Raw genomic sequence first — 68,817 nt, forward strand, 5'->3', positions numbered from 1 at the left:
TTGAGAATTTTCCATCTTTCTGCTCACTAACAAGAATTGTCATGAATTAGTACAAGGAATTCGAGTCCTAACGCATGATCAGAAGTGATTATTGGGGGGGGGGGCTGGGGGTGGAGAACATTCTACCATTATTATTTATGAAGTAACTTTACCACTGAATATTTTCTTTGGCTACTTTCTACTCCTATCAGATAATCTCTCTCTCTCTCTCTCTCTCTCTCTCTCTCCATATATATATATGAGGTATAATTCACATATGAAACAATTCACCCATTTAAAATGTGCAATTCAATGGGTTTTGGTATATTCACTGAGTCATGCAATCACCACCACCATCCAATATCAGAACATTTCATCACCCCACAAAGAAACCCCACGGAAAGGAAATTATACTGTATTTAGTCTTTTGTGACAAGCTGCTCTCACTTAGCATAATGTTTTTAAGTTTCTTTTATATTTTATGTATCCATTTCTAGTTGATAGACATTTGGGTTGTTTCCATTTTTGTCCATTATGAATAAAGTTGCTATGAACATTCACATACAAATATGTGTGCCTTTATTTCTCTTAAATAGATATACCTTGGAGTAGAATTGCTGAGCCACATGGTAACTCTATATTTCAGAGAAATGGAAAGGGCCACCGGAAGACTTTTAGACTTTGTGTGTGATGGAAATGATTAGTGAGGGTGACAATGATGATGAAGAACAAGACTATTTTCCAAATCATCATACCGTCTGAAATTCCCACTAGAGGTGTTTGAGGGTTCCACTTTCTCTATGCCTCACCCACACTTGTGATTGTCCATCTTTTTCATTATAGCCATCTCAGTGACTACTAAGTGGCATCTGGGTCCTGATTTTTATTTCCCTCATGGCTAACGATGTCCATGGCTTTTTGAAGCTTCAAGTTCTCGAATGTGATTCAGACTTTTTTCTTCCTTCCTACATCAAAATGAAAACTGTCTTTCGAGAACATAAACAACACTGCAAAGCCAAGGAACCTCTAAGGTCCCTATACTATCAATAGAACCTGAAAGTACCATCAGTGATTCCAGGGGACACGTTGGAAAATGTGGTCAAGGTGAATTGTGGATGGAAAATTATGTTCTTGGGCTTCCAGAGGGAAGAGAATCAAGAGTCCCGTTCAAGTTCCAGCCAGCAGGGGGACTGCCACTGAGGCCTGGCTAAGCGGGCACCACCAGCCCTCCCCCCGCCCCCGCCCCGGCTCTGATCGTGCCCTGGTATGGATGCTCTCATGAGGAAAATGCCATACCCTGATAAAATAAATGAGAATTTGAGGCAGAGCAGCATGTTTTCTTGCTGACTTGCCTCGCGGTAAGATCTGGTTGGAGTTTGAGAGGGGCTTACACAGAGCCTCTTGAAGACCTTGCTTTGATCCTAAGGGGGCTTTCGAGCAATGATTGGATCATAAGAAGAGGGTCCAAGGTTGTAAAGCCCAAAGCACGAAGGCTGTCCTGAGCCTTTCAGTCAGAAACTTCTTGGACTGTAAACCAGTTGTCACCACAGCTGTGGTCTCAGGCACTCTTAAATATACTAAATGTTAGTGAGCTCCCCCCGCACCTTCCATCACTGGCGGCCTCACTCCAGGGAAGAAGGTGCGGCAAAGGGGAAGGCAGAAGGCCAAGCAAGGCTCCTCATCCTGAGGTTTGCGGGAGGCATCTTGTAGCACAGGAACTCGAGGATCCACTGGGTCGGGTGACGGAAGGCTTAGAAGACGTGCAAAGAGCTGGTCAACACAATCACCATCCTATTCACGTGGACCCCTTTTAACACGGGGGCTACTATCTGGACACACCTGTTTGTGCCTTGACCACACTCTCCTTATGTACGGTAAGGCAAATCAAATCACTTTCAGGTTCCACTAAACATGCCAACTGTCTCCCCCACTGACTTGCCCTTAATGAGGGATGCCTCTTTCCTCTCTCCTGTAACAATTTGTAACCCGTCCCACGATAGCACAGGACCCACTCGACTCAGCATCCTGCTCCTTTAACACAGTCTACTCAATATCTTCACCACCAGACAATAGCTTGACCCACTGATCAGAGTTTGGCGGCATCTCATAAGGCATTCCCAGCTCACGGGGCTCTCTGCAGGTACACTCGCCTCCGGGTCTATTTCTCCTTGCTTTTCTGTATTTCCAATCCACATCTAAATTAAAGGGTTTTTAACTACGCTAGCAATGTGCTCGTTAGCAGAAGCAAAACCAATCTAAATGATGCCTTTGCTTTGCCCCTACTTGCTAATCTTTAGGGAGTAAAGCCAGGCATAGTGGAAATCCTCCCAGCACCTTCCAACCCAAAGCTCCTATTATCCCATGGGGCTTGCTGATGGCGTTTGTAAAAATTCACAAAGAACTCTGCCTGAAACCTCCCGGGGTGGGGTGGTGGGGGGTCTGTGAGCCCCACTCTGCATCCTCTGGCCCTCAGCTTCACCCCCACCTCACCCACCGCTCCTCTGCACTCCCGGGCACTCCAAAACTTTTCAAACAGGCAGGAACATGGACAAAGGAAGCTCCTGGCCACACACCCCGGGTGGGACTTCATGCCTTTGCTGCTCCCCAGGGAGCAAAACACCACCAGGCTGAGGTATCCTGGTCGTCCAGCTGGGAGGCTTAGCTCAAAAAGTATCTCTTAACACTTATTAAAATTCGCTCAAAAAGCATCCCCTAATGCTTAATGCTTATTATAATTTGTTTTCACCTAAAATTGTATTGCCCTGGCATTTGGGCAGGACTGGTATTTTTCAGAAAATGGGGAGATACATGCATACATATGGAGCACGGCGGTTTACAATGCCATCTCAAGAGTCAGACTGCCCATGTTCAAATCCCAGGTCAACCATTTGGACACATGATTTAACGCACACTTTTCTCGTTTGTTTAATAGGGATAATAACAGAAGCCATGTCGTAAGGTTGCCGGGAAGGTCAAAAATGATCATCTATGCAAAGCACTCAGCACAGGGCTCCACGTAAAGCCAGCGTTCTATAAACATTCGATATTGGGTTGCTGACTTTCCAACATGACAGAGCAGCCTGGATCCTCCTGCTCATGATGCCCAGGTGGCCTCTCAGGAGCTGCGGGGAAGTCGGCGGACCTCTCTGCCCCACGAGGGTGTGAGTTGGGTGCTGCTATGGCAGGCCCGCCACCCACCCTCAAGGAGGGCCCCAGAGGAGACATGCCTCTCTCTCAGGCTATTGCCAGGATCAAAAGACACCCCACCACGTGGGGGGCAGGCTTCATGTAGAGGCATCCTTGCCTCAGTGGTGATGTGACCCCTGTCTCCTAACAACTGTTTGTGTTTATCAGAGTATGTGACCACAGGTGCCTACCGGAAGCAGTGTTTTCAGCAGCCATTGTCAGCCAAGGGCCATTTTCCTCCAGGAGACCTGGATCGTGTCTGGAGACGCTTTTGATTGTGCGAAGTGGGAGTTGGGGGTAGAGGCCTGGAATGCTACTTACCATCCCACAGTGCACAGAACAGCCCCCTACAAAGACTCACCCACACATGAATGCACACATACACAAACATACATACACACACATGCACACAAGAATACTCACATATACCCAATAGACACACACAGAGACGTGCACACAGAGAAACACATACATACACGTGCACATACGTACATCTGTGCACACAGGGACACACACAGACACACTCGCACACATATACACAACATGCACACTGACTCAAATACACCCCCACACGCCCACTCATGCAGACTTGGCAATGACAGCACCAGACAGGGCCGGACACCTACTTTTTTCCTCCTCCAGCCTATTTGCTCAAGGAGCTTTCAGAAATGGCATCTCTAAAGCCACCCATAGCTTGCCGGAAATAGAGATCACAGTCCCCACCCTCGAGGGATTTTTAAATCTCAGAAGAGGGACGAGGAGCCTCCACAGGGAGGGCATACGCCTACCCACATCCCTCTGGACGAAGCCATGTGGATCAAAGTAAGATACAATGTTCTCGGGTCAGGCGTGTGTGTGAGGGGGACGGAGGACCACGCTCTGTTTCTGCTCATCCCTCCCTGCCTCGAGCAGCCTTCCTGACCCCATCTGGACTTCAGGCGAGTCTTGGAGCTTCGAGCCCCGAGCGCAGGCTGGAGACACTGACGTGCTTTAAATCCCAGGGCCTCAAGAATGCCCACATCCTCTGCCCTCCCCTCCTTCCTTCCTTGCATGCCATGCCTAGAGCTAGGATTACCCTGCAGTCATCCCCAGGGAAGGGAACCTTTGGACTGAAATTTGTTCTCCCTGACAAGAAGAAAGCATATTTCGCTACATGCGAGCACTCTGCAAAAATGGGATAGAGCAGTAGGAAGAACTTTCCTTCCACTCGAGGGACCATGGCTCCCCCAGGTTGACTATGCGCCCAGGAAGTCATATAGTGGTTCACACAATGCTAGAGCACCTAGGAGAACCATGGGCCTTTGTGCAAATTCTGTGGCTGCCACTCAATAGCTATAAAAACTCATGCACATTATTGAAGTTCATTGAAGTAGATGCCTCCTTTCTTGGTTTCTTGGTTTGCCTGTACAGCTCTGCTTTCTTCTTCTCCAGGTAATAGAACCATGATTTTCCTTCAGGCTGATGGTAGTGAACTACTCCATCCCTGGCTCCAGAGGCGGGCACGTAGCCCAGGAGGTCAGGAGCATAGACCACCCCTTCAGCCACAGCAACCGAATCAGCATGGCCCATGACCCTGATTATACCCAAGACACTCAATCCTGGGATTCCGAGTTGGAACCTCTGAGAAGGAAAAGCTCCCTTTTTTTTTTTTTTAACTAATTTGAAACTGAGAAGGCACATACCTAAAGCTGCTGGGGCCACCGCACCAAGAAAGCCCACCAACATGGCAGAAAGCACAACCAAGAGAATAAGTGAGTCCTGATGACATCATGAAGACCCTAGATCCAGCTGTGTCTGAAGCCTTAGAGTTTCTACTGACATAAATAAACTCCTCTCTATCTGCCTACCCCAACTGGACCTGGATTCTTAACATTCACCACCACAAGTCCCCAGTAATACACTCTCCAAGCCTCTGTTTCTTCCTGTGGTAGTGGAAATGATACCAGTTTTTAGTCTCATTGGTCATGGTGAGGTTTAACCAAGATCCAGCCGCAAGTATAACGAGTTCACCTTTAACGCCAGTTTCTCACAAGGGAAGAAACTCAACTGGATTTGATGAGAGCTTGTGGCAGGACTGAGCACGCTCCCCCACACTCCCTGTGCTCCCAGCCCTCTCACCTCTAAGTGAGGCTATATGACCAGTCCTGGCCGGTGGGCTGCTCTGACAGACAAGAGCTGGTGTTTGACCCTCCCCCTCTTATCTCCTGCCACCATGACCAAGCAGCTTTATGAAGAGCTCATGGTGCCACGAGATCAAAGCAGCCAGAATCGCTGAGTTACTGCCTGAAAAGCAGCTTTCCTGGAGAGTTGCTAGACCCACCTCTGCCGTGTCAAGTCCCTGAGATTCAGGGAGTATTGGTCAGCAGAGCAGAGCCTATCCTATAGTGACAAATAGGGATGTCTTCTGAAGAAAGACTTCCACAGCCGGGCAGATGAATGGAGTGAGCATTTGAGCCTGCACGAGGGGAACCCATCCAAGAAGGTGGACGCTCCACCCCCAAGACAAACCACACATGTCCTATTTTTGCCCAGGGGCTGTCTTTTCTGAATTTCTATGGCATGTCTTTGGAGGGGCCTTCCCGACAGCGCTACTGAAAGCAAGTCCCCTCCGTATTGTCCCTCACTGCTTGTTTTCTCCTCCTCCTCCCCCTCCCCCTCCCCCATACCCTCTTCTTCCTCTTCTTCTCCCTCAACAAAACACTCACTGGTTGTTTCCTCTGTGTTGGGTAGAACCCTAAGTTCTCTGCATGGATTGTCTCATTTAATCCAGCAACCACCCTCTGTATCAATCAAGAATCTGAGTTCACACAATAGAAAGCAAGGTGATTTCAGCAGAAAATACATTTACTCAAAGGGTATGGAGTAGCTCACAAGAGCACTGGGAGACCTGGAACCAAGCAACACTGGATGGCCAGTATCCCAGCCCAGGGCGAACTCCGGGCAGGGCCTGGCTAGCAACCACGGCCACCACGGCAGAACATGGGTCACTGCTGCACCACACCCCAGACCTGGGTACACTCACTCTAGTTAGTCAGCTCCAGCCGTTCTTGCGTCTTTGAGGCACAACCTCGTTCAAGTCAAAGTCTTAGCCTGAAGCACCCAATTTTCCAGGCTAAGGCCCAGGTCGACCGCAGGCTGCCACATCAGTTTCCATGAACAGCTACTGCTTCCACTGCAGCAGAGACTGGTCAGCGGAGAGTGGACATGGGCCGCCCCAGTGAGATGCACCACAGATCGTTCCCAGAACACAAAAAGGAGCGTTACATGCTGTCTGGCTCTAAAAGTAACCAATTGCCCACACTCCTTAGAGCAGACAGAATATTCGAGTCACAATTTTTAAAAACACCAATACCAATGCCACCCCCACTAAAAAAAAAAAAAATGTTGAACAAATACTTAAAGACTATCCATTTGAAGAGGGGCAAATTATTCGGCTGATGAGGGCACCCAGGCTTTCCAGTCTCATTCTGCTGATGGGGATGGGGAGAGAAGTTTCCCAGATGACTGCCTGCAACCTTAGCTTCTCACGAACTCGTAGTTTTGGGTTTTTTTTTTTTTTTTAAGATTTTATTTATTTATTTGAGAGAGAGAGAGCATGGGGGGGGGGGGGAGGGCCAGAGGGAGAAGCAGACTCCCCGCTGAGCAGGGAGCCCAATGCGGGACTCAATCCCGGGACTCCAGGATCATGACCTGAGCCAAAGGCAGTCACTTAACCAACTGAGCCACCCAGGCGCCCATGAATTTGTAGCTTCTGATAGCAGAGTCAGGCCTCCAAGCCTTCCAAATCTTTGCCATGCAGAGTGTGGTCCTGAAACCAACAGCACTTCTCAGCTGGGAGCTTGTTAGACTCCAGGTTCCACCACAGCCCTACTGAATGTGAATCTGCATTTTAGCAAAATCACCTATGATTCAGGTCCGCATGAAAGTTTAAGATGTCCTAGTCTTGCTTCCTGATTCTCAACCTCACCCACACAATGAAATCACATGGGCAATTTCTACAAAGGACTGAGGTCTCATCCCACTCCCAGAGACTCTGTTGTAAATGTTCTGAGGTGTGGTCTGAGCACCGAAATTTTGAGATAACTCTAATGAAAAGCCAAGGTCAAGAACTACTTAGAAAGACATGAGTCGTCCCACCCAGAGCATCCTAGGAATGAAAAATTATTCTCATGAAAACTGTGTCCACCCAGGGTCATTTCCCAACATTTCCCTCCTAAAGGGTCCCAGAGCATTATCACTCACCAAAGTTGATTCCCGGAGAAGCAATTTTAAAAACCAAAGGGCACTGACTGGTCACTGCCGATCTGAGCTGCTTACTCTAGATCTTGGTGGTGTTTTTCCTACAAGTGTTGAAGCTCAAGAAAGGAGTTTTCCCCCGGGGGTCATCCAGTCTAAGCCTCTCATGTTACAGATGAGGAAGCCGAGCCACAGAGAGAGGAACTGAGCTTTGATGCACAACCGAGGACTTGAACTCCAACTTTCGGATTTCAAGGGCCGCCCCCGCCCTCCCCGCCCCCCCCCCCCCCGCCGGCCAATCACACACCCCCCCTCCAGTGAAGGGTGCTCGTGAGGAATGGATGTTCGAGGAGTGCCTGGTCGAAAGTTCATCCCCAAAATGTTGATTATTCACAATGAGGCTGACAGCTCTGAAACCAGTCCAGTGCCCGTGGCATCCCCGAAAGCCAGTTTCTCCGCGTGTTCTCATCTAATTACAGATGGGTACAGTAATTGGAAACAGGCGCTCTCCGATGGGCAGAGTTGCAGGAAATGGAGCTCTCTAATACAATTCTGCCTGGGAAGAGTCTGCTCCCACCGTCACGTGCAGCGGGGACTCTCTCGCAAGGCCTGTCCTGGGAGGGGGAAAGTGGGCACATTCCAGGAGGAGTGGGGAAAACAGACAGAATCACCGAGGTCTGGGAGAGTGATGGTCCCACAAGGAAAGTGAGCCCCTGGCCTCCGTGCTGTGGGAACTCTGCGGTGCCCACGTCCCAGGGGCCGATCCTGAGTCACGGGTGGTGTAAGCCCTGCACGGGTGTGGTTGGTTGTGGCTGGTTGTGGCCTGGTAGGTACTAGGTACTCAGTGCCAGGTACTGACCTAAGTACTCTGTTCACATGACTCCATTTTATCCCTGTATCTATTCCATGAGGTAGGTACCCTCCTTTGACAGGGGAAGAAAATGAGATTTAAAGGGCTTTGAGTCACTTGCCCGGAGTCCCACCGATCGGGGTGGAGCCGGGATCAAGGTCCAAGTTCATCTGCGCCCAGAGCTCTGGCATCCACTCTGCTCTGCTCTCCATCCCGTCTTCTCGATCCTCATCAGGACCAGCCCGAGGCTTCCAGAGGGAAGTGAGCAGAAGCACCAGGCTCCACCGAAGCCGAGGCTGGTCAGCGGAGAGTGGACATGGGCGGGAAGGAAATGGCATTCACACGGCGAACAGATGCGCCCTCAAATGATCCGGGAGTGCCAGCACCGTGCATTCGGCTGACCCAGGAGCTGCCAACCCGGGCATCTGCTGCAGTGTGTGCTCGCTGCCACCGGACCGTGCGACCACCAGCACCGTGGGCGCCATCTGGCCTTCCAGGGCCAGAGATTCCACCACCGTGTGCAGCTGAGTGTAAGATGATCAGGCCTCCAGTGGATACCACTTAACAAGTTCATGGCTCAGTGGCTCCCGAGATGGATTACTCAAAGCCCCTTGCCCGGGAGCCAGATTTTCCACAAAGCCGGCTACAGGTGGCTTCTCGTGGCTGCTATCAGCCTTGTTAACGCCACCTGATCTGCACGTCATCGTTTTCCCATCTGCTGCCTCCCAGCTGGGCTGCTGGTGGCTGGGGGATTGATTTTTCAATCTCTCTCCCCTTCTCCCTCTCTGCATTTTTATTCCAAGCCAAACTTCTCATGGGTTTACAACCCCATTCGTCATTTCATCCCCATTTTCAAGCCCAACCTCAAATTTGTATCAGCCAGGGGTGAAACTGCTCTTTTATGTCTGATTAGGGCGGTGGGATGACACCAGCTAATGCAGGCCCACCCTCCTTTTGTCGTGAAGTTGCACGGAAGTTTCAGGAAGGCCCATGGAATGCTGCGGTGGGGGGAGGGGAGAAGGGTGTTGATATCATCGGCCCTTGAAGGTCATCACTACTCTCATGCCCATTCCTGCCCCTGAGGCCCCTGTTGGTCTCATGACCCTTCTGGAATAATCTGCTACTTTTTCATTTTAGGTTGGGGATAAACTGAGGCAATCAGGGAGCTCTTTATCAAGACTCATTAGGATGCCATTTTCCCCTGAGGTCCTGCTCCGTCTGTGGAAGACAGACATCCGGCAAGGATGCTCAGCCTGGGGAGCAGGAAGCCAAGCCCTCATGGGGTCTCTCCATGTCCACCCCTTCCCTGCATCCCCTCCAGGTTCCCTCCCTGCCTGCCACCCTGAGAGTCTTTTTCTGGTCAGAGACAGGGATGGGAAGAAGGTCTTAATCTCAGGTGTCTGGTTTCCTCTGATATGAGGCCTTTCTGGGCTTTCGAAATTCAAAAACCAGGAAGAGAGAGTTTTCCCTTCTCCTTTCTCACAGAGAGGCCTATGGAGAAAGACAGGACTCCCACTCTTGGATGGAAGGAAGAGACAAGAAGGAAAAAGAAATAACAATCAGGTAATATTTTTTAAACATGATCCTATCCATCCTGGGATTGAGTCCCAGTTGGGCTCCCTGCTCAGCGGGGAGTCTGCTTCTCCGTCCGTCTCCCTCTGCCTCTCCTCCCTGCTAGTGCTCTCTCCCTCTCAAATAAATAAAATCTTAAAAAAAAAAAAAAAATGAGATATGGGAGAAAATCCACACTCCCTTTAATCCAGTGGGTCTGGCTATGAGTCAAAATAACCTGGTCACACACGGGGATACTGATGCTAACAGAGCCCCAGGAAATTAAATAGTAATCCATACTCTTGAGAAACCATTTTCCAGACGAAGACACTATGGCCCAGAGAAAGCAGGGTCTCATAGTTAGTTAGCTATAATTTATAATCTACCAACTTCCAAAGAAACTGAGGCCATTCATAACAAGTTCATGGCATCAAGACCAGAACATGATCCTGGGCTCAGCATCCTTCTTCCAGAAACCAGCCCATTGTCTATCCTCCGTCCTGTTTGCTCCTGGCAAGGGAAATGTTTTATCCATTTTTTTACCCTTTGTAAACAATTCATTCCCGAAGTTTATCCGGGAGGTCAATCGGGTTGGGAGAGAAATAGGAGAGTCTGTGCTCAGGTGTGACTGTTGTGAGTAAGAGTGACTATTAATACACACTCAACACTCATCTGTCCCACCCAGGGGGCAAGTACGTGTGTTTAGAGCAAATAGGCTCAACATAATTCAAAAATACTAATCTGACCAGTCATTACCTGATTAATCCTAAAAAATATTGCATAACGTCTTAATTCTTTTTTGTTTTGGTCAAATAATAATTGAATGCCTCGTGTATGCCCATCCCCATGCTCAGACTGGGCACACAGGTGTCACCTCTCTCATAGAATGTCCTTACGCTCAGGGAAGTCCCACTTTTATGGGAAGATAGGCCAAAACGAAAGGGGACGTGACATTATGTAAATTGATTCTTGAATGTGAAAAATGACAATAAAAAAGCAAACAAAAGACTGAGCTGGAACAGGAGTCAACAAGTTGGTTTTGGGGGGTTTCTTTGTTTTGTTTTTTTCTAAAAAGGGCCAGATGGTAAGTATTTTCTGCCTTGTGGACCACACAGCCTGTGTCTCAACCTCTTGGCTCTGCCCCTATGACCCCAAGGTGACGGAACAGGTGTGGCTGTGTTCCAATAAAGCCTCACTTATGAAAGCCCACGCAGCTTGGTGACCCCTGCGCATGATGCCGTGGGGGGTGGGGAGGTAGAGGGCGCATCCCTAAGAGGATAACACGTAAGCTAAGGCTGGAAGGGTAAGGAGCAAGAGGAGAGAGCCCCCCAGCAGAGGGAACCCAGGGCCGGGGCAGGCTGTGAGCCGAGCGGGCGGCGCTGGTGGGGTGTTAAGGGGGCGGTCAGCACCAGGGGCGGGGGGCGGGGGTTCGCTGCATGGGCAGACCCTCCCTGTGGGCCGTCCGGAGTCAGAATCTTACTCCAAGTGCCGCAGAAAGCCATGGACAGCTTTAAGCGGAGAGTTCCCATGATTTGAGTGTGTTGCATCTTACGAGCATCACCTCTGGTACAGTCGCTGGGGGAATCGGGAGCTATAGGCGAGACCAGGGTGGCAGCAGGGCCCCGGGGAAAGGGGAAAGGAGTCTCTCGGGATCTGGGTGGCAGGGGTGGGCTGTGCTGAGGCGGTGACCATGGCAATGGAGAGCAGAGCGGCGTTGGAGACACACTGTAGACGTCAAGCCCACGGCTCTTGCAGCTGGATGGCTTGTGCCGGGGAGCGAAGGAAAAAGTCAAGAATGATGAAGAGGGTTCTGACCTGAGCAGCGGGGTGCATTTGGGCTCCCAGGCCGTCCTAGTCCTGAGAGGCCACGTGTCATCAGTGAGGAAGTCGACGATGATGCAGGGGATGGGGCGAATCACAGGAAGGGTCATCTGAGCCGCAGGTTCTCAAGCCATCCCTGGTTGTTCCTTGCATCCATCCGCCTTCATGAGGCACCACTGCGTGCCCAGCACAAAGCCCGGTTGGCAGTCTCATGAGAAATCAGGACAAGTGAGGGCGGTCGCAGGCCGCCTCGGTGCCGGCCACACTCGGCCCCCCTCCACCTTCCATCTGGCTCAGGTTCCCTGACATCAAGGAATCAAAGGCCAGCGAAGGCGGAGGCAGGGGCGCCTGAAGGACAGCTCTGACCTCTCAGCACTGGCTCCATCCTGAAAACTAGGAAGTTTTCAGAAGCTTGACTTTTAAATAAAACAGAACTGTCACCTTTATTATCCTTCAGTAAAAGCTGGGCCAGATCAAGTGATTTAAATGCCAGCCTCCCAGTGAGCCCGGGGGGTGGGGGGGGGATGTTATCTGCTTGGTTTTGACTGTTTTCCTGAGGTAAGGCCTCAGGGGAGTCGGAAGAGTCCAAGGACACCTGGATTCCAGCCCTGCCTGCCCCGAGGGAGGATGCCCATGTCTGACCCGGAGCAAGTCACGGCCTCGGCAGGCCCATCTGTAAACTTGGACTTGGCACAGCTGTTCCCAGAGGCTCTGGCGTCTTGCCAGTGCCATAAATCTCCTCTGTCGGGTGATGTCATTCACCACAGCCGCTGCCCCAAAGGGTCTGTGGCTCGTGTAAATCAGGATCACTTGCCCTCTGTCTGGGACCCATACATCACAGCACAGAGAGCCCAAAAGGCCCTTCTTGCTCAGACGCAGGGCACGTCTCCCGGGCGAGCAGAGCCGAGGAACCCAGCTCCTAGTGGCAAGCACGTGGCACCCCGAGGTCACAGGGATACAGAGCTGACTGGCCCTGACCCGCCTGCATCAACATGTCCTACCCGGGGACCGTGGATTCGGTCATTTCTGACCTCCCCTCCTCCCCATGCCTCCCTGATTGACCCTCTGCCCAGCCTCACCCCAGGAAACATTTTCACATGTGTATGTGGGGTTTATTTACTCGGCAAATATTGACAAAGCACCTACAGGGCACCAGTCTGAAGAGCTAGGGATACAGGACAAAAAGTCACGCCTGCCTGTTGAGCTGGTAAGGGGACGACGTCACAGCCTGTTTAAAATGACAACTTGGAATAAGTGCCACGAAGGAAGTTACAACGGAACATGAGAGAGACTGACAGGTCCCTAATGCTGATTCGCCCCGGCTCAGGGGGGCCACTCTGGGAACTGGCATTTGAAGGGAAGCCTGTGGGACGATCGGGAGGACAGGTGGAACAGGGGGCGTGGCCAGAGCACGGGCGGGGCGGCAGGACATGATGGGCCGCCTTATTCTCTGTACAATTTCGAATGTCATTTATTAAGGGTTTGTATCATTTTCTGGGGCCGCCATCACAAAGTACTACCAACTGAGTGGCTTAAAACAACTCACATTTATTCTCTCACAGTTCTGGAGGGTACGATCCAACCTCGAGGTGTTGGCAGGGCCATGCTCCCTCTGAAGGCTCTAGGGAAGAATCTTTCCATGCTTTCTCCTAGCTTCTAGGGGTTGCCAGCCATCCTGGGCCTTCCTCAACTTGTATGCACCACTCCAATCTGCCTGTCTTCATGTGGCCTTCTCTGTGTCCTCTCTTCTTATAAGGACACCAGTCACTGGGCTTAAGGCCCACCTTCATCCAGTAGGACCTCATTGTAATCACACATGCAAAGAATCTACTTCTGAATAAGGTCACATTCTGAGGTCCCGGGTAGACAGGAGTTTTGGGGAAACTAGTCCACCCACCACAGGATTTCTAGGCAGGGGATGGGTAGGACAGGCTTTATGTTTCAAAACTATGACTGGCTGCTGTGTGAGGGCTGGATTAGGGTCAGAAGGAAGGTAAGTAAGGGATGGAGGTGGGGGCTGGGCTGGAGGAGATGGAGACAAGGGGACAAATCCTAAATCTGTGTTGGAGGCTGAGTTGACACCATTGGCCATGGATGGGAAGTGAGGGACAAAGGAGAAGGATCAAGAATGCCTTCCCATTGTCTGGCCATGGAACCAGACACACCGTGAGGGTATGAAATGACACTGTCTTCCCTGCGGGTATTTCCTCCCCAAACCCCGTGTGTTGGTGGATGGCTCTCAGAGCACACAGGTCCGCCGCCAGGACAGGAATCCTAGAAGGCGAGCTCGAGGCCTCTTTCTCCACTCGCACTGTTCGCCTCCACACTCCGTCTCTGGCTTGCGTGGGGCTTCCCACCCCGCAGGGGAGGCAGAGAGCAGACCCATGCTCCCTGACCTTCCCCCAGCCCTCCTCGGGTTTCCAGGGCACTCTGGGCATTCGTTGGGGTGATTACCGTCACTTCGGCCCCCTGGACCTTCGGGGCCAGAACCAGAGGTTCACATCCGACTTCTCAGCTTTGGCATTGAGCTGGCATGGAATTATGGGAGGGAGCGGGAGGAGAAGGCTGGATCCTCAATACTCTAAGTCAAAAGATGAGCAACAGAAGGAGGCAGCAGGAGGAAACTCATGTGCAGACATCACAAAGAATTGTGTCCCCGCTGAAGAAGGCTTTTTTGTGGCAGCATCCCAGGGACTGGCTTCGACAAAGGGGATACTTTGATGGTCTCCTGGCCTTCTCTTTGTTTGGCAAGTAGCCTTGAAGGAGTTTTGCAACCTTGAGAGGAGCCTGTGAACAGTGGAAAGCAGTGGCTGCTGGGAAGGGGCCAAAGGGGGAAGAAAGTAGCCCACAGGCATATGCACATGTGTGTGCACAGACGGGCAAACACACACACACACACACACACGTTGCTCAGCAGGCTGCCTTTTGATTTTGTGCTTAAGAATGCCAGAGATACAAAAATTGCACCTGGATGGGATCCAGCCTCCAGATCCAAGTTCCAGACTTCAGACTACGGGAAATACAGGGGACAGAGGAACAGGTTATCCAGGACTCTGAGGATGCCAACAGCAGGTGCGGGAAACCACAGAACAATGCACCAGCTGTCTTAACAAATACCTTGCAAGGTTGGGGGGGGGGGGAGGAGAGAGGAAAAAATACAGCTCAAAAGAAACTTAAGAGACCTAACTGCTTGCAACGTGTGGCTCTTGCTGGGATCCTGACTTGAACAAACCAACTGTTAAAAAAAAAATTATTGAGGCAATTGAACATTGAACACCGACTAGAACAACTGCTGTTTTTAGGTGTGATAATGCTATTGTGATTATGTTTTTTTAAAGTTTCATTATCCCTTAGAGCTGCCTGCTGAAATATTTATGGATAAAATGATCCGATGTCAGGGATTTGCTTTGAAATAATCCGGAGGTGGGGGAGGCAGGGAGGAAACAGATGCAGCAGAATTGGCCTGAAGTCGGCAATTGCTGAAAAAGGCAATTGCCTTTTTTTAAAAAAGGAAAGCAAGAGGCCTCTGGCCAGTAGACTCCCAGCCCCGCCACTGACCAGTTGGGGGCCTCTGGCCACTCCCAGCTCCCCCCTCAGAGCCAGTCACCTTGGGGTATGGATTCCTGCTACCAGGGACTAGAAAGCTCCAACATGTCAGGGACTTCTGCTACTTATTTGTCCCTTTGTTAGTGTTTACTCTCTGTTTCTCCTGGGACATTCTCAGTGGGGTGTCACATTACTGGATTCTCTTCCGTCAGAGCTCAACTACTTTTCACTTCCTCTAAGAAGTCTTGCTTGCTACCCAACTCAGCCAAGGTAAGTCCCTCCTCTGAGCCACCCTGACACCCTGCCTGGGTTTGTCACATTGTGTACCCATCATCCTTATGTGGTAATAGCCTGTCAACTTGTCTGCATCACCCAGCAGACCCCAAGCTGTCCTCAGTGCCTAGCATGCAGTAAGCACGCGGTGGAGATTATTTGACCAAGTGGATAAATATTTTGAAGAAAGAACTCTGAAGATCTAGAGGCAGAAATCTGCCTCCTGAGCCTTGCTTGGTCTCTGCTTTGCTGTGTGGCCCCGGGCAAGAATCTAAACCTCTCTGAGCCTCTCCTCCAAAAAAGTCACACTTACTGTCACATTGCAATGCAGAATGATTAGAAATCTGGCCGTGGCCCACCGCCTCCTGGTTTCCGGTGAACCTGCATAGATGACGGACCTCCTCCATCCATCCTGGCCTTCAGAAGCATGGCTGCCATCTCCTACCCACTGGCCTTCCCTTCATTAGACTCCCTCGTGTTCCACAGACTCTGTAGGAGTCCTCGGCCTCTGGACAATGTCCATCCATCGCTAAGGCTCTCTTGATGATGACAATCATCCACCAATGACATTTAAAATCAAATATAGTAACATTTCAGACAAGCCCTATACACAGTGAGGATATTTATCTTCAGACCCGAGAAATGGCTGCTGGAGGTTAGCACAGAAGCAGGGTCCTCCAGCTGCCAGGGTAGAAGCTGTATCCCCTGGGAGAAGAAAGTGCAGCCTGCCGGGCTTGCCCACAGCCCACATTGTCAGGCCGGGGATCCAAGAATTTTATGCAGCCCCACCCCCAGGTTGGCCACGTTCAGAGACGCTGGCTGCAAGAGCCACACCAGTCGAAACATGACACCTGTGCCCACAGCTGTCAAGACCTCCGTGGACCCTGTGGGGCACATTGGTCCCAGCAGCCCAGGATGGTGGCTCTCCCTGCGGGCGTCCTCCAGAGAGCCCGGCCCCATGGTTAAAGGCCAGGGCAGAATAAGGAAAACATCCCCCCCCACCCCGCCTTGGTTCCCTGGCCCAGAGCAGCCTGGAGGAAACAGCTTTGGAAGTGGGAAGCAGAGCCAGCTCCATGGGTTGGTTCTCGAACAGTGTCAAGCCGGGGTGGCCACCGGGCCAAACCTTCTCATGGTAGAGATCCTCCCTGCCTGTCTGAACCCTCCTCCGTGCTTCTAAGAGCGGCTCCCTGCCCTCCGCTCCCTCCTCCTCCTCCCCCTCCTCCAGGTCTGTGGTCCCGCCTCCCCCTCCCCCCTCCTCCCTGCTGGGCCCTCCTCCCTCACTCAGGGTCCCCAGCACACACACCCCCTCCGCCCCCCGCCCCGCGGCTTCTGAGCCTCCCCCGGCAGGACGGGCTGAGCTCCGGCCACACCACCTTCCCGCCCACGCATCGCGGGCCAAGGCCTTGTCACCACCCCAGCCAGCAGCGCGCGGGGAGGCGACCCCAGGAGACACGCGGGTCTAGCGCATCCGGTGAGCTCCTACTGAGTGCAGCCCCCAGCTCGGCCTGAAGCGCGGAGAGGGACAGAAGGGCCAAAGACGGGTGCTCCCCCAGGAAAGTCACCCTGTAGGGAGGGGGCTGGAGGCACCCACAGGATCCTGGACGGGCCGACCCGACCACACACACTGGGGCCAACTCGGGGGGCCCTTCTAATGTTCACCACCGGGGTGGGGGGCTCTGGCCAGGGGTCCCCACTCGAGGGCTCACATGGCCAATAGTGGGGCCAGAGCGGGTCGGCGAGAGGCCCAAGGAAGCAGCGGCCACGTGTGAGCACCGGAGCGGTGGAGGGGGTGCAGGGGATGCCAGACAGCAGTTCCAGGCACTACGGTATGTCCATCCTGAGGTCCCGGAGACACCCCAAACCTCGCCCACTATCAGCGGCCCTTCCAGCCAAGCCCGCACTGAAGGGTGCTGGCGCCCTCTAGCGGCGGAAGTGCAGACGGCCCTCCTCGACCGCGCCGCGGTCTCCGGCTCCCGGAGCTTCTACGGTCCCAGAGGGGCAGGGCCGGAGCAAAACTGTGCAGCGCGGGACACTAGCCTCCGGCTTCCTGTCCCTCCCTAGGCCCCTCCTCAGCGTGTGCCATCTTCCCGCAGATCCAGGCGCAAAGTGACGCATCCTCCCTCCCACCCCCAGCTTGCTTTGTGGATCTCAGCTTTAGTAAAGTGCGAAATTGACACTGTAAACAAGACCGAACAGGGCAGCCTTCGGAAGGCAGTTTACAGCCAGTAGAATCTTTGTTAGGATTGAAGTTCGGATCTGATTCAGGCATCCGGGATGTGTTTCTGGGTGTGTGGGAGGCACCCACTGTCCCCTTCTGCAAGACCATCTGGACCACGACGGAACTCCTAAAGCACTCCACTTTCCAGAGGTTTAGAAGCAGGCAGGCGGGACCACCAAAGGGAGAATACGAGGGATCTAGAGCTCGCTGCTTAAGCAATAGCAGTGAGGGCCAAGTGGGCTTAGAGCCGCGTGGGCACGGAGCAAAGGGGAAAAGAGCCCGCCCAGCCTGGCCCCTCACTGTCTCCATGCATAGCCAGCATTCCTCACACAGCCAGGGGCAGGCAGCAGAGCGGACATTGTCCTGATGCTTGTTTTGCCCAAGGGAGTCCGTCCCAGGAAATGCTTTCTGGGACTCAACAATTAATCAAGCACAGTTCCTGCCCTCTGGAAGTTCTGAGTCTATGAATCAAATGTCAAATCGACTGTCCAGGTCACTCTGCCCCTCCTGCGCCCAACCCGGGAGCTGGCTGCTCCATCGTGTCACCCTTGGCTTCTCAGAGGACACATGGCCTCAGAACCCCTCCACCCCAGCCCAAGCCATTGGAGTTGGTATTCAACTTGACACGAGACCCCATCCCTTTGTGATAGGGAAGAGTTGCCTGTCAATCTCTAGAGCATATCCCAGTGGGCCCACTCTTCCAGTTCCTCCCACCGTGTCCCGGACACCACCATCTTCTGTGCATCGTGCTTTCCTTTCTTCCCCTTCCCCCCAGGCCTTGGCACACCAAACAGCAACAGTGCCCTTTAAAGGGCTTGAGCCTTGATTTCCCTTCGGTGACTTCCTACCTTGTGCTCTGGTGCTGGGTTCCAGCCTTCTCCCAGCTTCTCTACAGCTAGTACCTTCCTGTCCTAGTCCCAGGGCCCCACTCGTGCTGCCCCCTAGGCAGAAGCAGCCCACTCCTGAGCCCCCTTGCAAAGCTGACTCTTTGTCAGCCTTAAGGCTCTCGGCTTAACCGTCAACTTGCTCGGAGAAGACTCCCCCAGTCCACATCCCAGGTATGCCCTCTCGCAGCACCCCAGCACCCTTTTAGCTTCATTCATCCTCATCTGTGCTTCATTTACACTCGTGTTCACTCCTCTGAGGCCGAGCTCAGCACCTGGCATGCAAGCTCCACGAGGGCCGGGATGTCAGTGTTGTTCACCACTGCTCAGCACCTTGCTGCACACAGTAGGAGCTCAGTGGAATGGATGAAGGTGTCCTGTGCCATAGGAGAGACGCAACGAGGGTTCAGAAGAAAGAACAATCACTTCCAGGTGACCCAGGGGGGGAAAGAGAAGATTTGAACGTGCAGAGGTGGTGACAAGGCTGCAGAGGAGGGCGTGTCTAAGGAAGGCTCTCGAGTGGTTGGGCTTGACTAGAGTGAGCAGTGAGGGCAAGGAGGGGGATGTGGTCTTGGAGGGCTCTGGGAGGAGCAGAAAGGCTCATGGAAGACGGACAGCAAGGCAGAGGGGACAGGGGGCAGGGGGACCGAAGAGCGTGACAGAGTGGCCAGAGCCTGAACTAACACAGGGGATGGGCCGAGACACAGTCACAGACATGAGCCCAAGGCAGAGGTGACAGGGCTCCCTGGGGCCTCACCCATTGGCATCCTTGTTCCACTGGGACAGCAGACAGGGGACCTAGGGCCGCAGGAACCGCACCCACTGCTGCCCTTTCTATCCCACCCCTCCCCACTGCGGTCTCTTCCCTTCCCTTTCCTCCCCTTGGAGGATCCATCCTGAGGTCTCAACTGTGGCCGCGGCTGCTGAGGAGCAGAAGGAGCTTCTCAAAGCACCAACCCCCCCCCCCCGCCCCCGCCCCCGCCCCCGCCCCCGCCTCCTCCGGGAAGCGCACCGTCTAGTCCTGCGGTCTGGGCGGGTCCAGGAGCCCTGGGTGGGGCGCTAGCACCACCTAGTGGACGGAGCCGGCGTGGCCACACCCTGCCTCCCCGTACAGGTGGAATCAGACTGGGGCCAACTGCCGTCGGAGGCTTCAGGACCTCAGCTAGGGAAGCACAAAGCACTGTTCCTGACCATGCTGCCCCGTCATGTGGCTGGCATAGCTTTTACCAGAGTGTTCCGGAGATCTCCGGCCGAGGGAGAGCGGGCAGATGGAAGTAGAAAAAGCAGAGGGTCCTGGGGAAAGTTTGAGTCATCTGGAAAGGGACAGAGCCTTGACAGAGCTAACATTTATAAAGTATTTCCTATGTGCCAGGCTTGGCGCTAAATGCTTCCCGAACGTTCCTTATTTCCTTGTATCCCCTGTGGGTGGAGGCGGGTAATCAAGAAACAGCTGGGAGGTCCCCGGGCTGGTCAGGAGGGAGCTGGGACTGGAAGCCAGGGAGCCTGGGCAGATTCTAGGCACTGACAGAATCACAAAGCTATGGACACGTCAGCAGCAGTCAAGTCAGGAAGACAGTTAACCCAGAAGCCCCAAGACTCCTGCGAGGGACCCTACCTGTTCAAAACTACGTTGGCAGTTCAGGGCTCTGTACCTGAAGAAAGCCGTGAACACGGAGTCACCCGTGACCTCCTGGTCATGGCCTGCTTTTCCCCATCCAGGCTTGGGATTCGCCGATCTGTCACACTCAACTCCAGCCCGCACATCCCCTCCTGAAACACCTCTCTGTCCCGGGGTGGGCGGGTGTGAGTCCTGAGGCAGGACTGGGAGGCCTGTGGGTCCTGGGAGGCAGGCTTCAAGTTAGAGGGGTGACCATAAGGCCCCACTTCCGGTGCGTCCCTGGGCTCTCTCTCCCACTACCCTCACCCCTAACCCACCCCTGAATGTGGGGACTGTGGGGACTTACCAAACCCAGATCATGAAATTCAAGCACTCAGGAAGAAGCTCAAGGTCAAGGCAGCCCCGGGGCTTGGTGGACAAAGGTTCCCGCGCTAGGCTGGTCATGCTTCCTTTAAGAAGCTTGAGGCTTTTCCCCAGGACTTTCTGCCTCCATTTCATCTGTATAATGGGGAGTGGCTGGCGTGCCTGGAAAGCTGTTAGCTCAGCGACCAGCAATTAGTTCGTGCTCAATATGTACCATTTTATTCTCCCCTAAAAAAAAATACCTTTCCCATCTGCACACTCAGATGGCTTTCTTTTTTGTCATTTTAAGTAAAGACATGCATTTAGAGACATTGCTCAGTATTTGGGGGAAAAAATTAAAAACTGCAAGCAAGCGCAGTGATTCAGTGACCTCTGACCCTTGACCTCAGTGCTGGGGAGCAATCAGGTGGGGGTGGGGGAGGGGACTGTAACAAACTAAAAGCCACAGGCCTCATCTGAACCCATTGTTCCAGGTGGAATGCAGACCCACTGTTGCCAGATCTTCTAGGAATCTTAACAAAAGTTAGAATTTTAGAATTTAGAAATCTTTTTGACAGCTTGCACATTGACTCCCTTTGTTTGGCATTTCAAAGTTACGGAAGGAGGCAGGTCTTTGGGCTGAATGAAGCCCACAGGTGACCCATGCGCATGGGTCCTGCACATGCGCAACTTAATAGTTCTGTGAAATTTAATTATCGAGTGAGATTCTGCAAAGATACCTGTTCCCACCACCTGATTCTCACCCTGCCTTCCAGACCCAGCTGAAGACTGACTCTGCCATGTGCCCTCCCCCCCAAGTCATTCCCCCCCCCCCCCCCCCGCATCTCCCACAGCAGGTTCTGTATTTGCCTCCAGGGAACGTTTCTTGGGAAAAGTCCCGTGTCTCCTAGGAGACAGGGAGCTGCTCACTTTACACTTTGTATCTTATTCTCCCGCCTATTAAACCCTGTCAGTGTTGGCAACTGATAACAATAACACTCCCCGAACATTTACCACCTGAATGCTGATCTCTCCAAGCACCATGTTGATCTTTCCCACTGACAACCAGCAAAAAGAGGCAGGGCAATGTTGATAGATCATTCCTCATCACCATCTTTGAACATGGATCGCAAACTGGGAATTAGATAAGTCAGGTTCTTTCCCTCTCTCTTTAATTGTTCTGCTAGCTGGCATGACAGTGCATTGGTGAGTCCAACTCAGCAGCCTCTGGAAACACTCTTAACATTGCTTTGCAGCTCAGCAGCTAGCCAACGAGTAGTCATGACGGCTGTCGTAGTTTGGGTTCCCCTAAAAGCAGCTCCTGAAACAAGAATTTGTCTACAAGTCATGTATGTGTGAGCTGGCGCCAGGAAGCACCAGTAAGGGACAGGCAGAGGGAGACACAGAAGAGGGAAACCCAAGAAAAAAGTATAATGAGTGGGTCACTGCCATGGCCGGTGGAGCTTAATCTCACTGGGGGTCCTCTGAATTGTTCCAATGAGAGGCAAAAAAGCCATCTATTTATCTTCTGGTTCCCACCCCTCCTTGGAGGGTCACTCTTGGGATGTTAACACTCCAGCACTTCTGGCTTGCTCTGTGGGCCCCTCATGCTTCCCAGCCAGAAACTGCCCTCAGCAGGGAGATCCAGGCAGACAAGGGGTGCCGGAACATTCTTGAGTGACCCCCAGGTGGCCAAGAGGGTATAGACAGAGTCCTACAGAATCTCCTGCAAGAACTCTGCTTCCAGAAGACCCAGTTCCATGGCACTGGGAGAATGAATCATACTTGCAAAGCATAGCCCACTGGCCCATCTCAGTTCCCCATGATAGGCATGGGGCTCTGACTCGCTGCTGTAATTTACAAATGGGAGAAATCAAGTGTTTGCCCAGTTGGATAGAAACGGTTACTGACTCTAGTTTGCAGACTTGCTGAACTTTGTATCACTAAAGACCTTGCCAGGGGGTTACTTTACGCGTAGCCAAGCATCTCATCCCTTCAAATTATTCTGTAATTCTTATTTATTTTTATTTTTTTTTAATATTTTATTTATTTATTTGACAGAGAACCACACTGAGAGAGGGAACACAAGCAGGCGGAGTGGGAGAGGGAGAAGCAGGCCTCCCGCGGAGCAGGGAGCCCGACGCGGGGCTCGATCCCAGGACCCTGGGATCATGACCTGAGCCGAAGGCAGACACCCAACGACTGAGCCATCCAGGTGCCCCTATTCTGTAATTTTTAAAGCTGATTTCCTCACATCTTTTCGGGGAATTTGTCTGGTTCCTGGTGCGTCTTTTTGCGCTTGAGGGTCATCTCTGCTATAGAAACCTATGTCTGCAGAAATTCGATGTCTGTCCCATTCTGGCCCCTTCCAGTGTCGTGAGATCTGAATGCCCTTTCTGACAAGTACTCTTTCAACTTGTACATTTCACCTTAATTTATGTAAAACTGTCTCCTGGGCACTGGCAAGATTTTATTGTTAATAAAATTGAATTAAAACAGCAACCATGGACACACCATTTACGCTGATGCCCCTGGTACAATGGATTAGAGAGCACAATGAGTTTTCATTGGGAATGATCTCAATGGAAGGTTGTTGCCAGTAAAAATTAAGTTTCGTCCTGATCAAAAACAATGGCTGTGTTCCACTGCCCATCTGAGACATTCTTTCCAAATTAATTTGCCTGCTTTGTGCCTCCAGTGAGCGGGAACTTCAGTGGGGAAAAGTTAATGAGGCTGGAAGGCTCCTACAAAGCAGATTCTGTAAAACTTCAGAATCTAGAGATAGAAGCTAACTTTCCATTAAAAAAATGACTTGCTGTTTTGAGCCTTAGAGCATTGCATAACTCTGACCCTGTGGATACCATTACTGTGCCAGGAGTGCAGATTTGGAAGTGATTTATTCAGTGCTTGGTAGGGGAGGGGAGCTCTCCTGACCCCAGATGGAGGGGTCAGGACCGCAGGCTGCCCTGGGGGACGACAGAGTGGAACCTCACCTCTTCCCTCCACAAGAGACAGTGACTTGTCCAACCCAGTGAACACAGTGGAAGACTTCGGCGTGAGCTCAACCAAAGCCTGCCTGCCACTCAAAACACCTCCCAAATAAATGCCACCTGCAGATTCCGGGTCAATGTTATCCGTTCTCTCTTCCAGACGTGAACCCACCAGGGAGGCTGAGTGCCTTCACTGAGCGCTTCAAAACACAATGCTGAGGATCACAGCCCGCTGGCAACATGACCTTGCCTCAGTTTCCTCTGAGGTGGTCTTAAGGACCACCACCAAGTGACCGGCATGGTGCTTGACACACAGGATACTAAAAATACTATCATATGATCCTTCACAAACTGGCCCTTGTACACTAAGGGCAAAGAGACACCAAAGAAAGAGGCAGACCACTCCAGATGGGTAGGCGGCAGCCGTAAACAAGCAAGGGAAGCTACTTATGAGGCTTGTCCTGGGCGGTGGCAAGACAAGTAGATCTCCACCCCGGAACCTTAAAAGTTCACTGAGAGACCTTCACCGGGTTCCATCACAGAAGCCCTCCAGATGATCTGAACAACTCCTTCCTCTCTCAGCACTACCTCCTTGAAATGGCTGCTAGGGCCGAAATGATCGCCCTGGTCCAGCCTGCGGGAGGTCACGTTCTCTGGATAACCTCCTCCCACACCTATGGCAATCACTGCTGAGTTCTGGCTCTGCACCATGACGGATACACGATAAATGGCAGCCAGTTTTAGCCATCTTCAACCTCGGAGGCTCTCCTCCTGCTCAACTCTGTGCAAGCAAAGGGACCATGGCAGGCAAATGGGGGTCTAGGTATAGGATCAGCCCACCAATAAAGAACCCAAAAGGAAGCAAGGGGAAAGGTTATCTACATCTGCTCTTGCCTTATGTAGGCATGTCACTTCTACGAAGTTCTCTATCTTGGCTATTTAGTTAAGGACTTTAAAAGGTGTTTGAGGGGGTCTCTGTATGGATTTTCTTTCTAATCTTCAACTGTCCTGCAATGGGAAGGTGGCAAGACGTTTTCCCAGAAAGCTAGAAATTGAGCTTGTGCACTTGTTCTCATCACTCCCTGCCAGAAGCTTTGGCCCTAGTACCAAGGCCACTGACAGGTGCAACCCTGGCTTGTTTTGACATACCCTTTCCTTGATGTGGGCATAGCAATGAGCCCGACATCAAAGGCTGACTCAGATGCCCACCGCCTGCGTGGTTAAACATTACCCAGTGGTCCTCATCAAAGCTTTGCTTTGAGACCTCATCCCTGCTTAACTCAGATGAGCAAGGTCAACCTTCTCCCAACAACGGATTGCCCTCTGGCTCCTGGAAGGGGCATCTAGAACTGTGCTTTCATAGCCGCTGTCTCCCAGGCCAGAAGGCACGAACTGGCTGCTGACGAGACAGAAAGGGCCCAGCAAGCCAGTGTACGTGATCACATCGTTTGTTGCACGGACACATGAAAATTGGGTTCCTTCTTATAAAAACAGATTTCAGACAAAATTGATTTTTTTAACTCAGAGGCTCCAGCAACAATACCAGGACCATCTGATAAGGGGTGGGAGGCAAGGAAGAGCTGGAGAAGGTGGAGTTCTGATGGAGACAGAAGACCAGAGGGCCAAGGAAGCTAGAAGGGCAGAAGCAGCATCTCACTGAGAGGCCAGACTGCGGTATGGACATTGCAGGGGCTGTGGACAACCAGGAAAAGCCTTCGTATTTGCTGAGGGACATAAGAATTTCACTAGATGTGTGTGTAGAGAAGACAGACTGCCAGTTGTTAAAAAACGGAATAAACAGGACTAAAATGAGTGGGCAGAACTGAAGTGAACATCCACTTAGAGTGAGTGGTTGTAAAAAACGGAATTTTGTATGATAAAGGGAAGGTCACATTTGGCCCGCAGCAAGAGAGTTGCTAATGCAAAGAAAGAAATGAATGCACCAGAGGGCAAGGACATAGTCCTGGCAACGATCTTCCAGAGCAAACCAGAGGGGGGAAAGTACAAAGTTCAGATAGAGGGTCTGGTGGAGAACAGATGGGATGGTCTTGAATGTCAGGTTCACAGCCATGTTACGTACCCAAACGACATGGACAGCATGGCCAGGCACCTGTTCGCTCCCTTTCCAGAGGGCACACTCTTCTTGAGAAGGCTGCATTTGTGTGATTTCAAAGGAGCCACAGAAAATAGTGCTGTAAGAAAATACTTGCCTTACTTGTCAAAAAAGTCAACTAATACTTTTTGGGCGACTATTATGAACTGGTGGGAAAAAAGCTAACACTTCAGTACATAAAAATAGGAGAGAAGCACCAAGTTTAAAGGAATCTTGACAAAAACTCAAAGTAATCTCTGTAATGTGAATATTTACTAAGGAGAGCAAATGCTTGATCAAATTTGGAGAGCTATGGATCAGTAATAAAACCATGCACTTACATTTATGTAAGATTATTTCCTATAAGCATTTTAATAAAGTTCTATGTAAAGTCAAACAAGAACAATTGTTTGTCTAATGAATTGTGTCAGGAACTTTTAACTACAAATGCAAGACATCAAGAATATATTCATTTTTGATTTATTAAAACAAAACTACACTTCTGTGCTTCTTACAATACATTAACAGGCATAAAAATCAATCAACATTTCCAAATAAGTTTCGCTCACAAAATCACACAGTATTATTTCACAGTACTTTATAGTAATTCTTTTTACAACAATTTAACATTTCTTTGTACAACAGGAAAATAACACCTTCCATCAAGGCATTTCAGAGCTTTAGATGTTTAGAAATAAAGTCAAAATTCTTTCAAATGCAATCATTAGTTTGTATTAAACTAGAACGCCAGATGCCAAGTCTCAAGTTCCTAAAAAGAGTGTTTTAAAAAACAGATTTACATCCAAATTAAGTCTTATAAACTTCAATGATCGGTCTTACCATTTCTAAACACTAGAACTATCTGTGGATAAAAATCTGCAGTCGGTTGTGCAGTATTTTCTTCTAGATCTGAATTAAAACCTTAATTATTTACCCCAGTTAATCCTTGTGTTAATTTTATTACTTTCAGGGAAAAACCCCAGGATCACGGACGGCTGATCTCTCCATCAAAGAGACCTGACCGCCTATATTAGTTTTCTGTGCTTATCGTCTCGGGGGGGCGGGGGGGGTGGGCATACATCCACTAACTGTAACAGGTGATTGTACAAAATGCATGCAAGTTCTGCCTCCATGTCATCTCGTATTGTTTTGTCCCCTTAAAAAACTACCTAATGTAGTGTTTCCCAGAATGTTTTCCATGGCATACTAGTGAGAGGCTCATAGGGATACCAAGGGGGACAGAGGTCCTGGAGTGACAACAGTTTGGAAATGCTGGGTTAAACAGGCTTGGGACTGGCACGCCCTGAGCCCACGCCATGCCAGAGTGCACTGTTGAGTTTCTGAAAAAGAGGATCCACGTACACATTTATCGTACCAGGGACACGTCTTCTACAAAACACCTATGAACATCTCACAGAGCACAGAGATTGCATGGAGAACCATGGGAAATGCTTTTCCCCTTCAGGTGCCTAAAAGTTCCACAATCTGAGTTTACATTCATGGCAATCCCTGATGTATTTTTTCCACTCATCCTCGTGACTTCGAGAGACCGAACAGATCTGAGAAGGAAGACCTGGGAGTACTTTCCCTGTTACTACTAGTTCTATGCGTCTCACACAAGTTCCTTCCCTTTGCTTTTCTTGAAATTAAGGGAGCAAAAAATCCTTCCTCTTTTCTGAAATCACTTAGGACATTCTCGGTTGGAAAGCGTGCAGATTCATATTGCTTATTATTGGATTTTGTTTTTTAATTTGACTCACAGTCTTCCCCTGGAGGGCATGCATTTCAGTTTTAGAGAAATGCAGGAGAGTAAACTGTAGTAAATTATTTACAAGCACCTAGTTTGTATCATCTTACACGGAAGCCATTCGCTTTTGGAAAACAGTGAGAATAAATCTTTAAGCAAAAACAGTGCTATCTGGAAGCCTGACTGTGATGACATATATTTGTTTTTCAGTAATGAGGCACTGAAGAATGAGTTGTGCTAAAATTAACCCCGGGTCAGCTTGTCTGGATGAGCATCACTTTGGTTGAGATTTTTCTTCCTTAAAAAAGGTTTTCAGAGCACCAGTTAATTACAAAAAGCATGCATATTTATTCCCACAGTGAGTTAAGTTGCGAGAGAGCTAGCAAATCATACATTGCATTCCCCAAAGCATCTGATGATATTTCTAGAAAACAACTGGAAAGGAAGATGAAGCCAGGGCAGCCACCGTGCCCTGCTCAGGCTGACTCGGCAGCAGCGCTTAGCGGAAGCCACGGGCGGGGCAGTCCCAACCTTGACTTTCCAGGTAACTGAGAGAGTGCTCGGGCAATCCTTGATCTATCACTGAGAGAGAGAATGAGCAAGACTCGTGCAGTGACTGCCCGCCTGGAAAAGGAACACCCACGGGGATAACGAAGTCTCCCTGGACGTCCCCCATGTGCAGGGCTCCGGCCAACAGAACTGCTCCTCTGTCCCCGTGAGTGCAAGGAGCGCCACCACGCGGAGACCCTGTCTGCGCCGGAGCCGCGATAACACTGACAATGGCTTAAGGGTACATGAGTTCCTATAGAGAAGAGAGAGATCTTAAACATGGAATTTGAGAAGACGAGGAAAAGCTCACAACAGCACAGCATTATTGCTATGAGTTTCAAACGAGATCTTTCATACGACGTGAAGTACCGATCAGTCCCCCTCCTTCTCCCGACACACACAGGACATTCATGGGCTACCATTCGTGTTCCAAGTCCAAGCTTATGAAAGTACAAACTTAATTCTCAGTACTTTCAAATTCAAAGTCTATGTGCAATATTCATCAGGAAAAATTCCTAATTCCATAATACCATGGAGAGAAGGAACAAGAAGCTGTTAGAAAATGCTTTAATATCACATGATCTTTATGAAATCACCGTAATTTTCACAATGAACAGTTATGCTCCCTCCTCCTAAGAAGGCACCTAACCATTATGAACAGACAATTTTTCATAATAACCGCTACGTGACATCAGGGTTTAGGCATATAACCCATACATATTTGTTAAAAACCATGGTTTTTCCTCACAGCTAAAGATCCGTAACTGCCTCCAACCACTGAGCAGTCCCCAGGGCTCCCACATACATGGCGCACGGGTTGGACACCACACAACTTGAGCGGGCACCATCCCATGGACTGGGTGCAGTGCACAAGCTGGACACGGTGCATGAGAGCCCTGGGTCAGCAGCCTCTAGCCGCAGCACTCTCCGCTCACACAGCCTATCAGGCCAAGCTCATCGTTAGGACAGTCGCTGTTTGGCTGGAGAATCTCCAAGAAACAGCTGTACCTGGGAGAGGCGGGTGCCGCCTGAGGGGTGGGAAGGGGTACAGACATAAAACAGGAGTCGTTCCTAAATACTTGCTGGTCATTTAAAACTCAATGGCACTTTTTTATATGAGCAAAAGTTCAAAGTCAGTGTTCTGGCCAAGTTTACCTTGAATTTTGCCGGCCAAATTTACCTCCTGATGTCGACTTTTTGATCACATTAGCTCTATTTCTGACCTAAACTAATATTGTGTTTTCATGTAGCTCTTCAAACACTTTCTAAATCTGACCGCAAAGGACAGCACAGTGATACCTGGGTGTGATACAGATCAGCCCATTCATTTGTAAAGCACTTTGGGATGAAAGGTGTCCCCTTTAAAATTTAGCTACTATTGGCAAAGATAAAACTGAAAAAACAAAAACAAAAACAAAACAGTGAACGGATGACTCAATTATGTTTAAAGGAAGCATTAACCATTAATCAGAAAATATACCGACAAATTATCCGACCGTATTAAGAATACTTTATAAGATTCGGTTCTAGAATGAATCTACATTTTTGTGCCCATCACAGTAATTTAGTCCTTAACGGTTATACTTAAAAGGGAAATCTTTAATAAACTCCAGAATAACTTTCTGAGATCTCACTGTGTCATCTACTGACGATGAATTGCAAGCAGAAGCCGGGGGGCCCCCAGGCGTCACGCGGAGGCTGCCGTGTCATCTCGGAGTAGGGGTTAGCACAGCCCCGTGGAGGGGAAGGCACTTGTCTTCCAGCACGTCACAGCAGGACAGGCCAAGCCTGCCCACACGCCGGCACCTTCAGCTCTCGAGCCAGAGGCTGGAGCCTACGAGGGACTCGTCCAATGCCCTCCACTTGCCAGAGGTGCCAGGAGTAACCTACAGCACCACAAAACTCAGAATGTACTCGAGGAGTTTCTGCCGGTTGCACTGAGGTAGAAACGTGCTGCTGAGTTCTAAAACAGACACTCTCTTTTGCTTGGTCTCTTTGAAAACCTAGAGAGAAAGTTGAAATTAAAGACAAACCGAAACAAGAAGATATTTCTGCCACCAACCCTGACCTGTGTCCCAGACCCCAAAAGGCAGTCAAGGCACATAAAACCGTATCCTGGCTTTAAGTAAACAGACATGTGGGTGTTCATGAGTAGGGCTACGGATGCAGGTGTGGTGTTTTTATGAGTCCAATCAGCGTACTGTACTTTAAAATCTGTGTTAGAACAAAGTCACAAAGAGTCCCTTACAAAGGCCATTAGTACCTCCACGGAACTCCTGTCCCATAGGACACATGGAGTACAATACACTGCAGGAAACTTCCAGCAATACTGGTAGAAATACAGTAAGTGAAAATCGTATGACATAACTAACATCCCTGCCGAAAACTGCAGTAGCATGTCGAAACACACTGCGACCTGTTGTATGTAAACGGTTTGGGGATGAAGGTGAAAACCAGGAAAATTCTGGAACATTCAGATACATCTGTACTGATGGGCCTCACCTTCAACATGCCCGTCCCCTTTCCAATCCCCAGAAATGTGCGCATGATCAGTCCAGCAGAAACTGCTTGTCTCGGGGCCCGCCCCAAATGCAGATGGCTCAAACAGACGAGATCTGAGCAGAGCGAGAAGGTAACACACGCCTTCCTACCATAAGCGGTGGGGACTCACCCCAATATCCTTAAACATTTTCACAGCATTCTTCACGAGGCAGTAAGTGGCGCTCTCAGCTGCAGGGAAAGCATAAGACCTTGTCAAAAGCTGATGCCCGGCAAACACGGAAACCCCAACATCTACAGTAACAAAGTGTGGGAGGCCCTGGATAGGGTTTGAGCAAGTTGGCAGACTCGGGTCCAGCTTCACTCCTGCCACCAGCAACCTGGGAGGTCTCACAGGACTTGCTGTTTCTTTAAACCTATTCTGTCATCTTTTAAGGCAAAAAAGAGCAAGAAGAAGAGAGAGACAGAAAGAGGAAGGGAGGGAACGGGAGAAAGGAAGAGAAGGGGAAACACCTACAACATCCATCTCGGCGGGTTTTTGAGAGAAGCGAACAAGACAGTGGGTAGAAATTCTGTTCAACTGCAAAGTGATGCACAGACGAGTCCTGTATCAGTGGAACCAGAAAGAGCACGAATCTGGAGGTCGGAAAAAGAGTGCTGAACCCACGTGTGCCCATTAACTGGCTATGTGATCTACGATAGTTTCCTCATCTATAAAGTGGGTGACTATCTCCAGATATCTACCTATCTGGAGACAAATATAGAACCATATAGGTCTACATGGATATGGAGAGATGTCTAGAGGGAAATTATCTCTAGAGCCCGTCTGGCTCTAAAAAGTCTGGATTCCAAGCGGTTTTGGTCCTAAGCCATCACTGGATAAAACACTGCTCCCACCCCAGTCGCACCTCTTACCACGACCAAGCAAGGGCTGGAGGTGGAGCCCCAGAAACACGCCGCAGCTGGAGTGCAGACGGGCACCCCCCGCCCCCAGGAACCACCGGCGGGGCCCACGGAGGCTCTGACAGGCAACACTACGCCTACACACAGATAGGGTCGCGCCGACGCCTTCCAACACACTCATGGCAGCCCCAGTCACGGCAGCTCTCAAGCGCAGACACCCAACTCTCCCTCAGTGACGGGCATGAATAAAATGCAGTGGATATTTATATGCGGGAACACTATAAAGCAACAAGAATAAACAAACAACCACATGCACGAACACGTAGGACTCTCACTTATATTAAGTGAAAAAAGCCACACACAAGAGTATAGAACCATATCGTCCCATTTACAGAACATCCCGAAACAGACAACAGGAATCTATGAAGTCAGAGGTCAGGAAAATTTTGCATTTCTTCCCTACGGTCTACAAGCAGCAGATTCCTGTCATCAAAAAGGCAGAGTTTTTAAAAGAAGCTGAAGCAGCGACAGGCCTACCATATACGGCAACACTTCTTTCCGTTCTGGTGATCAGGTATTTGTGCAACTTTTGCAGGTACTCAGGCTCGGGAACCGGGCCACTGAAGTTGTGGATGAAGATGGCGGCGGAGCTGTAGGCCTCCAGCGAAGGCCCGAGGAGCCTCTGCAAGAAGGTGACGAACTGCTGGTGCTCCTTGGACTGGCTCACCTGGGAGTGCAAGAGCGAGGGATGAGACCACGGAGAAGGGGGGAGAACAAGCACGCTGACACAGCAACTCCCGCAGAGGCCGGACCTGGGGCAGACGGAAGCAGCCCGCCGCTCCATGGGCACAGGCCCTCTGCTGAAAAGGACTCTGGCTTTGAAATGGGCCCTGTACGGGGGTCATTGTTTTGTACAGTATCTGAGGTTTGCATTTACTGGACAGCTGCCTGGAAGAAACTGGCATACTTGACTGACGTATTGTCACCACTGAGCATAGCTGGTCCCCAGGCTGGACCCCCCCCCGCCCCAGGTTTTGCTCAAGTGTGAAAGAGGGCACATGGCAAGACGCCAAGGTCACCTCAGTCCTCCCCGGCCCTTACTTCCTGCCACCCCACGTGGCCTCTGGCCCACATTCTGGCACAGTGGGGAGTGGCAGTCGTGGTGATGGGGTGCCGGGTGGCAGAGGGGGCTCTCACTGCCCCATCTCACAGCTGATCGCACCCAAAAAGGCCAGGCGGACTCTCCAGAAGTCACACGTCCTGACTGTGTGTGTGTAAATCAGGGGTGTTCTAGAGTAATCCATTTAAGGTATTAGGAAAAATGGGTCATTATTAACTTATAAAATTACAAATCAGGGACAATCTATCTTTTAAACATCTAAAGTTTCTCCTATGATGAGATTTGTTTTAATTGAAGGCAAAGGGCTCAAGGTAGGAAATTTGGGGAGGACTGGCAAGACTGAGCAGCACTCCGAAAGAGCCACTGGGCGTGGCAGCTGAGGAGTGATCCCTCCACCATCCTGGGCCCGCGCTGCCTGGTCTTGCTGGTGACTGAACACAGTCCTGCCTCTTCAGGAGGGAACGCAGGTGTGGGCAAATAGGTTTGCACCCTGAGCATTGTGAGGAGAGGGTCAGGAAGGGCCTCACTCACGATGTTCATCTTCCCGAATTTGCACTTTTGCTTCCTTTTCCGTTACCTGCACCCAAACTGAGCAATTGAGGGTATTCGCTCACCTCTAACATTTGAGTGTCTTTATTAGGCAGAAAGGGCCACAGCTGGCTTATGGATGCCAGAAATGGGAATAAGTCAGCGGAGGCTCAGTTTCTAAGAACCTCATTAACTAGGGGCAACAAAAACCTCAACTCCTCCCTGTAACGTCCACCAGAATTCTTCACCGAAGTACCTTCAGGTAGCAATCTCGCTGCTCCTCACCAAAATCACTGTCTTCGTCTTCTTCATCACTTCTCCAAGACAAAGGCTCAGGAAGTTTCTTGTCCCACTGCTGCTCAGCAAGACCAGGACTAATATCTTCCTGGTCATCTTGCTATGTCAAAGAGATGGCGAACAGGAAATAAACATGCATGGGCACACGGACATCTGCGTGCCTGGATGGCAGGCCAGCAGCCCCTCTCCCTGCCTCCCTACTCCTCTCCGTTAGCCACTGAGTGTCAACCCACCTCCGGCTCCAAACTCGGAGTCACTCGGGAGACAGTGGGGAAGGAAAGAAGCAAAGGAAGAGGCAGCAGGGGGAAGCTACCAGACAGAGCAAATAAAGATATCCTCACCTCCTCTAAACTAATACCTACTTTCCCAGGCCATACCCGCTACACTAAATCGACAAAAATTAAAACCTCAAAAGAGAAAAATGTGTGTGTGCAAGCTACAAGCAGGCGCATATGTGAAGCATCTCCTCTTGGAATGAAAACTTTCAGGTATCACAGAGTCAAGATACGTTCTAGACAACACCAGTTACACAAAAGAAACCAAAATATTAAAAACAATCCCAAAAGATGTTTTACTCTCCCTATTCTTACTTTTCTCTTCATGTGGACTTGACTACATATCAAATGTAATTATTGTCTAGAATAATCGGTTGTAACACTGGTTAAAATAATTGGTAGAAAAGATAAGGAAGAGCAAACTAAATAAAGGCAAACGAAGGAAAGCCATTCCTCTTACCTCTGCCACTACGAGAATGCCATACTGGATAAACCTTCCTACTGTTTCATGGCAAATCTGGTAAAACGTCTGGCAGGGCTGAAAAGAAAAGGCATTTAAATATGAAAGTCACCGACCTTTTTTTTTTTTTAAAGATTTTATTTATTTAAGAGAGGGAAAAAAGCACAAGTGGGGGCAGGGAGGGGCAGAGAGAGAGGGGGAGAAGCAGGCTCCCTGCTGAGCAGGGAGCCCAACATGGGGCTCAATCCCAGGACCCTGGGATCATGACCTGAGTCGAAGGCAGACTCTTAACTGACTGAGCCACCCAGATGCCCCGTCACTGACCTTTTTATAGACAGAAAACACTGTACAAAGTAACTGCCAAATGCTTCCAATATCAACTACCTCGTCCTACTGGGCAAGTCCTAAGATTCCCAATGCCCACCCTCTTGATAAACGCATGGTCAAGGGCAATGCCCAAGAAAAGCCCTCATTCTGTGTCTGGCAGAGCACCCAGTGAGTGGGTGGAGCCAGTCCTCAGAAGGGCTGCTCGTCAGGCCCCTACCACCAATTTCTTATCCATCATAAGACAATTTCCCTGCAAATGCACCTTACGGTAAACGCTGTACAGAGAGGTGGTGGAGGAGGAGACAAATATTCAAATAACTCAAAAATGCCCCAGGAAAAGGACACAGTCAATCTTGGGAGTTCTATCCACCCCATCCCATCCCGCCCTGCCCCCCAAGGTTCATGCAAAACAGATTCCCCAACAGGGCGACAATATACCATATGCAAAGAACACTGTGGAGGGCCATACTCAGAATACAAGTACACACAAATGTCCCAGGACACATTCAGATGAGTGCGAGTATTAGACTTTAAATAGAATAGGGATACTATTTGTTGATGATTTTGAGGAAAAAGAATCTATTGCTGAATACCTATGCCTCATTATGAATGTAAAAGTGCTTGAATATAACATAAATGCCCATCAGTCCTGCTGGGTCTTAGTTTTCCCATTTGTAAAATGCCAGGGGTTGAAGAGATGATTTTTAAGATTGTTTTTGGCTCTTACGTTCTGGGCATATTAATTATTTACAAGCCTCTGACCCAGTGCCTTATGTACAATAAGAGCTCAGTAACTTTGGCTCTGACTCGTGGAGAATGTTGAGCAATCTGTCCTATCACGCCTCATAACTACATCAAGGGTTCACTGGAGCAGTGACCCCAATAGCAAACAAAGTTAGCAAACAACATATTGGCCTGAGAGTCACTGAGACTCAGGAGTAGAATGTAAAGCTTCAGTAACAGACCAAACATTCCCTGAGAGAAAAACAAAGGTGGCTTATGTTTTCATAAAAATTCTCTAGAGAAAGACAACAGGCGGCACTAAAGAGCCCACTTACGAGCGATACGGTGCCTTCGTTTGAGAGCAGGTAGCACAGGCTGGAGGCCTTCCGCACCAGCTGCTCCTGGCTGATCAAGCTGGGGGACGGCCCTGCAGGCCCTCCCGAGCCCCTCTTGTTCAGAACTGCATAAAGGCTGCAGGCTAAGGAGAGAAAAGCATCACTGAGGCCGGCCGCCTTACAGCTCCAAGAAAAACTTCAACTGGCTCAGAAAACTTGGATTACCTTAACAGATTGTGAACACATCAAAAAGAATTACCTGCATTCACTGGAGAAAAATGTAACTAAATCTCTTCAGGATTCACTCCTCATGATTCCATGTGATCCTAACTCCATCTAAGCCCTCCCCTCAGGGGCTTCGGTCCCTCCTGCTCTCCTTCTCCTCTGTTCCCTCTTCATACCCTACACTCACTTTACTGCCATGTGCACTTTCTCGTCTCACTCAGATTTCCAGCTCCTGATAGCCGAACACCTTCCCTCTCCTCCTCAGTAATAAGTGTAATACTATGCAAACGGTAATTCAGTAACTACTAATTGATTACTAAATGTAAAAAATAAGCTACAGTGATATAGCGGATTACATTTTTATTTGAAAACTAAAAATATAGCAACACATCCCCTCCAACAATGGGCTACGATCTAAATCAACAGACACCACCATGTGCTTTAGGCTCTCTTCCCTCCCACGAAGCTACTTCAGGGCAGGCCGTACCTATGATGGCCTCCATGATGAAGACATGGAGCACGCCATTGCTGTAGAAGTTGAGTTCAAAGACTGATGGGACAGTTGTGCTGGGGGTAATAAAAAACTCATCGTTCCTGCTGGTGTGGGTGATCGTGACACAATTTCCCAGCAGCTGTATGGCATGCATGACTACATCTTCAGAGTTTCCTGAGAAGCCCAGGTCAAAATCACGAGCCAGGACTTCCTCCTTCATCACAAAGAAGTCCTCCACCAATGTGGAGAGATCAATGCCCTGGAGAAACAGACAGAAATGGTCTCGCAACAGTGGAAAACCTACCTCCCAAAAGGCCAAGAGGCATTCTGAGGATTTTATGTCTTGCCTTGGCTTTCCTGCAGCCTGCTGTTGGCACAGAGAGAAAAAGGGCCAGAATATTAGGACACAGGATGTCAGAAAACTGGTGAAAAAGCTGGTCCTCCAGAAGGTCAAGATATTCACACCCAGAGAGAATGCTCTGGTCACAACACATGACAGGAGCATGTAAGATCACAAAGGGCAGAAGAAGCCATCTAAAAGAAGTGCTTAAGTTTTAAGCAGTAATTCCCCTCGTTTTATTTATTTTTTTTAACAATTTTATTTATTTATTCCAGAGAGAGAGCTAGAGAGCACAAGCAGGGAGAGGGAGAAGCTGACTCCCCGCTGAGCTGGGAGTCCGATGTGGGGCTCAATCCCAGGACTCCTGTGATCATGACCTGAACCAAAGGCAGACACTTAACCGACTGAGCCACCTAGGTGGCGCCCCAATTTCCCTCATTTTAAATATTTAAATATTTATCTGACAACTACTTAGTTGGTGCTTACACGTGTGTGTATACATACATGTATGTATATATATGTGTGTATACACACACACACACACGTAGACACTATGTTTGGTGGTGAGAACATGACTGTGAATGGCACAGATGCGGTCTTTTCCATCACAGCACTTAGACAAGTGCATGAAGGGAACGTGGCCCTAAATATAAGTCAAACAGCTGTCATCAGCTGTCAGAACACTTAGGGTACGTCAACGCAATAGGCCTTATTTACGTGAACTATATACTCAAATGTCCTACTGCTGTCTACGTTACGCAGTCTCGGAGTTTTTTTCATGTAGACGTCTTCCTCCGTCGGATCTGGAAGCCCCCGTGGGCTAGGTGCTTGGCTTATGTTACTGCTCATCTCAGAAGCACAAGCAGGACTAGGCCATGTCCGCTCGCGAACAAGCTCTGAAAGCTGATACGGCATCCACACGCTTCCCCCCGAGCGCAGGGGACGCCGCAGACGTACCTGCCTGTGTCTGTAGAGGAGCAGGCAGGCCACGATGTGCGTGGACATAATGGCACAGGACTTGCTAGCCGCTGGAAGGCAAACACAGAGCTTTAGGTTCCTTCTTCAATAATGCTCGAAGTCTCCAGAAGTACCTACATCTTAAATAGGAGTATTTACAACTATGAACACCTCTACACCTACCACAGTTCCTGTAACTAGAATTTACCGAAGGGAAAGGACAACACTGTACCACGTTCTGGCCAACAGTCCTCATTAGAGATCACTGGTATCGTGCGACAGCATTCAGCCTAAGACAGCTCCGCTTTCCAAACAGGCCAGTGGAATTTAGTTACTGAATGGCCAAGAGACACCTTCATGGAAGGCAGTAGAAGACCCAGAGTAGAAGCCTGCTATGGCGGCCCTACAGGGTCTCCCACTTCCGCGCTTCTGGACGTGCTCCTGGCTCCAGGCTCTGGTGGGTACACCTCATTGCTCTCTCCTGCAGGCAGAGTCACCGTCACGTCAGACCAGGGGCGCGGCGGGAGAAGGGGCAGTCGGTCTGAAGTCAGAAAATCTGCGCTCAAATCTAATTCCTACACTGCCTCATTTCATAACTGGGGGAAATTACTTCAACCCCCGTGCGGCGCCTTCCTCACTGGTAAGATGAAAATGCTGCCTCGTTCACTGGGCTGAGGAGGAAAGAACCAGGCCCGAGGTACGGAGGGAGAGGACAAAAGACATTTGAGAATGACTGTAGTCCATAACCCAATACCCGGAATTTGTAGAAAATTATAATCATATAAATCAAATATGAGAACATCTACGGAAGAATCTGAAATAAACACACCGTGTGTGAATTTTCTGAGATAATAACGAATTCATGTACACTTCACTCACAGTCAGTGTTGTGTCCAGTGTTTAAAAAATGAAAAAAAGTACCAAGTACCATATTCATAGCCATTAAAAAGAATATTTATACAGAGTTTTTTAAAAACATAAATAAATATGTGTGTTATTAATGGAAAACAGTGCAATACAAAATCGTAAAAAAATATTTTGAGAGACTAGACAGCCACATCCCTGGTTGTCTGGGTAGACACACACAAACAGATGTGCACACGAAGAACACCCCGACCTCCCGAGAAGCAGGACTAGGAGCTGGAGCGGCGGGAGCGAGAGGAGGCAAGGAAGTCCCCACGACGGTGTCGCCAGCACGTGCTGAGAGTCTGGCCTGCCTGGGAGTGAGGCTCAGGGAATGGCAAGGAGAGCCCCCTGGGCTGCGCACCGAGGGCCTAGCCACTACCACTGCCACAGGGTTCTGAAGCAGATCCTACAGCAGGACACGTGTGGCATTTGGGACTTCGAGAAGGCTAATCCTGCACATGACTCACTCTGCTCTGGCTCACTCCCGCTTGAATTCCTTGCGCACAGCTCTGCCACCCAGACGAGCGTAAGCTCAGGCAGAACTGCTAATTTTTCAATTTGTATTCCCCACAGCTAAAACAAAGCTTTACGCATACATAACAGCCCCTCAATATTTGCTGGATAAAAATAATCATGGTGTCAGCAGGAAAAGGGACATGCAACTAAAACCTAAACGCCATCCCACTAATTAGTTCAAAGAAACAAATTCATGAACAAAAGAGACAATAAATCATTTTGACAGTACTGTTTTTTAAAAAGCGTAACACCTACCATATGAGCACCTACTAATTCTCAGGCACCCTGTCTGGTGTTTTACTCGATTACTTCAAATCCCCCTGGCATCACCTTCTAATAACTCTCCATCACCACCTGTGTAGTAGGTAACGGCACCAGAAGTAGAACCTAACTCCAGCAGATTCCAAAACCAGTGCAGGGTGCCCTGCACCATGCTGAGTCTGAACTGCAGAATGAAAGGGTTTGGTATTGTACTTACTGAAGAGAACATGCTCAGCCAGATTTGCAATCAGTCTTCTTCGGAAGGATTCATCTGTTACATTTCTGGACTCATTAATGGATGTGTCTGCACCTTCATCAGCAGCATCACTGGGTCTGAAAAGATTGTTTTTTAATTAGACTCTATAACTACACTCTCTTCTCTTATAAGCAAACTATCTAGAATTAAGGTATAAATGTCTTAAATACTTTCAATCCTACATATTCTAAATTTAAACCACAAATAGATTATTTCTATGCATTGTTTTCCCCCATAATATACCTTATTATATTTAATACAGTCTCCTGACCAAAAGATTTTATTGAGTTATGACTAAATAATCTATTGGTACATCACCTCCAAAATTCACTGGCCGAAAAAACTGCATAGAGCAAGATACCTCATTTTAAAACATTTCTAAGATTTTAACACCTGAACACATTAGGGGAGGGGCTTAATATTTAATTTCTCTAAGTTACAATTCACCCTGAATTCTGGAAAATGTACATAGGAAAACTCTTTTATACACTGCACTTACACACAATATGCATAACCTAAGCTACTACCAAAAGGAATTCAGTTCCAACATTCAAAAGCATAAATCAAGTAAGAACTCCTACCTGATTCATACAATCAAAAAGATGTCATAAGGCAAATAATCAAAAACCTCCAGACTAGTATGAAAATGTGTCACTTCACTATCCTTTATCAGACCAAGAGAAAAGTTACCCAAAGCGAGGAAGTGACAATGAGAACGTGCACATTCTTCATACACTTAATCTATTTTTCTGTGCAATGCCAGAAATAACAGATATTTGATAGTGTAGACAGTACAAAAAGTCTCCACAAATCTTACCTTAAAGGAAGTATAGCTGGTAACAATGCTTGCTCCAGAGAAAGTGAAGCAGACACAGGTTTCTGACTCTGGCTTTCTAAATATTCCTGGGGGGTGGGGGAGGGGGGAGTACAACACAGTCATTAACTCATTGTCTTGCTTACATAAACATATATAAAATATAGTTTGATCTTCAAAAAGTAAAAAGGGAGTACTTTATAAAATGAGCCATGCTACAGAGCAGGAGAAGTACTTTCCATATCCTAAACTACCTTCAGAAGCGCAGGACGACTCCTAGAATTTTGGCAAGCATGAGATCTAAGGCCTGATGATACAAAGGATGGGACAACGATGCTTAAGCAAAATTATGTATTTTTTAATTTTTTAACTTCTTTAATTTTTAAAAATTTTTTTAAGTAGACTCCACGCCCAATGTGGGGTTTGAACTCACGACCCCAATATCAAGAGCTGCCAGGCACCCCTTAAACAGAATTATTTAAAAGTTAAACACTTAACTTTTCTCACATCGACACAAAATATCTGACATTCCCAATATTATTATTAGTAATGATCAACCCAATCATGCTTTTCAAAGGAAATCTGACAACCTGAGGGTTACGTAATATTCAAAAGAACCTCAATCCAAAAGCAAATCCTAACAACAGAGAGAAATTGTGCAATAGTTTTGAAAAAGATAAAGTGGTAAGAAATGACAAGGCTCCTCAAAGTGGAAAGCACGTAAGGCCAGAAAGCATCTAGCCTGGCAGTTAGGTTCTTTAAAGTAAAACTAAGAATGGAACAAAAGGAAAAGTAGGACCTCTGCTCCTTATCTCTGGGCTCCCGATTCCCTTACTCATCCTTCTCCTTCTCCACCAATTCAAAAATCTTAGGAATTTAAAACTGCCAGGACCTCGGGACCCACCGGTGCCAGGCTTCTGCGTGAGAATGACACTCTCCCTTTGAATGTGTGCGTGCTGGATTCCACTCAGGAGAACATCATCCTAGACTGTCAATTTTACCCAGATTTTAGGGGTAGATTTTGCAAAATTTCCTCTAAAGGCAATTTTAAAATATAAAATACCAACATATATTATATGAAGCAACAAGCAGAATTCTCATGAACTAAAAAAGAAACAGTAGCAATACATGTTGACCCTGGCATCTCCCAAAGATAGACATTTACTATCCTCTGTCAACAGGCATACTTTGGTAGGAAAATTTAGGAAATGCCATTCTTGACATAGTCTTCATTTTCCAAGAGAAGAAACCGAGGTGACACGGAGAGGAGGCTGCAGAGGCAGGACCAGAGCCCACATCTTCCAACGCGGAGCCACACCAATGCTTTAACACTGCGTCATTCCAACAGATACTCACCTTTAAGGAAAATGGTTGTGCAAAATCCACTCTGACACATCCATAGTTTTTTCGTAACATTCTGATAACTCCTCTAGCTACACTCCAAAGGCTCTCATTCTTCTTAGGTTTTCCCTAAATTCCAATTTTGAAAGAACAGCATGGTAAGAAATAAAGCTAACAGATATTCTGTTATCCAAAAAATGCCATTTATTTATTTATTTATTAGCTTTGAGAGAAAGAGCGAGCATGTGTGGGGAAGGGGGTACAGAGGGACAGAGAATCTCCAACAGACTCCCCACCAAGTGCAGAGCCTGATGCAGGGCTCAATCTCACCACCCTGAGATCATGACCTGAGCCGAAACCAAGTCTCGGACATTTAACTGACTGGGCCACCCAGGCGCCCGCCATTTATTTATTTTTTTTTACGGAAACTGGAGGTTTGTATAAAGAACAACACTAAATAAAGGACAACACTAAATAAAGAAGAAAAATAAGTATTCATTGACTGAGACCTGTCATAAAACCTTTAGCATGCAAAGATGCTAAAAGATGTAATCCTGTTATTGGGAGAGGCAGTTTGGTCAATGAAAACCAGAACACTTAACACTAATTCACTTAGTACATTGTTTACGCCATTCACAAAAACACTACTGCAAACTCTGGTACTGGCACAAAAATAGACACATAGATCAATGGAACAGAACAGAAAGTCCAGAAATAAACCCACAATTATTTGGTCAATTACTCTTCAACAAAGGAGGCAAGAATATGCAAGGGGAAAAGGACTGTCTCTTCAACAAATGGTGAAGGGAAAACTGGACAGCTACATGCAAAAGAACTAAACTGCACCACTTTCTTACACCATACACAAAAATACGCTCAAAATGGATTAAAGACCTAAATGTGAGACCTGAAACCATAAAAATTCTTGAAGAGAACACAGGCAGTAATTTCTCTAACACTGGCCGTAGCAACATTTTTCTAGATATGTCTCGAGACAAGGGAAATAAAAGCAAAAATAAACTATTAAGAGTACATGAAAATAAAAAGTTTCTGCATAGCAAAGGAAACATTCAACAAAACTAAAAGACAACCTACTGCATGGGAGAAGATATTTGCAAACAACATATGTAATAAAGAGGATAAAGAGTTAGTACTTAAAACATATAAAGAACTTACACAACTCAACACCAAAAATCCAAATAATCCAATTAAAAAATGGGCAGGGGTGACTGGGTGGTGCAGTCAGTTGGGCATCCGACTCTTGGTTTTGGCTCAGGTCATGATCGCGGGGTCATGAGATCAAGCCCTGCATCGGGCTACATGCTCAGTACAGAGTCTGCTTGAGATTCTCTCTGTCCCTCCCCAAACCCCCTCCATGCACCTTCTCTCTCTCAAATAAATTAGTAAATATTTTTTTTTTAAGATTGATTTATTTGAGAGAGAGAGAAGGAGAGACAGTGAGAGAGTACAAGTGGGGAGGAGAGGGAGAAGCGGGCTCCCTGCAGAGCAAGAGCCCTATGTGGGGCTTGATCCCAGGACCCTGGGATCATGACCCGAGCCAAAGGCAGTCGCTTAACCAACGGAACCACCCAGGGGCCCCTAGTAAATAAACCGTTAAAAAAAAAAAATGGGCAGAAGACATGAACAGATAGTTCTCCAAAGAAGGCATACAGATGCCAACAGACACATCGTCAGGGAAATGCAAATCAAAACTACAATGATAGATCACACCCGTCAGAATGGCTAGCATCAAAATCACAAGAAACAAGTGTTTCAAGGATGTGGAGAAAAAGGAACCCTCTTGTACCACTGGTGGGAATGCAAACTGGTGCAGCCAATGTGGAAAACAGTATGGAGGTTCCTCAAAAAATTAAACATAGAACTACCCTACAATCCCATAATCATACTACTGGGTATTTACCCAAAAAATACAAAACACTAATTCAAAGGGATACATGCACTCCATGTTTACTGCAGCATCATTTACATCAGCCAAAGTATGGAAGCAGCCCAAGTATCTACCAACAGATGAATGGATAAAGAAGATGTGCAGGAAAATGCCACATTAGCAAGACCAATCAGACGGACACAAGGGATGAAAGCTACTCACCACACCCACTCTACCATGTTTCCTACAGTGCTTTAAATAGTAGCAAAAAATTCCTAATTGATTCCAAAAGCCCGTATCTAAAAGCAAAAGACTTGGAAGTGAAGAAGACGTTTGGGAAGGCAGTCCTCTTACCAGCTGTTCGCCATTGTAGTGACCTTCAATAATTCGATCATAGGAGATTCCAACAGGTATTATCAAGATGTCTGGGATGGTATTAGTAGACAAAGTATCTACCACAACTGACAAAAGTCCTGCCCGAGCACAGGAGGTTTTTCCACTCCTAGAGCGTGTACCTTCCAGAAAAATCTCTAAGAACTGCTGCTGTCGAAGTAGTTCAACTATATGCTGGAATATAAGGAGAATGTAAACCATGAATTCAAGACTACCCAACTTAGAATAAGCTCAGCAAAGTTAAATCTTAAAATAAACAAACAAAAACCTGTAACTTCACTACTGACAAAATATTTTACTCACAGGAGCAAGCCAGCTCCGCCGATGCTGTATTTTGGTGATAACAGAAATAATCATCAACCCCCATACCCAGACAATAACCACTTAAATAATTACATAGACAACAATTTTTTTTTTTTTTAAATCTCAGTCAAGCCTGTTTTTCCTTCTACTGTGATAACTACTATAAGGGCTTTAAGGGTGATGAGAGAGCGTACATACCCCATGGAGCAAAGCTCTATAGAGAATATCCTTCCGTCCATCTGGCGTTTCATCCAGCCTCCGACGTATGAAAAAGCCCCCAAGCTTATGGATCAAGGTACTATAAATTGAAGAATGCATCTGTTATTTATAAATAAAAATGTAACAATATTAAATTCCAAGTTACTTCAAAACATATGCCATAGGAATATAAACCACGTGTTGTTTGAGCTGTTGACAGTGAAAATGTGGATATTTTTCCATTTTCCATGTTACTGACGTGTTTCAGTCATTTGCATCATTTGTCAGCCTTTAGAATATCACTTCGTGTACTGAAGCTCTACTAACCTACTAACATCTGTTCCAAACCAAAAGAAGTTTGTACAATATATTACCCTGCAAAGGTAATGTTACAGATTTTAAGAGGATGATGAAATACTGCTAAATTTGAAAACTGTCAAGGATCTCAGGACACTGACTATTAGACATCCTGAAATCTGCCTTTGGCACATTTATTACAAAATGAATGTGATGTTACAAAAGCTCCTTTGGGGAAATTTCCTCAAGAAAGTACTGCTTTAGGTGAGCAGTGTCTCTGTAAGACAAGGGTAATTTTATCAAACCAAAACCAAGTATAACCATTTTCCCAAAACATGAAACAAAAATGTGCTTTATGTACACTTACACGGGGATAAAACGATTCTTTTCTCAACCCCATGGTTCTTTCTATGACACTGATAGATTTTGATACTGTGATGAAATTTTATAATATTTAAGGCAATTTTTCCAAATTCAGAGCCTCCTCCTCTTCTTTTCAAATAGAGTGATATTAATATCATATCAATATATATTTTCACTATCTTCTTTCACTCCCTGAGAGCAAAACTATGGAAAAGTTCATAATGAATGAGATGAACCTCCCAGAGAAACCACCCACCCTGAAAAGTGGTTTGTGAACTGGCAGACTGGCGTGTAACAGAAGAAAGCTGCCAATAAACAGGCCAGGTCATCGACTGTCATGTCTGAAGGAAGGATGAGCTAAGCAACGCCTGGCACAGAGTTCACGAAAAGCAAAGTTGGATTATGAGAAATTATAAATTTTTAACACGCATTTCGATGAGATCCTTCCAGGAGCACCTGCAAGCTGAGAACCTGGAGGGAATGAGTACAGGAGTTATTCTGATGACAGGAAAGGCAAACTATTATGGGGCAGGGCCCCCCTAAAGCCCAAAGGGAACAGTTCTCTTAGCTCTAAGTCTGTGCCTGCTACCAACTTTCTGGTGACTTTCTAATGCAACTTCCCAGTTTTCCCAGTACTGGGAAGAGGTTCCCAGGAGAGTAAACACAGAAATTCTAGTCCCTAGAGAAGCATGTCTGCCCCGCAGGGGTGTATCGCATCGCATTATAGCTGTTTGTTTATATTCCCCAGTAGATTATGAACTATTTGAAGGCAAGGACTATGTAACTTCTTCACTCTTGTCTATAGCATAGCTGGGTAAGTATCAGTGACTACACAAATGAATGGCCTCCCTTCAGCTATTCCCATGAGTCCGGTTAGCCACAGAACTCTGAGCCAATGGATTAGGAAGGAGCTCCTTGGACTGTGAGGCTGAGGATCAGACTTCACAGCACACGAAGGTTATCACGGCTACTTTGTGAGCCCTTACGTGCACAACCCGCCACTCCACTTGCTCTCCAGTTACTGTAAATCCATCCTCCTCATACTCCCTACTGCTCGGAGCTGATGTCACAAATGCTCTCTGCTTTGAAATTTGAACCTGCAATGTCCCCAACCGACTAAACCTACTCCTCACCCATTCCCCATTGGTGATCAGCTCCACTATCTATCCAGTTCCCTGGTGGTAAATATCTGGGAGTCTTCCTCCCACAACTCCCCCTCTCTGGACTAGCATTTCATCTTATAAATTCACCTTACTAATACGTTTCCACTCTCTGCCTTCCTCACCAAGAGCACCACTACAAATTTTAATTTAAGCCTTCATTATCTTTTGCCTGACTACTGTAATAGAGTCAGAATTGTTCTAACACCCTGTAATCCAGAATGACTTTTCAAAATGCAAATCTGACCACTTTTCAACTACAGGATACACTCTAAACTCTTGGCTTAAAAACTGTTCTGATCTAGCTCTCCCTATGCAATGACCACTTCTGGCCTCTGATCCTTCCCACTGCATCCTGCATTCTAACCCTACTGAATCGTCTGCCGTTTAGTGGCTGTACCATGCATTTGAGCCTCTTGGCCTCTTCACATACTATTTCCTCTGAATGGAGTGCACTGCCTTCTCCTGAAAAACCTCTAAAATATACTTTTTGTGTCATATTATAATTATTATGTGTTTCTAGCACTACTAAATTATCAGGTCAAAGGTAACAGGTATGGTTCTTCTTACTTTATACCATCACCGCGACCCATATCCCCACCCCCACCTTCCCTACTCCCAAACCTGATACAATAATTTGCTATCTCATCTTTCTAATTGCTTTTTAGCCATTTGATAAATATTGCCCATGAAGTTGAGGTATTCACAGTTCACCAAGTATCCCACATAAAACAGAAATAACAGTGATAGTCTTAATGCCTTCTTGTACCTTTCAGATTTTCCACAATAAACATGCATTACTTGTATAATGAAAGCAAAAAAGCTGATGTCATCTCTACAATAACATGTTTCAAAATGTACAATGAAAACACCAAAAATTCAAAATATAATCTTTTCCATACCTTAAATTTCAAAATAAGTTGGTCTTACCTGAAGATGGGAATGTTCAGATTGTTGCCTGAAGCAATGTACGGTGCTTTGATGTTATGGCAGAAGAGAATGAAGGTCAGCAGGAGATAGTCAATATGTGATCTGTGAACTGGTAGAAATATAAGTGGCAAATTCATCTAGTAAAAGAAAAAATGCCAAATTTAAAATTCAAATGTGAATTTCAATCACAATTCACAACTTCATATTTGGTTAGAATCACTCAAACGCTGGCTGATCAATGACTCATTCTTTAAAAACATTTTCCAGTAATACGAACTTCTTCCAATTTAACACTTCCTTAGCTGAAAACAACCACCACCACCACAATTAAAAAAAAAAAAAAAAGAGTTGGGGAAGGAGAAGTGCAACTGAGAATTCACATGGACTTTATGTATCTTCTGAAAGTCAGTCCTGATCATGTCAAAAGAGCAGAGTAAACCCCAAGCTTGGTTTGGCTTGAAATCATGGGAAGTCACTTACTAGCCATGACTGGGAAATCTTTATCTGTGCTTTTATTTTGTCACTTACAAATATGGATTGTTCGATCTAATTTCAGAGCTGTTGCAAGGTAACTTACAAAAGGAATCCAGCACATTACTGATAGGTCCTCCTTTACTCACCCCTCCCCAAATGCACAGCTGCTGTGCTCATGTCACATGGGGGAAATCTTCCAAATGGGTTGGATGCACACAGCACACAAGAGAACATTTCCATACAAAAGAACTCTAAAATCACTCCACAAACATGGGGACCACAGAATGACAGATCACACAAAATTCTTGCCTCAGTTGCAGCTTTAACCATCTCAAGTTGGCCTTTGTGAATCTGAATATTCCAAAAGAAGCTGTTGAACAGTTTGAGCAACACCCATCCCGTCAGTCTAAAAGGAGGAAAAAAAAAAAAGAAATTCAAATGTATATACATACGTTTAGAGAGAGTTGACTTTTGTCTACTTAAGTTTCTGAACCTACAACCGAAAAGTACTTGTAAGTGACTTAGTATGTGTATGTCTGTACCTGAACTACTGAATTAAAGAGCTGACTTTTACATGCACACTTATAGATACATGTATTTATTATAGACTAAAATCTTACATTTCTATTTATCTATTTATTACAGACTAAAATCTTACATTTCACTCAAATAGCACACTTTACACTTCAGAAGCAAATCATTGACGGAATATTTAGGTGAGCAGAAAGCTGTATAAAACCACTCCCTTTAAGATATGGATATGTGAAACCCAGCTTACAAGTCTAGAGATAAGTCAGCAGTCATGTAAGGGCTACTATCGATTAACAAAGATTAAGGCACCTTAAAGCCTACCACAGGGCTACTTTCCATGGAAGTTGAATAAGAATATAAGGAGTTTTGGGCACCTGGGTGGCTCAGTTGGTTAAGCATCTGCCTTCAGCTCAGGTCATGATCACAGGGTCCTGGGATCGAGTCCCACATGGGATCGAGTCCCTCATCGGGCTCCCTGCTCAGCAGGGAGTCTGCTTCCCCCTCTACCCTTCCCCCCTGCTCATGATCTCTCAAATAAATAAAATCTTAAAAAATAAAAAATAAATAAAATAAAAAGGAGTTTTAAAAACAGAATATGTCCAAACTTCCTCTGGACCAAAACCATTGTGCTAGGAGAGTCTAATGGTTCAGTCCCTATTTGCTCAAAATAGGATGGCTCTCACTGAAAACTTTGTGCTTTGCCTCCTAATACCTGATCATTGTTGGTGAGACAGTGGCAACCATTTCTTGAAGGATCCTTTTGGCTTTCTTTTTCACTTTATTGATGGCTTTTGATTGCTGCTGAGCAGAACCATCAGGGTTTAATTCAGCAGCCACTTCCGCAATTGCCTCTTGCACTCTGGAAAACCAAAAGACAATGTAACTGGTTCTATGCTACATTCTGCATTCAGTATTTTCTAAATCATAGCTATAAGTCACAAAACAAAATGTATCTTCTTAAAATGTGATTAACATGAAAATAAGCTCAAATTAGATATGTTTTATCTGGCTGCCTAATAAATATTAAGGATATTATATTCCTAAATCAGTGAATCCCTGAGGAATCTGGAAGGCAGCTTTAAGAATTTAACTCAAATTCACTGGGTAACAGCTACAGGAATTTGAATGTTCCAGGTATGTTGCGCGGGATACAAAGTTACACTCTAGCAGAGGGGAGAGAAAGAAAGGTTATCGCTTTAGGCATATAACTCAGAGGTATCCAAAGCCCACTGCCAAAGTAATGTGTGATTTTTCTTTTAAAGACCTAATTTATTACTCATTTACATAGTGACTTTATTAGTAGAACTACATGTAAAACTCCCTAGGAGGGATCAGAGAGGGGCATAAATATTTACAAGTGTTTTCCACATCAACCCAGTAATTTAAGAAAGCTCAAGATTAAAACAACACAGAGCAATAAGCAGTGAAGTAAGAGGTAAGATTTAATCCAGTTTTGTAAATTTTCCATGTGACTCAGGGAAGAACACATGAGGTTAAACCTCCTTAAATCATGTTTAATATCGTAGTTATGAGTCAAAACCTCTGGATGGAATGAAACATACTTGAAGGTTTTTACCTAGAAAACAGAATATACAATAACCCAAAGGAGTTTCAAATAATTACGTTTTCTCCCAGTTGCTACTGATTTTAGACTAGTACACAGCAAAACCGCATATAACCCCAAAATTCATTAATACAAAAGTCCAATTCCACAGGTTGCTGATGCACCTTAGGCCATTCCTTTAATACCTTTATTTCAATCTGGCCAGGAATGTTTTTACAAGTAATTGAGAAGATAATTAAATCTCCATTATCAACTATTTATTCATTCATTATTTATTGAGTACCTACTCCGTGCCACCACCGTTCGGTCCTTAACAACCACACTACAGGGTTTCTAAGCAGTCTTTCAAACCACTCTGGTCTCTGGCTCCCCAAATCCAGATAAAGGTCTACCATGGTGACACCAAATAAGGTGGATCAGAGACCAACCTTCATGCAAACTCTCATATTCTAACACCTAAACTTGAGAATGATTTATTTCCCCACTCCATCTGAGTTCCAGTCAGTCTCTCCCATTTGTAAGTAAGCTCTTCTGAGAGCAAGGACAGAATCTTATTCTCTTAAAATTTCTAGTAAGGATTTCCTAGCACAAGAATTTGTGCCTAGGTACTCAAAAACTGACAGAAATATCAAATGTGTTTCCCTTTGGCTATAATGATAAGAAACACAATGTCCCAAACATTCGTATTACAGAAAACTTAACAGAGAACTGGAAATATGTTCATCTCTGAATTCCGACTCTCCTTTCACATATTAGAAACCCATTCGATTGTTAATGCATAAAACAAGACTGCTATTCCCAAAACCATCTGTTCTCCTACTTTTCCTCGTTTTCCTTTGAAGTTTAACATTTAACATTTGGAAATGGAAATCCCTCTTGAGACAGAGTCCCAGAGAAAGTAAAGGTTAATAAAGGCAGGCAATTCCTACCCCACTTCCCCCCTCAACCCCCCACCTCTTCCCTTTATAACAGCATCCCCACCCTTACCTACTGCTGTTCAGTACATTTTCAGCCACATTGGTGGCAAACATGCCTTTATGGACATCTCGCTCTTGAACAAAAAGCACGTAAGAAAGACGTCTTGCAAGCCATCCTCTGTGCCTGCAACGTGAAAAGGACTTAGCAGAGAAGTAGTCTAGGAACATCTACAACAAATTGCTTGACTTGTACAGTAGTGTCCTGCTATAAAAACAAAGCCTTGTTTCATCTATTCCTGAAATTTGGTGTTCTCCTTTAGCAAATTCTCCTTAGTAGTTCAGGAAGATCTATGCAATTTCATTCCTGATTTCTCTCGTGTACACTCAACTAAAATTTAAACTTGGAATTTGTGTACTAAAATGCTTGAATGGTGTTACTCTGCCAATAATAAATCAAATATAAAAACAAAAGAAATAAAGTCTTACTTTATTAATACATTTTTTAAAAGCAAGTATGTTGAATGCTATATATATATGTAACTTATAGCTATGAGCTATAAAGAGATAATTCAGAAGTCTTTTCCACATGAAGGGCTAATTTTTTATTAAAGGTAATTTTTTTTTTTTATCTAAGGTAATCACTGACTCTGACAAAGCTGATTAGTTGACAGAAGTCAAGGATAACTAAAGCATGGTCTAAACATTTGTACACTGGGCTTATGAAGCCAGAAGTTCTTACCTTTCCCCCGCCCCCAACATTTGACATATCTAAGGGATAGGACGTATTCCCATTGCTGTTGGTAACTACATGTTACTTATATAGGGGCTTGGGACAGAGACCTCAGAATAACAATGTTACAAACCTTCATATGCAATGATTTGAAACCATTTGTAATGATTATTTAATGCCTCATTATCATTTCACCCATAAAGACACTCAAATAGACAGATTTCAAATATAAATTCATGAATTCTGAAAAGCTCTCAGTTAAGGAAAAGTAACTGGAGGAAGAATTGTTGATGAATCATTTGTTCCTTCATCTCTTTTCCTGACATTCTCTTTTTCTACCTCCTTTCCTTTGTCTCAATTCTCTGCAAACTTGACCCACTATGTTAAGTGTTTAATTCTAAATTCTTCCTTGAGCGAACACTTTCACAATTGTTACTGGAATGTGCAAAGTCCCAGCTCTTGATGAAATCCTTCTGTAATGGATTGAAAGCGGTGTGTGTCTGTGTGTGTGTGTGTGTGTGTGTGTGTGCTTAAAAGTGTCTAGGCTTGGGGCGTCTGGGTGGCTCAGTCGTTTAGCGGCTGCCTTCGGCTCAGGTCATGATCCCAGGGTCCTGGGATCAAGCCCCGCATCAGGTTCCTTGCTCGGCGGGAAGCCTGCTTCTCCCTCTCCCGCTCCCCCTGCTTGTGTTCCCTCTCTCGCTGTGTCTCTCTCTGTCAAATAAATAAATAAAATCTTAAAAAAAAAAAAGTGTCTAGGCTTTGCTTCATGTAACACACAGAGAAGTGAAGTAGCCAGCTCAACTTCACAGGCAGGTCATCACACGGACTGGTTACAAATCACCTAGTCAGTACAGTGTAGGTTTTTTTTTTCTTCAATGCTTTCAACTGGGGACAACAAATGAATCCTTTGGCTTTATACATAAAATGGCTACTTACATAAACAAGAGACTCTATGAGATCCCTCAGGATCTTAAGTCAAAAAAGGGAGAAAAAATATCAGGGGGCAGAATTGCTCCTCTCTCCTTTAAATTTAAAAGAGAGAGGGGGGGAGGGAGAAGGGTAGCATGGGATTGGGAAAAAATACGTCCCTTGACTTTGGTTCTATTAAAAAAAAAAAAAAAAAACACTTTTATATGCAGGTATTGTCATGCTCACTTACTATCTCATCACCAATATATGATCAGTAACATCAGAAAGCCTTCAAATTTACATATTTGACTTCCTGGATCAATTTTCACAGAATTTCAAGCATGTCTCATCACCTGAACCTACTGCTGACCTATTCCAGGCATTTACTCTTAGAACTAAGTAGAAGGACTGGCAGCGTTTTTGGCTGCCATTCTCTCCTGCCTCACAGACATTCACACAACCTCCCCTCCCCCCTCCCTTATCCCCTAGCCTAGATTCACACAAAACAAAGCCTCTTTTCTCTCACTGGGATGCCTAACAGCCCATCCCCAAGTGCCTGACGTCTGGAAGAATTCTAAAGAAAGTCTTAAGCTAGTAATAAAATGAAAGAACATTTGCTCGATACAGGAACACATCTTCTAAAACTCCACAGATTAGGTTGATTTCAATTTTTAAGCATAAAATAATAATAAATCATAAGACATTCAAACTTACCCTTTCCTCAGACAAATCTTTATCATGTTTTGGCACACTTCAGATATAAAATCAATGTGCAAATAAAAAGAGAAAGCTATAAGTGATATCTACATTCTCATGAAATAGTTACTATATAATTACATAGTGGTAATAGTAACCAGTCTCTCAGGGGGCTGTGCTACTTCCAATTTTTAGGTCAGGCCTCTTGTGTCAGAAGCTCAATTCTATTAATTCTCAAAAAGACGAAGAAATTCCTCTTAGAGTATATCCCTTGATTATTATAGTTTTTCTTTTGAGACGTATTAGAAATAAAAGAAATTTCTTTTTACCTTGTGTGAGTTTCATTGATATAAATAACATTCCGCAAACCCAAAGATGGGATACTGGAGTTGAAAAATTTATCCTACATGAAACAAAATAAATGTAGACATAAGTATACAACTGGGTGGCTGGTGAAGGACTCACATTACTACCTTTTTTTTTTTAAAAATTTATTTATTTTAGAGAGAGAGAGCACAAGCTGGGGGGAGAAGCAGGGGGAGAGGCAGAGGGAGAGGGAGAAGGAGATTCCCCACTGAGCAGGGAGCCTACCTTAGGCTCGATCTCAAGACCCTGAGATCATGACCTGAGCTAAAGGCAGACACTTAACCGACTGAGCCACCCAGGCGTCCCACATTACTACTTCTTGATAACTTTTATAACTCAAGTATAAAGTTAAGCACTGCTTCAAAAATCTAAGTGATGAAGAAAAATGTTTTATTGAAAAGTACTTTTTAGTCTTCAAAGAAGGTCACAAACTCAGAATTGAGGCTTACCACATTGCAGAGGAAACTGTGCCTCCCTTTCCTGCCTCACTCCCTACCTCCAACCCAAAAGAGTTGAAGCTACTGAGAGCTTATTAAATCATGGGACAGGAATATTGGAGATTTCAGTATTCCCCAAATGCAAAAATACCATGCTAAGTACCATGTAGTTATCATTAGATTATTAAATCCGGCAATAATCCTGACACAATAATTATTGTCCCCATTTTACAGATAGGAAAACTGAGGCTGATGGAGGTTCTAATATTCAAATTTACATCTTGCTCTGAAGAGTACAGTCCTTATTTCTCTAAAATGACTGTTTACTTAATTGGAAAATGTATGGCTAAAGGTCACTCTCTTTACAGGAAAACTTAAAGGATAACTCAGAGATAGTTCTGGAAAGAGAAAGTCTGTAGCTTTATCAGTGTGGACAAAAAGGTAAACATTCCATAAATAAATGCTGGGAAAGCATAATGTACCTTCAATAGAAGATATAAAAATATTTACTTGGAATCTCTTTAGAGATAAGGAAAACAGGGTATCAGAGAAAGGGTAGCAAAAATCAAAAAATTACTATGAAAGTACTGTTTTAAATTATTTTAAATAAACATGCCACGGAAGAACTTTAAGATCAAGTTCAACTCCATCAGGTACTGTATTTAAGCAAAAATCAATTATTTACTATACAACTCATCCATGCCCACCCCAAAACAACCCCCACCACCACCACCAAATAATTTCCTATACTCTCTCCTGACGCCTGGGTGGCTCAGTCGTTTGAGCTTCAGACTCTTGGTTTCAGCTCAGGTCGTGATCTCAGGGTCCTGGGATCAAGCCTCATTGGGCTCTGTGCTCAGCACAGAATCTGCCTGGGACTTTCTCCCCCTCTCCTTCTGCCCCTCCCCCATGTTCGTGCGTGTGTTCACTTTCTCTCTCTCAAATAAATAAATCTTTTTAAAAAAGAATACATTAAAGTCAAGGTATTATTTTGACTTTTTAAGGATCTGAAACTAGAATTAGATGAGATGCCAGTCTAAAAAGAAAAGCCACATGATCATTTGTTTAAATTTTTATTTCTACTGGCCTATTAATCTGAACTGGCCTTACTCCTAGACTATAAATATCATGGTCCTTCAATTCTACCAAATTCCTGCAACAAGGCACTTGTGATTTAAAAGGAACAATATTTATAATTAAGAATATTTAACATAAATTGCTTGGGTCCCACACAAATCTTTCCCAAGTTAGTGAATCCCTTTACACCAGACTCAGAATTCTACTTCCTGCTAAGCCAACCCTGAGTAGAAAATTCACACAGCACAGTCAGCTACCCACACAGGTCATAAGCAATGTCTATAAATGAAAGGCACTCAAAATGGCAGAATTTCTGTCCTGATAACTGGCCCATCCCAGAGAGAGTTAACATCCAGCTATACCTTTTAAAAGGTAACTCTATTGCCCAAGAACACAGCCACTTCGATTCTACATTCCTGGGCTAATTCATCCCTCTAGCAAATTACCAACAAAAGCTTGCCTTTCATCCAACTGACTCTTTTCAAATACTACACTGTAATGTGAAAGATTTTGCATGACATGTGTTTGCTTCACCAAAATACAAACAAACCCACACATACTCTATTTAAAATCTTCAGCCTAACATTTTATTTTTTAAAGATTTTATTTATTTATTTGAGAGAGAGAGAGAGAGTACGTGTGCACGTGTGCTTGAGCAAGCAGGAGCAGGGGGAGAGGGGCAGAGGGAGAGGGAGAAGCAGACTTGACTCAGGACTTGATTCCAGGACCCTGAGGTCACCACCTGAGTTAAAGGCAGAGGTTTAACTGACTCAGCCACACGGGCACCCCTTATTTTATGTTTTAAAAAGATTTTATTTATTTATTTATTGGGGGGGGTAAAGAGAGAAAGAGAAAATCTCAAGCAGACTCCATGCTGAGCACAGAGCCCAATGCACAGCTCCATCTCACAACCCTGAGATCATGACCTGAGCAGAAATCAGGAGTCGGACGCCTATCTGACTGAGCCACCCAGGCACCCCAATCCTAACATTTAGTAACCATCCTTCACTATAATAGTCAACAGATACTCACCCTCCCTACCTATCCCCCCCGCAATAGAAACTTAGCAAAAGGAGAGTAGGGTAAAGCCACAGCTTTAAAACTTCACTCTGTCCTGCTATCTCTTACACATCTCACTAGGATTTTAACAGTGAGTCAAAAGTTCAATATCTAGAAGTTCTATGAAGGTTCCCATCAACTCTTTAGAATTAAGGAGGGCATGTGATCGATGAGCACTGGGTGTTAAGCAACTAATGAATCACTGAACACTACATCAAAAACTCATGATGTACTATATGTTGGCTAATTGAACTTAAAAAATAAAAAAATAAAAAAAGAAGAGAGATCTAAAAGTAAGATCTACTCTTCCCCTAAAGTCATACTAAACTAAAAAAAGAACCAGGGTGCCTGGGTGGCTCAGTTAAGTGGCTGGCTTCAGCTCAGGTCATGATTCCAGGGTCCTGGGATTGAGCCCTGTGTTGGGCTCCCTGTTCAGCAGGGAGTCTGCTTCTCCCCCTGCCCCTCCCCCTCCTCCTGCTCTCGCTCTCTCAAGTGTGCACCCATTCTCTCTCTCTCAAATAAATAAAATCTTAAAAAAAAACTAAGAAAGAATGAGATTATCACTTAGCATCAACCGTTTGACCAGTATTTACTGAATAAATGAATGGAAAGAAAAACTGAGTCAACACCATTACTTGGAATATTTGGTTTATAAACATGGGCCTAAGTTCTAAAAATGAATTAAGTCCATTAAGACTACCCAATAATAAAATTCACACAAAGTTGGAATTTCACTGTTTATTAAAGGTCAACAAGCATTAACATTCTTACCCAGCTCTGGGGAGTACAGGAATAACAACATCTTCCAACAAATGGCCTTTTCCGGCTCATTAGGCTTTCTTTCCATTTTAAGGTTGCAGATCTGAAGACAGTAGGTCTGAAACCACACTCACCCTAAAAAACGTTAATGGAAAAAAAAAAGTGTCTGAATGGCAGGAGAACTGTATTTGTCCACTTGATCTCTAAAACTAAGGTATTTCAGATAGAGGAGAAACCTAGACTTAGGTTTCTTTTGGTAGTGTAAGTTTCTCAGAGTGATTTTCCTTTATGGTACTCCCCTCCATCATCAACACTTGGAACAAAACTTGGAACATAAGCAAAATTTGAGCACCTGAGACTAGCAATAACTAGCAAGGACTACCGCACACTCAGAGGTTCAAAAACAGTTTTACAAGGTTAAACAGCCCATGACAGCAGCAGGATGAATAAAACCAGACCCCTGGATCCATATGCTAACAGTTAATCTTATTCCTCTTCAATCACGGACTCCCGCAAAAGCACTACAAAGCCTTACTCAGTAAGCAAGTTGTTATGCACAGCTTAAAATATTTTCCTTTAAATAAAAAACAAGGTAAACTTATGTAACATTCTCTTAACCTGACAACAGAGTTTAAAAGCTGGAATTCTTATCATAGCTGTATGTACTGTCCAATTAGGGTCAAATTCTGCTCCTCTGTTCTAAACATTTTGCTCATTGAGTTCATTAGTTGCTCATAGCCCACTGATACAACATTCTCAAAACGAAGCAAAAAAACCCCAAAACTCCAACATCATTTTTATATAAAGCAGATAGTGTTCAAGAAATATTTTAAACATGCCATGTTATGTCAAAATAGAAAAAAAATACAAGAAAATGCATGTCCTTTGAATTGAGATTCATACTAAAATTTATTTTTATTTTAAAAAAAAACTTTATTTCCATTACAAAATTCATACTTATTATGGAAAATAGATACAGAAAGTATCTTTATAAGTTCACCACCCAAAACAACTCCTAGGTTTTTCTATGCAAAGTATTTTGCTTTTTAACACAATCACTATGCTTAAATATCCCACCCAATTTTTTCTTCCCAATTAACACAAAACCATTAGAATGTTTAAATATTAGGCTCCATAAACATATCTTCTAACAGCTGGAGGCAGTTTCTGTAGCTATTAACCTCTATTTGATACTATGTTTCTTCCAGCTACCTTCATAAACAACATTGAAACAACCATCTTTAGGTTGAATGTTTCTAACCTGTATTAAACTTACCCATTCCTCATTTGCATGCTTACATCGACCAACACTGTATTCTGATGAATTTGGCAAATAAGAAACATCTATTGTGCCAAGGGTCAGTGCAGATTCATCCATGTCACAAGAAGCAACTCCCAAATCATGTGCTATAAAAAATATACATCATTTAAATTAATGACTAATCCAGACAGTAAAGACCAAAACTCAAAATTCTGACCTCGACATTATTTTGCTCCATCATAGGATGTCAAATGAACTACTGGTGGACATCCACCATGTTTAGTCAATGTGTAAAAGCAGACTTTGATGTGTTTAAACTCAACAGCTCTGGTAGACTGTTCTGATTTTTTTTTTTTTAAATCAACATTTGTATCTTTAGATTTCCTGAACAAAATAGCCATGAATGTGCAAGGGTAAATAACAGCTTATTTCAGGTAGGTAACAAAGAATGATTTCATTTGCATTAATAACTGAATAGTTCCTGGGAGGATGAAGGTATGTGTTTATTTAATTAAATAGAAGTTACCTGTATGCGCACAAGTAGATGATTTTTTTTAATTATGTGCTGGGAATTTTTGGTCATACATACTATGCAATATAAAAATAGTGAAGGCAAAGAGGGCACCTCTGAAGTTTCCCACTCAAAGTGAATTAAGCTCTCAATTTTCTTGTGATGCCTTAAATGCAACGATATTTGCACTTTTAATACATTTACAAAGCTCTAAATCAAAACCATACCATCTTGAAATATCTGATTTAAAAATTTTCATCCTTGGCGTGCCTGGGTGGCTCAGTTGTTAAGCAGCTGCCTTCTGCTCAGATCACGGTCCCAGGGTCCTGGGATGGAGCCCCACATCAGGCTCCCTGCTAGGTGGGAAGCCTGCTTCTCCCTCCCCCACTCCCGCTGCTTGTGTTCCCTCTCTCGCGGTGTCTCTCTGTCAAATAAATAAATAAAATCTTTTTTTAAATAAATAAAGTTTTCATCCTTTTCAGTAAGCCTTTTCATACCCTAAGGGAAAATTTCATTAATAGTGAACTGCTAAAAACAAAACAAAACCAAAAAAAAACAGCGATTAACCTAAAATATAAAAACTCCCTAACATAATTCTCAAATTGCTTTAGCTTTTGGCTATTTCTCACCCTGCCTTAAATTACTCCTTTAAAACTCTGAAAGGTCACGTCCAGGGTAACAGTGTTACTCCCCATATGGGTTTGCTGCCATAACTATTATTCTCAGCACAACCATATCGTCCTTAACAATTTAACATGACATCAACCTAACATAATAGGTCATTTGAGAGAATAGTAAAGCAATGCACCTGGCATGAAAGCTCTTCACTATTATGAAATAAATCAGCTATCAGTTTCACATGCAGAATGTAGCTGCAACCGGGGGAGCCCCGTTGCTGCCTGAGAAAAAGAAGCTGCTGCTGGCCCCAGCGACGGGAGTAGTGGAAGGAGAGAGTCCCTTGCCAATAGGAAGTCACGGTTCGCTCCTCCCTCCCTACAGCGTTTATCCAAGGTCAAGAAGTAAAACAAAATCTGGAGGCGCCAAACTATAAGCTGAGGGGAACTAACTCCTTTTTAAAGGGAGAGAGAGAGGAGGATCAGCTCTGAAGCCAAACATACCCAAGTTCGAATCCCCCACTGCTGACTATCTGCGTGTCTTTGAACAAGCTGGTTAACTTCGACGCCTTGGTTTCCCCATCTGGAAAATGGGCATACGATAGATCTCACCTCCTGGGGTTGCTGGGAGGGCTGCACAGTACCTAAAAAGCGCCTGACAGTGTCTGGCACACGATGTGCGCTCAGGCCAATCATTGGTTAAGTGTCATGGGATTGTCCCCAGCACCAGCTGCTCGCAAAGCACCCCAGCTGCCCGAAAGCCAATGCCCCCACGATCCCTTCAGGTGCACAGGCTACCCAGTCCACAGGAACTTCCCTCCTCCCCAGGGGAGCCCATGCCGCAGCCCGGTCTCCCGACCCCCACCCGGCACGAGCCGGGCCCATTCCTCAGCGGGAATCCTGGAGCTCCGGGGAGGTGGACAGCCTGCCGGCGTGGCGCCGGGTCCAGCGGAGCGGGCGACGACGCACCTGTCGCGGCGCTCCGGGCCCGAGCAGCTTCCCGCAGGCGCTCTCGCCCTCGCGGTCCGCACCCCGCAGCTCCGCCGGCTCCGGCTTCCGCTCCTGCAGCCGCCGGCACTTCGAGTCTCGGCCGGAGCTGCCGCAAGGTCGCGTCCCGATGACGCAAACGGCGCCCGCGAGTGAGCGCGGCCTCGGCGAGTCCGCGGCCCCGGGCTGGGCGGGGGGCTGCCGAGGGCTGGGGGGGTGGCGGGCTCCGCGTGCGGATCGGAGCAGAACATGTGCACACCAGGCGGCCCGAGGGGCCAGTAATGGAGCGTGAGCGCCTAATCGAACGGGTACTGCGCCGCGGCGCTGAGTCACGTGAGGGTGTTGTGCGCGCGCGCGTCTGCGCGCTCGTGCACGTGCGCCTGAGGCTGCCTGTGTCAGTTCTGCCCCTGTGCAAGTCTGTGCCCGCGCCGGGCTCTTTGGGGACTGCTCGCTTGGGTTGTGTGGTTCCCGTGTGTATGTGTGGTCTGTCTTACGAGATTTGTAAGAATATGCAGAAATTGTTAGGGTTGGGGGAGGTGGGGATTGGGAATGACCCTGTTGTGTAATTTCTGTAACAGTGGCCGAGTACCTTTTCCTGAATAGAACAAAATGAGCTGAAAGAGAAACAAGGCTTGAAAGAGCCTGAGTCCAAGTTTGCCTCCCTTTAATTCTTCATGGGGCACAAAGAAGTTCTTTCACAATATTTGTCATGCCACTGGCAAAGCAGGTGGTTATCAAGAATATTAGCAATTTGGAAAGCAAAGGATAACCTTTTACATGCACCTTAGCAACCAGCGTGAAGTCTGAACCAGCAGATAGGAATACAAAGATGATTAGGTCATAGTTTAGTCCCTGCTCTCACACCGCTGCCACCAATCCTCATCAGCTCTGCACACATTAACCCTAACCTTCTCATGGAAACACATCTTCCATGTCCTCCCATCAAAAACCATCCAGAGCTCTCCACAGTCCAAATGCCTGAGCCTGGCACATAAGGCCTCCACAGATAGACCTCTACTTTCCCCACTGTTCTCCAGTAGAAGCTCCTACTCCAACCTCTCTGGTGGTCCCTAGTCAAGCCATGGGCTCCCATACTCCTAACTGTGCTCACACCATGTTTTCCTAAATCCTGTAATTCTTTCCTGAACTAGGTCTCCAAGCCTTCCCTATTGTCTCCAGCTCTCAGTAATCACACCCTTCTGTGAAATCTCACAGGTTTACTGTGGCGCCACACCTTGGGTCTTTATCAATATGTGTCATTCTTTCATAACAGTATGAAATCATCATCAATGTCTGTGACTTATCTCAGTCTCTTAGATAATAAAATAACACTATTGTAGTAAACACTCAATAAATACTGTGGAAGCTGAGGAGCAGGAAGAAAAACAAGAATTCCTTTTCTTGAACTTTCTACTTCTAAGTCCATTTCAAAATGCAGAGGTGTCCTACTTTTAAAACAATCCAAAACTGTGGGAGTAGCTATTCATAAAAAAAAAAAAAAAAGACTGAGCTGCTTGAAGTCAAAGGCCCCGCCTTTATTCAACCCCACACACCCCTTTACTCCAAGCACACACCTGAGTACAAAAGGACTGTGCTGACAAGAATGTGATGAATTCTAATCCCAAAACATCATGACATTTTGTGTATAGATTGTTGGTCCCTGACCAAAAAGAAAGAAAAACAAAACAAAACAAAAACAAGGAGAGGAGAAAACAAAGGAAAGTCTCAGGGTTTGAAGTCATTGCTAAAGAGAAAGTGATGAGAAATGAAGCAGAGAGAGTATTGCAGGAATGAAAATGGAAGCCAGAGGGAAAAATCAGATTTTCTTACACAGAGTTTATTTGTAGGCAACTCTTCTGTAACACCCATCGCCCAAGGATGTACTGTACTTGCAGGAGATGTGGATTGCAGTGTAAGGTATTTCAGGTTACATAATGAGAATTCTTTGGGAAACAGTTGACACAGCAATCTGTTTTATCAACAGAACAACAATAATTTATAGTAATCCAGTCTAGCCAGCCAAGATGGAACAACATTGACTGAATTTACTCTCCTACTAAAACAACTAAATAAATTAATTAAATAAATAGGCAGCAATGCGGAACAGTGGTCCATAGGGAGAGCAGACGAATGAGGTGGTTGCCTCCGATTGCCTCTGCTTACTGCCTAAGAGAGCTGCCAGGCAGCAGTGTAGAGAGGGGGATCAAGGAAGAGCTAGACAGACTCCCTGAGTTGAGGAGATAGAACTGGGAGACCGGGAAAGCTGAAACAGTGGGAGCTGGGAGTTGAGTGCTGGAGAGAAGAGAACTATACAGTGAAAGAGGAGCTCTGGAGACCTACAAAAGGCCTTGTTCCAGTCTTCAGCTGATTAGCATGTGAGCGCGAGGAAGCAACCCATGGCTAGGGAAAGAGCCACCTAGAAAGAGAGCGAGAACAATCATCAAAGCTTGCACAGGGCAGGAAGTTGTTCCTATTCCCACAAATCAGAGTGGAAAGATACCCAGTGATTATATAGGACCAGGAATAGGACCTGATCCTGGCACCCAGATCAGAAACCTCATAATTCATGACTCAATAGGTCTTGTCTCAGTAGTGGGGTAAAAATAACCATAGAGTAAATGCTGCTCTGGTCCTACCGAACAAATCCTAAAAGCCAGCACCAAAAGGACCAAACTGTTTCCAAGAACAAAGTATCCCAAAACCAGTACAACAGTACTTATAGGAAATCAGAGATATCCACCACCCAACAAGATAAAATTCACAATGTCTGACATCCAATCAAAAATGATCAGACATACAAAAAAAAATGTAGGGAAAAAAATGGCCCATATAAGGAGAAAAATCAATCAATTGAAAGAGTAACAGAGGGGCACCTGGGTGGTTCAGTTGGTTAAGTGTCTGCCTTCGGCTCAGGTCATGACCCTGGAGTCCTGGGATTGATCCCCACATCGGGCTCCCTGCTCAGCGGGGTGTCTGCTTATCCCTCTCCCTTTGCCCCTTGCCCCACTCTTGCTCTCTTTCTCTCAAATAAATAAATAAAGTTAAAAAAAAAGAAAAATGAATCAACTGAGTCACAGAAATTATAGAATTAGTAAACTAGGACACTAAAAAACAATTATAACTGTATTCTATATGGCCAAGGAAGTAGAGATATGGGAAATCCTTAAAAAGACCTAAAAAGTAAATACCTAGAAATCATAAAAACATTGAGATTTTTTAAAAAGATTTTATTTGTTTATTTGACAGAGAGAGACACAGCGAGAGAGGGAACACAAGCAGGGGGAGTGGGAGAGGGAGAAGCAGGCTTCTCACAGAGCAGGGAGCCCAATGCAGGGCTCGATCCCAGGACCCTGGGATCATAACCCCAGCCGAAGGCAGACGCTTAATGACTGAGCCACCCAGGCTCCCCAACACTGTCTGAGATTTTTAACACACACACCCTACACTTCTATGGGACTAACAGCAGATTAAGCATTACTGGGGGAGAAAAAGGTTAAAGAACCTGAAAACATTGCAACAGAAACTCTCCAAAATGAAATACAGAGGAAATAAAAAGGCTGAAAATATAAACAGAGTATCAGTGAGCTTAACATACACATAACTGAAGTCCCTGAAGGACAGAAGAAATATGGGAACGAGGAGGGGTCAGGGAAGACAGAAAAAACAGTTGAAGGAATAGTAGCTGAAAACTTCCTGAACTTGATAAAAAACTATAAACTCGCAAATCCAAGAAGCCCAACAAACTCTTCAGTAGAAAAATGAAGAAAACTATACCAAGGAACATCACAATTAAATTGCTTAAAACCAGTGGTAAAGTGAAAACCTTAAAAGCAGAGAGAAAAAATATACATCACTATGCAAAGGAACAAAGATAAAATGAGGACAGTTTTCTTATCAGAAATTTGCAAACAAGAAATCAGGAAAGCAGCATCTTTAAAGTACTCAAAGAGGGCGTCTGGGTGGCTCAGTCGGTTAAGCGTCTGCTTTTGGCTCATGATCCTGGGGGCCTGGGATCGGCTGCTCAGTGGGGAGCCTGCTTCTCCCTCTCTCTCTCTCAAATAAATAAAATCTTCAAAAAAATAAAGTACTCAAAGAAAAAACCATCAATCTAGAATTCTTTTCCCCAAATATATAGATTTCAAAAACAAGACAAAATAAAGACACTTTCTGACATACATATTCTGGCCATCCATTGCAGCCAACATGGTCATATGACCCAGTTCTGAGCAATGAGACCTAAGAGAAAGTCAAATTTGAGGATTTCCAGAGAAGCTTTTCTTAGTAAAAGGGAACAGACAGCTAGCACTGCTTCTTTTTCACTCTTTTCCCCCCATTTGTTCCGTAACTTAATGTCCAAACCCAACACCACCAATCACACATCTCTGGATTTTTGTTAAATCTCTATCTGTTGAAGCCAGTAAATCTTGTTTTCTGTTACTCAGAGGCAAATGCATTCCTAACTCATGTTTAATTTTGAGCACAATTCTAGCCACTAGAATGACTCAAATATATAGGGAAAAATGAGAGAAGAGCTAAGAAGTCATCCCTACCAGTGTTATCATGCTGGAGTTTGTGGCCATGGAAGTGATCGTAGAGACTGTCATTTAGAAAGTACGTTAGGGGGGCGCTTGGGTGGCTCAGTCGTTAAGCGTCTGCCTTTGGCTTGGGTCATGGTCCCCGGGTACTGGGATCAAGTCCCGCATCGGGCTCCCTACTCCGCGGGAAGCCTGCTTCTCCCTCTCCCACTCCCCCTGCTTGTGTTCCCTCTCTCGCTGTCTTTCTCTGTGTCAAATAAATTTAAAAAACTTAAAAAAAGAAAGAAAGTACGTTAGGCCAGAAGAGAATGGAACCCCTCTCACTTTTACCACATTTGTGGCAGAGTAAGGACTTCAATTCTACTAAAAACTGCTTTATTTAGTAAATTAAGCCACAAACTTCTAATAACCCCAGTAGGACGCAGGCAAGCTTCAGGTAGATCTGCCTTGGCATCTTCTACAGGTTGGGCTACCTGACAGGACTCAACTCCCCACCCCTCTACCCCCAAGAAGGAAGGCCCGCAGGAACTAGGTAGGGTTCCAGACTTTCTTTCAGCCATTAGCTGCGCCTCAGGGCAGGGCACCAGTTCCAGAGGGGGTCTGGGGCACTGGATCAGAGAACTAGTGGAGAAGCGTACTTAAGAAATTAGCTTGTAAGTCGAATTTTTTTTTTTTTTACATCTAATAAGTTCATTCTCAAGAAATGGAAGGTATTTTTTCCCCTTCTCCCAGGCTTGTAGCCAGGCTCTTGGGTTTAAGTCTCGAGATTCCCCAAGGCCGTAAGGGAGGCTAATTGCAAGTAACTGCCTTTTTGTTACTGAAAGCAACAAAGTGAACAGAGGGAGGTGTTGGGAACCAAGAGGGGCCAGATAAAGCAGGCCTTTTTAAGCCCTATTAAGAAGTTCCAAAAATTAAAAATAACATTGTGACATGTGTCAAAAATGTCATGGACGAATTCACAGGCCCTTTATTCTGTAAAGATTAGAGAAGGATGAATCAAAACAGAAGCCCAGGGGGCACCTGGGTGGCTCAAATGGTTAAGCGTCTGCCTTCGGCTCAGGTCATGGTCCCGGAGTCCTGGGATCGAGTCCCGCATCGGGCTCCCCACTCTGCGGGAAGTCTGCTTCTCCCTCTGCCTCTCTCCCTCTCTCTCTCTCATGAATAAATAAATAAAATCTTTAAAAAAAAAAAAAAAAAAAAAAAAAAAAACAGAAGCCCAGGTCCATGGACCTGGCCAACCTGGAAGGAGGAGGCAGTGACTCAGGAGCTATGATGCAGGCAGGGGCCTGCCTGGGGCCAACTGGCTGCGGAGAATCTAGGTAAGGGAAAGTAAGCACATTTTGTAAGCTACCATTGGTTGAGCACTTTTTATGTGCCAAGCACTCTTCTAAGTACTTCATAGGCATTATCTCAAGCAACCCTCTGTATCAGTCATGGCACGATCTGGAAAACAGCCCATGCCAGACCACCGGAAGTGTGATTTTTATACAGAATCCCTCTTCAAAAGGTCTTGGAAGAGCTGAAAGAACAAAAGGGGACCGTGTCGCAGCCCAGAGATTAGCAACACCAGATCAGTACTCTAGGGCTGGAGCAACAAAGATGTTAACACAACCAGAAGCCAGAGCCACCTAAGCCACATCTGGGACCAAGGAGAGAGGGGCTGCCTAGGAGGACCCCAAACCACAAAGCTGCCGCAGCTGGAGGTGCCACCTGAAACAGGAGGAACACCCTCCCTGGCTTTCCTCCCTTTCTGCCCTCTCTCCACCTGCAAGCCCCTCCTGTTGGCTGAAGCAAACTGCAAAGAAGCCTAAGGAATGAGTTTGCAGGGATCACTCCCCTCCCAGGCATAAAGTAGAGCAGGGAAGGATGGGGAATGGATCTGAGAGCAAAAAGAAAAACAAGGGGCCCATCCTCCCCACAGCCCCATGAGCCAGGAACAACTATCACCCACATTTTTTCAGATGGAGAAACGGAGGCATTGTGGAGAGGTTAAGTGAATCCAGTACCTGGCAGAACCTCAATGTGAATTCAGATCTACCTGATTCTAGAGCACAAACACATAACATACATTTTTCAGCCAGCTTAGGTGAGAGCCTGGTAGTTAGAGTAGTCACGTCCCAGGTCTGAAAAGCATATCTTAATGTTAAACCCACTCTATGAAGATACTCAGATGGGGCTGGCTTAAGAGCTGAGCTTCAAGTGAGGACATCAGTGGGCCAACCCTGAATCCTTCTAGCAGAATGTCTGAGAACTCTGCAAGGACTTTGGAGCCAGACACCCTGGATTCCAATCTTGGTTCTACCATTTACCAGCTATGTGCCCCTAGGAAAGTTATTTAACCTCTCTGAGCCTCAATTCTCTCATTTTAAAAGTGGATTTGCTCATGTCCACTTCCTTATTGGGTTATTTTGAGATTAAATGGAATAATGTATGCAAGATAATTAGCATAGCACCTGCTGCATGGTTAAGATTAACTAAATAGTAGCTATTATTACAATTGTTAGTAGTCTCCTCTTGCAGAGACTTTGGAGACAAAAGAGAGATCCTAATTCCTTGAGCTTAAATGCTAGCAAAGAATTTGTCCTAAAATCTTTGGAACTCATATAAACTCTTAAAGTTACTTTGTTCTGGAAAGGGTGTCTCTGTATCAGTCAGGATGGACTGGGTTATGATACAGTAACAAATGTCTCAGAGCCTTAAGACAACAAAGTTTATTTCTTGTGTATGCTACATGTAAACTGCAGGTTATTACAGAAGCTCTGCTCATAAAGGTCACTGAGGGTGGCTCCATGTTGATACATACTTCCTTATTTGCTGAGGTCTTCCTTATTTTCTGAGGCCAAGAACAGAGAGTATAAACCATAATCTCTTAATCCATAGATTGCTTGTGTTCCAATTTCATTAGCTAAAGCACTGTATAAAGCAAGTGGGTGAAGAAATGTAATCCTACCAAACTAAATGTCAGATTAAATAACCAAACATTTACGAACAACTCTAATGACTATCAGAACAACCTCAGTGAACCTTCTTGTTGGGATGGATAAATCAAAATTCCCAATCTGGAATGACGAGAGTTTGGAGCTTTTGACTGGCCAGACTACCCTATATGACATCATAAAAGTTTACCTTTGTTGTGCCTTTGTTGCATTTCTGAAGACAACATGTAGTTTTGTTCCTAAATATTGCTTTAGGTCACTTCTCTGAAAATCACTGTTGGTTTTTGGAAGATATTGTCCAAGGTGGTTTGTGGAGTTGAGATGCTAGCTGGACAGAAAGCATCTTGTCTTCTGGAAGAGGGATCCTAATGTGGACTAGATGGTGAGTGCCCAGACTTACCCAGAGTCTTTCTACTATTGTACAACCTGATGTCAGATTATCAGATACTGATGGCTTGCTGAGCAAGTTCAAGTTCTAGCAGAAGGAGCAAGGCCTTTCCTCAGCTTTCACAACCCCATGCTCTCCTGGATTTCTTTTTCCCTACCTAGGTGTTTTTTCTTGGCAACTTTTGCTGGTTCGAGGCCCTCCTTCGTTCTTACTCCCTACTCTCTCAACAGACCAGGAACCTAGGAGTCATTCTTTTTTTTTTTTTTTTTAAGATTTTATTTATTTGACAGAGAGAGACACAGTGGGAGAGGGAACACAAGCAGGGGGAGTAGGAGAGGGAGAAGCAGGCTTCCCAACGAGTAGGGAGCCTGATGCGGGACTCGATCCCAGGACCCCGGGATCACGACCCAAGCTGAAGGCAGACGCCCAACAACTGAGCCACCCAGGCGCCCCTTAGGAGTCATTCTTAACTTCTTCCTACATCCAGTCCAACACCAACTTCTAGCAATTTAACCTTCTACATAACTTTAAACCCACCATCCTTTTACCGCCTCTCTACCTGTACTATCCTAATGCAGGCCACCACTATCTTTCCTGGGAGGCACAAAACTTACTACCAAGACTCCTCATGTCTGCTTCCCATGCACCATCCCCCCAAACATCCCACACGTCAGCCAGAGCAGACGTTTAAAAATGCAACACTGAGCACTTCAAACACCCCCACTTCTCTGCCTGATCCCCACTGCAAGGGATTAAAATCCTTTCTATTGTTCTTGCAGTTTTTAGGGCAAAGGCTTTGGACTTTTAGGACAGAGACTTTTAGGAAACAGTCTTCAACATGGCCTCTAAGACCTGGCCCGTCTACCCTTGATAACCTTCCCAGCCTCATCTCCTCCCACTTGCTCTTTCTCTCTGACATAGGCCACCCTGGCTTGCCTTCAACTCCTTAAGAAAGATGGCTCTGCCCTTCTCTCACAACCCCCTCTTTCCTCTACAATCCATGCTTCATACCACAGCTCAGTTCCCACCTCCTCGTGACAACCTTCACTGACCCTCAGACTAAGTCAGACCCCTTG

General features: G+C 46.0%; 1 protein-coding gene across 4 annotated transcripts; it reads right to left on the reverse strand.

The window, feature by feature from the left end:
• Positions 1-26,050: 26,050 nt before the first annotated feature.
• On the reverse strand, positions 26,051-60,179 carry GPAM (glycerol-3-phosphate acyltransferase, mitochondrial). 4 transcript variants are annotated; one of them, XM_064595273.1, is made up of 23 exons: positions 59,865-60,179; positions 59,400-59,478; positions 58,509-58,705; positions 57,786-57,916; positions 56,522-56,644; positions 53,141-53,214; positions 50,547-50,660; positions 48,708-48,854; positions 47,774-47,870; positions 46,991-47,127; positions 44,241-44,340; positions 43,701-43,913; positions 41,474-41,587; positions 40,121-40,206; positions 39,265-39,380; positions 37,365-37,435; positions 36,062-36,326; positions 35,350-35,492; positions 33,965-34,042; positions 33,189-33,329; positions 31,822-32,011; positions 30,554-30,612; positions 26,051-29,885 (listed from the first exon to the last, which is right to left on the reverse strand). In XM_064595273.1, the coding sequence occupies exons 4-23, from the start codon at positions 57,885-57,887 to the stop codon at positions 29,769-29,771; spliced, it is 2,487 nt and encodes an 828-aa protein (XP_064451343.1). In that variant the 5' UTR covers positions 57,888-57,916; positions 58,509-58,705; positions 59,400-59,478; positions 59,865-60,179; the 3' UTR covers positions 26,051-29,768. The 4 variants fall into 4 exon arrangements, with proteins under 4 accessions (XP_064451343.1, XP_045734775.1, XP_045734776.1 ...); XM_045878819.3 differs by lacking the exon at positions 58,509-58,705; XM_045878820.3 differs by lacking the exons at positions 58,509-58,705; positions 59,400-59,478 and having other exon boundaries at positions 59,865-60,178.
• Positions 60,180-68,817: the final 8,638 nt, after the last annotated feature.

This window comes from Mirounga angustirostris, unplaced genomic scaffold, assembly GCF_029215605.1.
Source record: "Mirounga angustirostris isolate CCGP_5_RB_7025 unplaced genomic scaffold, mMirAng1.0.hap1 SCAF_6, whole genome shotgun sequence".
NCBI classification, from domain to species: Eukaryota; Metazoa; Chordata; class Mammalia; order Carnivora; family Phocidae; genus Mirounga; species Mirounga angustirostris.

Excerpts from the sequence above, each read along its gene's own strand:
- GPAM (XM_045878819.3), bottom strand. The coding sequence starts at position 57,887 with ATGGATGAATCTGCACTGACCCTTGGCACAATAGATGTTTCTTATTTG. Across the intron at positions 40,207-41,473 it reads CACAACCATTTTCCTTAAAG|GAATATTTAGAAAGCCAGAG; the intron begins GTGAGTATCTGT and ends CCCACCCCCCAG. Across the intron at positions 33,330-33,964 it reads GCATTCTCGTAGTGGCAGAG|CAAGATGACCAGGAAGATAT; the intron begins GTAAGAGGAATG and ends TCTTTGACATAG.